This window comes from Amblyomma mixtum, chromosome 1, assembly GCF_055824585.1.
Source record: "Amblyomma mixtum isolate Tamu chromosome 1, ASM5582458v1, whole genome shotgun sequence".
Taxonomy (NCBI): Eukaryota; Metazoa; Arthropoda; class Arachnida; order Ixodida; family Ixodidae; genus Amblyomma; species Amblyomma mixtum.
The window spans coordinates 59,191,328-59,252,492 of NC_143012.1; the positions used below are offsets into that span (position 1 = coordinate 59,191,328).

The following is a 61,165-nucleotide window of genomic DNA, read 5'->3' on the forward strand; positions in this document are numbered from 1 at the left end:
TAAAATTGAAGTAGATGCCACTTCAAGCAGGCCAATATTTTATCTTTCCCTCCTTGTCTGCAACAGCCATTTCCTCTACTTTAGAATTTAAGCACAGGGGTTTTCTTAAACCGCTTCAGACTACGAAAATATGTTAAGTTTCTATAGGGCAGTAATATTGCAAAATTTAATTACTTTTCTCCTATTCAAGCTCGTCAACAGCGCGTACTTCTCACTTGCGATTTGCTGCGCGAAGCGTTACGAGCCTTTCTGTAAGAAAATCCCACTTTCCGGGAGCAGAAGGTTGTTGCCTTCCGCTTTTACCACGAGGAACCTCGTATTAGCTCCTAGCACCCCAACTACAAAATTTTACCCACCAGAGTAACATGTTGCCAAAGCATCAGATTCAGTTAACCTTGAAATGTAAGGAGCATGATAATCAATTGCAAGATCTTGTGCAGCAGTAGACATGGTGTTTTCCGCTACCTATACGAAATGTTTGACTGACGCCCCAAAAAGCGACTTATGTCAGTTTTCGTGCCCAAAACTTTGTGGCACTTCTTACCACTGTTTTGGTATTTATCGCGACCGTTTCAATCCTAGGTTTTGAAAAATACGAGTGTTAAAAATATTTGGTATTTAGATAATTTCTTATCTTCTTTTAATAAGCGTTTTGGTAGGTGAAAAAAAATGCAACACCGAAACAGGCGCATTGATTTGTTCATTCAAACATGTAACTTCGGATTTGTTGAAAACTTGCTTCTATAGAATCTGTTCTTTCGCTTTATGTTCGCAGAAGACTATGGTTAATGTGTCATTAGCTTCGATTGCGATAAATTATGTTTTATTTAAGTTTACAAGAAATAACCGCTTGCGGTTTATTGGCGGTGGTAAGAAAGGACGCTTATAGCTTTCCATTCAGGGGCAACATTCAGTATGAAGCTTCCCCGCTAAAACTTTCCCTCAGCAATAAGCCTTTCTGAGCGCCAACTGACTAGAGTAGATGCACCTCCTCTGCACAGTCCACGTGTAACTATGAACTTGCTGTGCTTGGGGCTGTCGAGCGTCAACTTTCTCGACCTGGCTTGAAGCTTCTGTGGCACATAGGCTAGACGTCAATGCACTGTCAAGGTATATATGCAATGGCGATCGTGGGAAGAACAGGCCGGAAACCAGTAGTATATCATGCTGTTTATTAGCTGATGCAGAAGAGAGCACAAGTGAGGATGTCTGAGTGATAAAACTTCTATGCCCCAGAAAACCATGGAAATGAGGTACACCTGGAGAAGCCACAACGAGAAAACACAAATGACTAACGACTACTTTGCTTTGTCTTCGCAGTTTTTTTTTTTCGTCTTGAGCTCACTATTTGGCGACAACCAGGTAGTACAGACGATAGTGGATACTCTGCAGTAAGAGGTGTTAATTAAAGGCGATTTTGAACCCGAACGATGTTACTATCCTTTAAGCTCTCCATGTGACTCAAGCCGAACGCTTTCTTCTATCTGGGGTCTCTTAAGTTCGTAGCGAACAAGTTACCGCGACTTTTCTTGCCACTGTACATCTCAGCCCATCACTGCCGTATTTTTTCTTCCTCACCCTGATCAGCTGACTAAGAGAGCCGAAACGACTGCTTTAACTAATGATGGTTACAGTGTTTCGAGTACCTTGTCCTTAGCCCATCCAATTCATTGCATCCAGACTTAGGAACTCAATTGCAGGCCCACTTCATTCATTGTTCCGTGTTATATAAAAAGTGACACACTACTTACAGAGATTTTTTAGTGTGAAATTGCTATTGCGGAGGTTCAGAGCCTAGCAAAATCGGCAGTTTCGGATGTATGTCTGCATAGAAACAAGAGGCAGAAAAAGTAATCCAATCAGTATCGCGACTGAGAGTGAAACCCGCGGCAGCGCGAGCAGAACAACTTCAAAGGCCGCTGCTCGAGTCCACTGGCCTTATCGCCGCAGCCTAACGCTAAACTGCACCACACTCTCGCGCTGTGCATTGGAGAGCGTCGTCTTCATCCACTTCCATCTGCTCCGTCCAGCGGCACTGCCTGCTCATCGTTGTCTTCTACGTAGCACAAAGCGGTGCTTTTGCACAGATTCGAAAGTAGTAATCACTCTTCGTAGTTTTTTTTTTTGTGTGTGTGCTAGCGCATGTTGCCTCTTAGATAAGTTTATTCTTCATCCCTACCAGTGTTATTTCTAAACGCAATAAAACAAAAATAGCTTGAAAGGTAGCAGACGCAGTCATAATTCAATAAAGTTCTTTTTTATATTAGCGCAGGCTTAAAGTCCACTAACTTCAAATCCTAAGGTAACATTCCATCATTGTTCTGTTCGCAACGTCATCGTGTTGCGACAGGAAAAAACGCTGCCTTTTATTTATTTTTTTTCCACAGCGGAACATCTAATTGGGCCTCATCAATGTAGTGTATTACCGGTCGAGGGAGCGGGAGGCATAGAAACATTGCTGGCATAGCCCTTTAGGTACGTTGTATTATCGGTCGAGGGAGCAAGAGACATAACAACATTGGTGGCATAGCCCTTTATCTACGTTTTATCCACAAAGAAAAGAACGCTAGGGCTTTCCGCAGAGTCAATGTCGCGTCCTACATTCATCTTGTCCTTTCTCCCTTTTCACCAGGCTCCGCCGGCCTCAAAGCCAATTTCCCTTTTCTTCTATTTTCCATTACACCCGTTTCCGCATCCGACACCAAAAGGAAAAAAAAAGAAAACAAAACGCGCCACCGGGCAAGCACAATCGATTTTCAATAAAGCTGGAAATACGAACCCGATCGAACGGCCCTCCCACGAATGTAAGGAAGGAGCTGCAGGAAACACAGCTTGAGCAGAGAGGCAAGGAGAGTCTTTCAATACCCTCTTCTGGTCCCGCCATTTCTTCGTGGACGATGGCGGAAACTATCCGAGGCACATGTCTTCAGTGAAGCGTGCTGAGCTCTGTATCCGCAGTGATGTCTCTTTCACGCTGCCCTGCTCATTCTGTTCGACAAGCTCCGGCGGACAATGAGAGAGCGCTCTTGAGATGAAGGTTACGGCTTGACGCAGCGAGCCGTTATTCTGCGCAAGACGTTCACGTGTATTGTAGAGTCAACCCTCTTGATACGTAGTGCTTCAATTCTGTTTCGCCTTGCAGCTTTATTCGTTCGAGGTTGTTCCTCTATACACTTCGCATGACCGACAGAACTGCGATCAGAGTTAGGCGCCTGACTTGGAAGATTTGAGTTAGGCAGGGTAAAGCACGCAGGAACCAGTGCCCAGGGCGGCGCGTGGAGTGCAATGCCACTGATGAAATCTTCCAAGCCTGAGGGAAAAGGTTTATCGGCCGAACTGGCCCGACCGTCTGCGGTAACACCATCTTGCGGTAATAAAGCAAGGTCAAATTTATCCCATAAGTGGTGCGCATTTATCGGAGCTGCGCGTCTGAAGCTATGCTTTTGTTTGCAAAGTGCAACAAAAGCTTTGAGAAAATTTGGCCACCGTGTGGCACACGAACTTGCCGACGCCATTTTTATAAGCAGAAAAGGAAACTGTTGCATAAGCGACTTTTCTAATCTTATTAACGAAATAGTAGCAGAGTTCCAGCACCCCGGGGTTCATAAAAGGTTGGCCCTGACTTAAAGATGTAGATTCGTTTTTGAATAAAATCAGTTGGTAGTCTGCGCATGTTCCGTAATTTTTTGTTTTCCGCCCACTTTGCCTCTTAAAGATTAGCGGTCAACTTGCCCAAAAATATATTATATTCTATTACTTCTCTATATTTTATTCAAGGTAGCCTTTATTCATCCTTGTGACGTGAAGCAAACTAACAAGCTACAGAAACGTGTGTATACCGTACCTCTCGTTTGCTGGCACATAACAAGGATGCTCGCCCTTCCCGCCACTCTTGTTTTTTTTATAGCTTTAGCTGTAACACTCGCATTACTAAAGGTCGCGTTAATATTAAACAAAAGGTCATTCAATTGCGACCAATGGGAGGTACCATTGGTACACAGATTGTGGGCCACCTAATTGGCGTACAATGTTCGGAGTGGTATTAACCGATTCAGCGCGTTACGAACCAAACGATTACTAGTCGAATCAAAGCGTAGCCAATCATAGGGATTCGCACCGACGACCTTTGGTTCCCCATACTGTGACTTCTTGAAACTTCAAACGTCCATTACGGCCAAATTAATTGATGTTGGGCATTCTAAGTGGTGTCAAACGATTCGCCTTCTTGAGCTGCATACGTTGACTTCAAAAAGTAGACATAAGTAGACATATAACGAAAAATTTGTACTGGATATAGCGAAAATTCCTAATGACGCAATATTCGTTCGATATTGCCAACGCTCGATACTCATACGCTGCCTCAGCGTTTTGCTCTTTTTTCGTTGGGGATGGAGGCGGGCGGCCTGCGGCAACGTCGTTAAGGTCCGGCGCTGCAAAAACGCCGTTTAGGCTAGAACAAGAAAACGAGAATTGAGCTGGGAAGGGCTTTCCAGTGTCAACTGCAGCACGGTCGCTCTGTTGACCAACTTGGTTCAGTTTGGGCAGACTCGATTCGGCCGCTGACCCGACGTTTACAGTTCCCCCTTTTGCACTACGAGCTACTCATTCACTAGTCCTGATCCCGCTTACATTTCGTAGCTCCGAAAGGCAACAAAAGAGGCATTTTCCTTCTTATAGGGAACGCGCTGCAAAAGAAGGCGGTGATCGTAAGCCTGACTTAATCGAAGGGGCAAGGAAATGGAAACAGGCCGACAGAATCGAAGGCGCCTGCCCAGTGTGGTGTGTACGGGGCAAGGAGGGGGCTGGTGCTGCAGGTAGCAAGATGAGTCGTTTGCATAAAAGGGACAAAAAAGTGTCCTTCTGATATCGGAGGAGTAAAGATTCGCCTTTAGTTCTGTTTCCCGCATGTCATTCATGTAACCTGTGCTCTGAGTTGACAGAGTACACAGAAAAGGCTTATAGCAGGTGATGGCTCACAAGAACGGAACGCATACACTTAACACAGTGAGATGTGGTAGACATTCCAAACCGTGGAGTCGCATGAAAAGAGAAAATGCTACCTTCTGTGAAACAGAAAAATGATTTAAATAAACCTGATACCTGAAAGTCGCTCATACAAAAATATGTCTCTAGGCGTATAATTATCTGTGTGTAAGCTGAGAAGAAAGCTTGGTTGCTACAATAGATCTCCGCATCAAGGTCTTAATGAGTTTTTCACGAAAAAAATGTATGCTCCTTTTTTAAGAACATCGATGACGTGAAGACAAATTAAGGAAAACTACAGTCTGCCACCTCCGCCTTATATTCGACCTGTTCCTGCTTTTATTTACAAAATTTGATGCGGGAGAGCTTATCAAATCCACCACTTTTTCGTCGCGGAAACTCCGTGCGTTTCGATAAAATAGAATACAAGCGATATAGTTCCAGGAAGAATATTTTTATCTCCATTAAGACCATGAATATTTAGGCTTAATTTTTCAGCGTGCTTGTATTGCTCAGAACTTAATTTTATGCATAAATAAAACCCCAGGAGAAACTGGAGATTTTGACTGAGTGACTTCGGGAACAACGTAACTTTAACGTTACTATGATGCGCGAAGAACCCCGCCTAGGAGATCAAAAGACATGTCACCAGTTCTGTTCTTTTTATTTCAATAGATCATTTAGCTGTTGCATTTGTTTGCGCCTTTTAATGCAAAAGTGCTTCACGGTTTCTTCCTATCCCCTTCTCTACAATACCAAGCAAATAACAATGAAACTGTCCAGCTACAATGCTTCCAGGTGTTACGTTTCTTCGTAATGTCGGTAACTGTTTCATACAAGGCTGCTTTCATTCAGAAAGCCAAACCGCTGTCTACCGCTCTAACCTAACATGTTACTCTCCACAGGCACCCGTGCCTAGTGTTTCGATGATGATGATCATGTCTGACCTTACGCAGCATACAGGATGTTCCGTATTTATCTGTCTACGTTTTAAAAAATTATCCTTCGCAAACTACTTGCCTATTTGGGTTCAAGCACAGACCGTAGGGTAGCTTATGATAGTGTGCGTTTTGCGGTAAATAATTTAAACTTCGGAACTTGACTGAATTGTCTGGAATCGGCGAAAATCTGCAGTCGTCTGAGCAGAGAATTTTCGTCTAGGCGAGCGGAGGAGCAGATTTGACAGGCTGCGCCATCTGGGGTGTTCGAGACGTACCCCAGCTCCGAACAGGGATATTGATTGTCTCGCTGTGCGCCAGATGGCGCGACCTCTCCATTCAGCTATCACAGTCGCCTCGATGAAAAATTCTGTGCGCAGACGACTCCAGTTTTTCACCGTTTCCGGGCAGTCTAGGCAAGTTCCGATGTTGAATTATTTATCGAAAAACGCAGACTGTCACAAGCTACTCTGTGGTCTGAGCTTGAGCAGAAATAGAACATTGGTTTGCGCAGGAGAATTTTTTACAACCCGGACAGATAAATACGGAACACCCTGTACTTGATGCATCTGGTCTCTATCGCGAAGTCCTGTTAAGCTCTTTTGTTTTTCATTTGATGCTAAGCATAGTCAGTTCTTTCAGGGATACTCGTGCGGAGTTTATGGGGAGTTATAGCAAAACAAAGAACACGAACATACTTTCTTTAGAAAGTTCTTGCGGGCTAGTTGGTTCATAGTTGCGGAAAGGTTAAAAGTGCGCAAAAGATGAGGACATAGGTAACGTGGAACCCACAAAAAACCACGGGCACAAACTGGCAACTGTTTCGGTTGGCATCCAAGCGCAGATCAGCACGGAGCACCCTTTTTTAGTCCACGCCATTTATGGCCTTTAAAAACTAAGTGGGAGAGGCACAAGGCTGAACAAGAAGCCCGAACCGCAATTATATTAAGTACAAAAAAGTATGTCGGGGATCGCTGAAGCGTTACAACCGATAAGAGTAAATATTACTCGCTTTCAGTTTTCTCATTTATTTTCGTTGAACAAGCAAGTCGAGGACCTCATTTCACGTCAGGAGGTGAACACCACTTTTGCAGAGTATATGTTTCACAAAACCTCTTTCTCGCCTTCATGCAGAGCCAGGAAAAGGGGGTCAAGAACATTCGAGGAACTAAACGACGGTGGGCATTGAAAAGCTAGGAGCAGTAGCAGGATGCAAAAATAAGGGAAATAAAGGGGAAATATGCGGTTCCTTTCACACGCGCAAAAAGAATTGCCGGCTCAGCGAACAAAGTAATAACGGTGCAGCGAGGCAGGGGAACGAAGTACAGAGCGGGAGTTAGGAGAATTAAAGTTCCGAGAGAAAAACTTTTTTTCTTTCTTGAGCCACAAGGCCGCGCGGATGGAGGCAGAACGGGGCTCTGGAAAATGGGGATGGCGGCGGTTCCGGGAATGGGGTCGGCGAAGGGTTCGGGCCGGATGGTGCCGCTTGCAAATTAGGGACATAAATCAAGCGGGCGCCTGCTATCCCTGTTTATGTAGGCGTCAAGACTCGCAGCTGCTTCCACCGCCACCCCTAGTGGCAACGGAATGCACTATCGGAGGGAAAGGGCAAACATACGCAGCAGAAAAGGGGAGGGAGGGTTGGAGGCATGGAGGGAGGGAAATGGCCACGGGAAATGTCCGACGTTCAGCGATGATACGAAACGGTGTGGTAAAAAAAGCGTACTTCTAAAGAAAATGGGTAAAGCGGATGGAGAAAGGAGGGAAGGGACAGTACGGTAAGGTGTAGGCCTTTTGCGATGCGAGGTGCCTTTGTTACTCCTCTCCCGGTAGCGTGGATGCTCTGCGTAGTTCCGTGCACCCTGCAACTCCTGTTCCTTGTATTATCATTGTGGAGGCGTGCTTCTAAACAAGACTGGACCTAAACGTGTTTATGCATTGCTGCGGTGTTTCAAAAGTGGCGCTACATTGCCCTCAGCAAGGCTCGGTTAGGCCTACTTTGCACGCGCAATTCATACACATCAATGTTGGGCGTTATGCTGAAGCAGTCAAAGTATCAAGGCTGGCATTACCAGTGGTATGACTTTTCCGGCGAGAATGCTGTCGCGGTTAGGACAACGTGAACTGGAAAGGCACAGTCTGGTGTTTTAAGGGAAGAAAAAGGTGGTTAGGGAAGACGAGAGCATGCTGATGTGGCGAGAACGTTGAGAAGAAAATGCGGAAGGCAAAGAATAAGGGAACGAGGTGCGTATATTTCGGTGGCAGTAGATTGCCGGCAGCGCGAGGCAAAGGGTGACGGCGAATGGATGTTCAACAAGTGTGCGCGGGCGATAAGAGAAAGAAAATAAAGATAGGAAAGGGCGCAGCAGTACGAATCGTTCGCGGAGGCACAAAATGGCCCCAGGAAAAGAAAGCAGTGTGGTGCGCGTGAAATATGCCCGCTTTTTTCGTATACAGTGCAAAAAATGTACCTCAAGCACGTTACAGACTAGAAGAGAAACACCGGACTCCTACGCAATGCGTCAGAAATTGGAGTCTGAAAAAAGAAGAAAAAACCTCGCCGTGCCATTGTGGTGCGTAGAGCAATAGCGCTTTTCCCTCGGGCAGTAAATGAGAGCTAAGGCTATTGCGCGTTCTCGCATATATACGAGCATGTGAGTGCGCCTTCGTGTGTGTTTGGTTGGGGGGGGGGGGAGAAGTGGGGAAGGGGGTGGAATAGATACAACAAGGAACCAAGCATGGGGGAGAGGAAGTGTGCGCTCAAACGGGTGCTGGTCTCGGTGCAAAAATAAATGTACGTTCTTGTAAAGCAGAGTGAAATAAAGGAATGTGTCTTCTGGGGAAGCTGACTGAACAGCATCGTTTCTCTCTATTTACTTACGTAAAACAGCGCTCATACCGAAAGTAACTCAACGTGCAAAACGAGGCAAAGTGTCTCGAGCGAAGTTCGAGAAGAAAGTATGCATGTTCCCGAGTAGAAACCGGCGTCTGGGTCCAAGTGAACGATATATCCCGGAGGTACCAGAGCCATACTCCTCTGACTGCACTAACGCCGAAATGGGAACGAGCGACGCAGCTATTCAGGATCATAGAGGAAAACGCATAAAAAGTTTGAGTGAATTTATTGAATAGTAGGAGTGAACATTTGTCTCACTGCATGAAGAGCGAATACCGCAGTACGACAAGCAAGGGATGTGGGTGCACCTCCGGGATTCTGCTCTAAGGATGTCGGCGCCTGTTCTAATCATCGTGCTGCTTTTTTTTCATAATGTAACGTTATGTGTTTGCGGGATTGTTGTGTGATAACTTATACGCTTCCAAGAGAAAAAGATTTGGGAAATAATGAAGTAATGGACTGCGACGCTTCTATGCTGACAAAGAAGAAAAACCTCAGGTAAACAAAGAAGACGCTGAGATGAGCGGTGTCGCCAGTACAAATTTTAATTTGAGCATGCTGTGTGGAGGCTTCAGCGTAAAAGTTAAAGTAGATATTCGTTTTTGGGAGAAGCCAGTGAGTAGTTCATTTATCGCTTCCTTTCAGAGAAACGCCGAGATTACAAAGTTCAGTAAAATATTACTGCTCCGAGATAGATGCGTGATTTCAAATGAGAAAAGAGAGCGCATAGGCGACAAAATTCCTTGAAAGTGAAAGATTTGTATCGACGTGCCAAGGGAATTCCGCCAACTTCAACCGATCACACGCTCTCTTCTCCGGCCAAAACTCCAACATTGCTTCCTCATACAACAGCTGTAGCTAACCGCTACTCACCTATGGGACCGAAGCATGGAGGTTAAAGAAAAGGGTTCAGCTTAAGTTGAGGACAACGCAGCGACCTATGGAAAGAAAAATGATAGTTAAGAGACGTTAATAGACCGGAAGTGGGCAGAGTGGGTGAGGGAACAAACGCGGGCTAATGACATCCTAGTCGAAATCAAGAGGAATAAATCGGCTTGGGCAGGACACGTAATGCGAAGGCAAAACAACCACTGATCCTTAAGGGTAACGCAGTGGATTCCAAGAGAAGGCAAGCGTAGCTGGGGGCGGCAGAAAGTTAAGTGGGAAGATGAAACTGTGAAGTTTGGGGGGATACGGTGGCCGCAACTGGCAAAGGAAAGGGTTAATTGGAGAGACATGGGAGAGGCTTCTGCTCTGCAGTGAACGTAGTCAGGCTTATGATGATGATGATTCTCATGCTGGACAAGTTCGGCAGCCAAGTGCGGCTGATATGGCGAAAGCAGCGAGGCAAGGGCTGGCATGGCAAGACCGTCGCTTAATCCCATTTTATAAGCACGGCTTGCGCTGCAGCCTCAGACTCGTAAGCCAACCTTAAGCTCTCAAAGGCGTTCACGTTTCCTGCGGCTTGTTTCCTGGCGGTGCCCGGCGCGGTTTCGTATTCGCTTAAAATATTGAAAGTTCGGACAGCGCTTTTACTTTCCGCGGCTGCAACATGTGCGGAATTGCGCTGAATAGCGCGAACACCCATAAAGAAAAAACTTCAAGGTAGTATACAATTTAGTTTGAAAGAGTGGATAGAGGAATATAAAAAGCCTGCTGCTACTCTCAACAACTCCATCTCTGAAGAGTCGCTGTTAACATATCCATTCATGCGGCGCGATTTGAATGTGTGTTAGGCAGCATAGATTTGCTGGTCGTTAGATCAGAGTCACAGTGCCGGCTCCATTTTACATGTCATTGCTTGGGGCCCGTAGAAAAAGTATTCTATTCTAATCTTTTCACGCAAGTGCAAAAAAAAATATGCGCATTGAGTTACGCGGTATTTGCTAGTGACTGGTAACAGACGCTTCCAACTGGTAAAATGCAGGTCCACATTTTATTAGCGATAAATACAAACCAAATTGAGAGGCGGATTCCGAGCTAACACATGCAGCAATGCTCATAGCAGGGGGAAAGTTTTTCTATTTCACATCACATGGGCCTGCCAAAACATAGACGTGGTCCCCTAAATACAAAACCCGAGTGCGGAGCAATGGGAGACTCTGCTGTCCAGCGACCGCTGTGAAGACCAACAAGGTCTGGTACAGCGAGCTCAACGGGCGGCAGTGGCCAGCGGAGCCCTGGACTCAGGGCAACCGACCATTGATTGGAGGCGGACGACTTCGACAGAGGAGACTCCTGGGGATAGAATCAAGACGTCTCTGAAGATGCCCCCAAACCGCAGGAATAAGCATTAGTGAAAATAAAGTTTTGCCTTCCTTGGAAAACCTAAATACGAAGAAAGCGCTGGAAAGGATTCTTGAAAATACAGCAACTGGACCTGATGAAATTCATGTTAGATTAATTACTGAACGGACGCTATAAATTAATCAGGCATTTTTGCAGCAATTCAGCAAATCATTCACAGTACACAGTTACCGCAAGATTGCCTGAAGACAGCGGTATGTTTAATATACAACGATAAAGTTAGCTAAACCAGGAATGGCCTATCCCCGGACCTGTCGCTATAGCTTAGGTTGTACGCGTAGAAGAAGCGCTGTAACGCAAGCGGTCAAATCAGAGCTGCGAGCATAGATGGAGAAAAATGGATTACTGACAGTACTCAAGAATGTTTTTCGAGAGTGCAGACGCTTGGAGAATCTTCTCTTTGTAGTAATGCAGCGTACTGAAATATAGAGAGAGTTTTTACCCGCCGCGGTGGCTCAGTGGTAAGTCACCCGTCTACCGAGCCGGAGTACCCGGGTTCGAACCCGACCGCGGCGGCCGCGTTTCGATGGAGGTGAAACGCAAGAGACGCCCGTGTGCAGTACGATGTCAGGGCACGTTAAAGATCCCCAGGTGGTCGAAATTATTCCGGAGACCTCCACTACGGCCCCTCTTTCTCTCTTTCTTCTTTCACTCCCACCTTCCTCCCTTCCCTAACGGCGCGGTTCAGGTGTCCTATATGTGAGACAGATACTGCGCCATTTCCTTTCCCGAAAAACCAATTTACCAATTTAGCTTTGACAGAAAATATGCAGCTGTTGTTGGCATTTCTCCAAAAATGGTTTGGTTTATGGTTTGGTTTATGGGGTTTATCGTCCCAAACCGACTCAGGCTATGAGAGACGTCGTAGTGAAGGGCTCTGGAAATTTCGACCACCTGAGATTCTTTAACGTGCACTGACATAGCACAGTACACGGCCCTATAGAATTTCTCCTCCAAAGAAATTCCACCGCCGCGGCCGGCATCGAACCCGCGTCTTTCAGGTCAGCAGCCGAGCACCATAACCACTGAGCCGCCGCGGCGGCATCTCCAAAAATGCGTATACGACAATGGAAGGCGGAAATTACAGTGGCACTTTCTGAAGTGGGCGGGCTTGAAGCCAACGTAAGAGGCCGCCTATGGGCAGTGTACAGAGATAATAAAGAGCAAATAAACTGTGGGGGGCTGAAAAGTACGCACAAGTTGAACATACAGGTTTACAACGGTGGTGCCCTTTGTCAAAGCTGTTTTGATACGCTAAGAATGGAACACGTATTACCGGAGAATAAACCTTGGCTTAAATTAGCGTCCAGCTTTCATAGATTAACGGTAGCTGGTTTGTGTGCGGGGATCATCTGATATTTTTTCTAGAGAGTAAACTCCAGCTAGGGCTCCTCTGAGAAATTTGCGAGAAGATAGCAGCAAAAACAAAGGTTCACATTCAGTGTTGAAAAATCTATCTTGATTTTATTTTCAGCAATAGCGTAACTGGATATGTATCAGTATAAAGACTTGAAATTCTGAATCAAAGATACTAGGAGTGTCGAGAAAGATTATATTTAAAGACACGTGAAGAACATCTCGTGAAAAAAAGAAATAGGAACGCAGCTATTAGGATACAGATATTGACATAAGTAATACCAAGGATGTAGAACGATGTAATTGTTTTGGTGCTCATGTTTCCGAACAGTTTTTGTACATGAAGCCGGAACTTCTATAAAGACTCAAGATCTTCCAAAGAACAGTGCCAGACACTTTGCCAGTCGCAAGCTCTGCGCCTCATCGAGGTGGGTAGACGGTAGATGCCCAGAATTCGACCTTTAAGCGGTAACCGCATGAGGCGATATTCCTTCGCGATGCGTCGCGCGATGACGACGCCGTCGCCCACCGATGTCGCTGGCGCAAACCGCACGAAGCGACGGGACTCAGCCATGCACTGATCTCCACTAGGGGAGCTGGATGCCGCATCGGGCGCCCGAAAGTGAAGCCACCGGAAGTAAGCGGCCTTGACCCGGAAGTCAGCCTTTGGCAGTGCATGAAATCAGACCTCAGCGCGGTTTTTCAGTTCCAGTTTTGTTTTCCCACTTAGCATTTCGTATTTTCGCTGTTCTCGTCTTTTTCCATAACAATGCCTTCCTGTTGCGCCGTCAACTGAGCGAGGAGACCAGCGAAATCTTCGGGAAAGGCGTTTCAAAAAAAAAAATGGCTGAGGCTTCGCTAAGGTTAAGCCTAGTCAGATGCGAAGCATATTGATGGCTAGGCTTGGTAAAGTTCCTCGCTTTGTTCTTCAGTTGTTGTAGAACGTTGTCGCCGAGCCGCATATTGAGCACGCCGCTTAGCCAGACGTTCATCCCGCTCTTCATCGGCCTCTGTGGCACGCTGAAGCTTTCGCTTCTCGTTCAAATCAGCCCTGCTTCTAGGAGGAGGAGGAGGAGGAAAACTTTTATTTCTATTTACAGTGAGAGGTCGATGGGGCGAGCCGGAAGGGCCCGCCCCTTACAAACACTAGGAGGGATCCCTAGTCCGGGATCCCTGTAGCTTCCGCAGCGGCCTGGGCTCTAGCTACCAACGCCTGTTGGCATGGAGTTCGGAGCAGCCGCGCAGGGCAGCTTCCCAGTCCTCTCGAGTGGGGCGGAGGTGGGGTGGGTAGGCAGGATTGGAAGGGCATGCCCACACCATGTAGTAGGTGTCCGAAAACTCCTCCTCACAGTGTGGGCACGCGCCCGAGAAAGAAGAATTGAAGTGCTTAAGTACTGCCGGGCACAGTACAGTATTGGTATAGAGGCGGAGAAGCCAGCGCTCCTCTACCCTGGTGAGGCCTTTACAGGGAGGGGGATAGAGACCATGAAAATTTTGATAAAGAGAGGTGATCTCTTTAAAGGTGATGGCCGGATTGAAATTGAATTCCGGATCAGGCTGCGGATGAGGCGACGCCCGGTGAGTAAGCGCGCGGGCGGCAGCGTCTGCTGCCTCGTTCCCCTCAAGACCCGCATGAGCCGGAGCCCACACGATGGTACGATGGGTCGGAAACCCTGTGTATTCGCATGCGTGGAGAATTTTGAAAGCACGGTCTGGAATATACCCTTGCTCAATATTGCGGCAGGCGCCCCTGGAGTCCGTAATAATGACTCGGGACTCTGGATCTGCGCGGCTAGTGCAATGGCGATCTCTTCCGCAAATGTAATGTTTGGGGCACGGAAAGTAAGGCCCTGAACTGTAGTGTTTTGGTGGATGACGGCCGCCGTGTACCAACCCCCATGGTGTGGGCCGGCCGCATCCACATAGAAGACACCTGGCTTATGGCCATATTGTTGAGAAATAGCCTCCGCCCGCGCGAGACGGCGACCATCATGGGTGTCTGCAGTCATGTTCTTCAGAAGGGGTCGCACCTGGAGTGCAAAGCGCCAGGCTTCAGGGATGCGGACCCGTTCTTCTGTATGTGTTTCGTAGGATATGTGTAAGCGGGTCAGAAGGCGGCTCCCCGCAGGTGTTTTGCTTAGGCGCAAGTATTGATTGTTAAGATGAGCTTCTCGTAACTCCCCAAAGGTGTTGGTCATCCCCAGACCGAGGAGACGCTTGTTGGACGTCGTTATGGGGAGGTCGAGCGCTCTCTTATAAATCTTGCGGAGAACTACTTCTAAGGCATTCTCATCGCATTTGCGTAGGTGGAGGTAGGGGGCCGAATATAAAATCCGGCTGGTCACGAATGCATTGGCCAGCCGCAGGGCATCTTTGCATCGTAGTCCCCCCCTTTTATTGGACACCCGGCGGAGCATCCGACCCACCTGGTCCCCCACCTTACGTAGCTTGTTTAGGGTAGTGTCTATCTTGCGCCTATGATGAATGAAAAGCCCCAGTACCCGGATCTCCTCGTGTTCAGGTATCGGTCCGCTAAGTAGGGAAAGGGCAATTTTGGTTGTGCACTTTGAGTTGGGGCGTATGTGCACAAATTCAGATTTGCTCGGGGAGCATTCAAGACCACAGCAACGAGCGTATTCGTCCACAATAGCTGCCGCTTGTTGCAGGTTGGTCTCGATGTCTCCAACCGATTGTTGTGTTGCCCAGAGGGTGATGTCGTCCGCATACAGAGCGTGCTGCACACCGGCGACCTCTGCCAGCTGGGTAGGGAGCTTCATCATGGCCAGATTAAATAGTAATGGCGAGAGGACAGCTCCCTGTGGGGTCCCTCGTGTGCCAAGTTGATATGGGCCATATTCTGTGTCTTGCAGCCGGATATAGGATTGGCGATCTGTAAAGAATTCTTTGATATAATTGAAAGTATTGCGCCCACAGTCTGTTTGCGACAAGTGGGATAGGATGATCTCGTGGGTCACATTGTCGAAAGCCCCCCGCAGGTCAAGTGCGACGACTAATTTATCATTGCTGGGGTGCTCGACGGGGTCGAGAATCTCCTTGCTTTAGACCGCTGCTGTAGCGTCACGTGGTCAGCTGCAGCGCCTCTGATGTGGAGCCTCCACCGCCGCGGCCGACCGCGCGAGCCGGCAGCCCATCTCTCCTCTGCTGTGACGTCATGTTGTCACGTGGTGTCACGTGGTCACGCTAAACGTCACGTGGTGACGTGGTCAATGGTAGCTCCACTGCCGCGCTCGACGGGCTGTAGTGTAGCTCTAGTAATATGCTTCGCATAAAATAAGGGCCCATTGCATCGCAATGGGACGACACTAGCAGACGACAGGACGTCGCTACACACAGCAAGTATGGAACCTCGTCTGCTCAGCTCTGTGTCGTCCCGTCGCCAACATTGCTATTTACTGTGATGCACGTTCCCGCGCTCAAGCCCAAGTTATGCCATCAATGGGGGATAAATTTAAGAAAGAATAGATGGAAACCTTCACCAGGCAGCTGACCTTGCAGCGACCATTTCACCGAATTATGTTCAAACAGAACCGGAGCGGGGGCTATAGGTTACTATCTGGTGAGGTGTCGATGGTGTTCGGTTGGTTCGCATTAGCGCCTCCAAAAGGTATGGTACTGCTTTTTCGACGGAGCGTGTCATGTACTGTTTCGTATTGTAGGAAGTTAAGCCTGAATGGGCTTTTATTCGTGGTTGTTGATGCAGTTGGCTTCTAACAGCGCTTCTCTTGCGCACTGCAGCATTCGTCTTTCTTGTCAGTCGTTCCTCTCGCGCTGTGCCTTTTCTTTGCTGCACGAATATTCGGTTTTAAGATGGCCTAGCCTCATCGTCATTCCACACTTCTCCTTTACGCTCGGAAGACAAGAACCAGGCAAGAACATAGCGTTTAATGCACGTACCCCTTTGCCGAGGCAGGGTGAGACCTGCATGCCTGTTTTCTTCTGTTTCTCAGAAATTACAGGGTTCTGCACGCAATGCTCACATTGCTCGCGTTCAGCTTGCTTGTTCCTTTCATACAACAGCAGACATTACACGAGAACAACGCAAAAAACTGAGAACGAAAGGCGAAAGACGCGACTTTTTGCATTGAAATACACAGCAGACACCCGACTTCCGGGACAAGCAGTCCAACTTCCGCTGGCTTCACTCGCGCTCGTCTCCGAAAGCAGGAATGCGGCATCCAGCCACCTAGTGGAGATCAGTGTACTCAGCGTGGACTCCTCTATATGCGGTCCTCTTTCCAGCTGTTCACTGCCTGTGTCTTGGCCACTCCCCCGTAGTGGGTGTGTTTCATTTTATTTGAGGCCAACGAACCAACATGTCAGCGTAGTGGCTACGAAAACTTCCACGTCTTCAGCGTCCGCAAGACGCCTAAACCTTTCCTATTGGAAGTTGAATCTCACGACTTCTGGATAGCTTCTGACTACACGTAGATCTAAGAAATGAGGCTATTTCTGCATGCACATTGAGGGAACTTGTCCATCTTGCTCAAGAAACTTGGCGGGAGTTGTTTAACGCAGGCTTCCCAAACTCGTTACTGTTCCAGTCAGCATCCATCCAGGCACCACTCTCTCTGTCCGTGTTCAGCCCAGTAACTAGCAGTGGTGGCGTTAGTGTCTGACATCCCCGCGCGACTGTCATTACCGCAAAGTTTTCCCCGAGGCCATTTCATTTCCGTGCTGTCGTTTTCCCCAACGTGTGGTAGGCAAGGGATAAAGGGAAACAGGAAAATCTCACAACAAGGAACTGTCGTTTGGATACTATACGCATTCGAGAAAGCACAGTTTGTGTCACGCTCCCGTATCTACTTATGCCAAGCCGAGGATCTTTGGTTGTCCAGAGTGTCCGAGTTCCCGGAGCTCTGCCCTTGTGTCCAGTTGTCTGATCGCTCAGCTAGTACTGCCTTTTTTATGCGCTTCACCACCGAACGCATGCATCACTGCTTTCATACTGTTGTTTGCGTAGTTTCTATATTCCTGTGTAGTTGGTCTTGCCTTGAGCCATCATAAAAGACGCAAGCAAAGGCGAGGTTAGGTGCCTCCAGTGTTTAGTTTCACCATTGTATTCATGTAACAAAGCAAATCAATGCAGTGGCACAGGCTGAAAGAGGGCCGCTTTTTCTCCTTTATTTATTTATTTATTCATTTGCAATATACTACACTGCCTTAGACGGGCCCCGCTATGAGTGCAAGAATGACGAAATGGGAATTAGTGCACAAAATACAGTAATCCAAAGAGTCAAACGTATAATAGCCGAAATCACAATAAATTGCTGTTAAAATTAACACAGAAAATACATAAGTCATAACAACAGTGCAGAAAAAGAAAAGAATTACATCATTTCAAAAACAGAAATAGAACTGAGAGCAGCAACCGCAGAGTAGGTTCATCTCAGGTCGTCAGAATTCAATGAAGCCAGTCGCGTCGATGCTACTTGTTAGGGAACGTGGCGGTCGATACACGGGAAAAATGAACATTGCGGCGGGCAGGCATCGAGGCTCCCTAATGTGACGCGTCCTTTGAGTCGGGGTCCAAAGATTGACGAAAGAGAAAATGTGAGCTGGTTTTAATTTATAAGGACTTCATTAGCGACGAAAGTTATCGAATCACATTCCGGGCAACACAATCAGTGCCCTTACTTCTATTATATTGGTCCACGTACGAGCGGCATTCCAGTGCGCGTGAAAGTTCCGTCCTTTGAAGCGTAGAAATTCGCTAGTGAGTGCGTTGATGTTGTAAGTAAATTTCGTCGGTAGAATTACAAAGGTCAGCTACAATAATTTCGGCAAGCACTTACGAGATAACTAGCTGCCAACCAGTTCATGATTTTCGTGTAGTTACGAAGCCTATCATCAGCGTATGATGTAGTGGATATTTGTGTAGCCTCTTGATGACAGCTTTTAGCAGCTTCAGGATGAATACCAGCTCGGGTAACAAAAAAAAACGTAGGACAATGACTTAAAGACCAAAAACAGAAAAAAAAAGCAATAAAGAGCACTTTTCATTATCTCTTGACCGACGGTTTCAGCAAAATTGTCTCCGTAACTTTACGGAGGCAACAACTTATTATTATTCTTGTGGCTTCAGCAAATTTATTTCGGTACTTCTCCACTCTCTCATTGGAGTCACTTGTTTCTGATTGCTTGTTTTTATTTATCTCCCTTGCTACATATCACGCCACTTGCCACTGCCTATAAATACAGCGTGAGGACCTTTAGGTTTCCCTGACTTTTACTGCATATAAGCCTTTAGTAAACTCTTATGCTGTTGTTTGTTCCCCTTCCACGTCTCTTAGTGAATTAGTGCTCTCCCGAGTTAAACTGGCGCTTTTTTCTTCGTCCGCTCAACAGCGAGGTAATCTCGGAAGGCAGCCCTTCATTCTTCGTTGCCACCCTTTCGTCATATGGCAAATCAGACCTGCACTTAATCACACACACACACAAAAAGAAAAAAAAACAGATGCCCAGAGCCGAAAGGGAACGTCCTTGTATCTGAAACCAGCAATTTGCACTTCAATCCCTTTTTTCTCTCCCTTAGTAGAGGCTGATCCTAATGCTCTTGTGATACTCTTGCCTTCCTCAATTTCCTTTATGGAGAGCTATCGTTGTTTAAAGCCTTCATCGCCTTTTCTATCTGTTCTTTCATCGTTGCATCCCAGATTACCTCCTCTTCTTCCCGAACAAGGAAAGAATGAAGAAAAAATAAGGAGGGCAATGAAGGGGACGTAGAATGGCACAAATTGCCAGTCTATATTTTTTTCTTGATATCGCTGAGTAAAACGCGAAAGGCTGATAACCTGATAATTCCGAGAAGCACTTTGCATTCCATTCGCCTCCACTTCCGAGTACCGGCGGAGCAAAGTTTCATCCCCAGAATACCGCCACGAGGTGATAACAAGGAAACGGACGTTTCAAATTGAGCAGTTATCTCGGCAGCCCTTTACCGTTTTTTTTTTTAAGCTTTTCTATAGGCGACGCAACAATTGCGTTGTTCGTTGTTTTGCTCTGCTCAATGCTTCACTTGATTTTTTTTTCGCTAGAGCTGAATAGTGCCATAATGGTACGACACGTGCAAGAATGCGGCCAAAATATGTGCTAGTTAAAAGTTTGGTCCGAATTCGTAGTAGCTGCATCACTGAAGGGTTGCTGAAAAGGAGGTAACAGCGTCCTTTTTTAGCCTAAGAACGACCGAATGGTAGGTAGGATCAATAGTGTAAGGTGCTCGATATGATTTATTAGATAGTTCCATACCTCTGCGCACGTCTTTACAGTAGACAGACGTAAAATACCGTCAAAAGAACCTTCCATGAATTGCGTTAGGTGGCTAAATCATACCGAATGCTGACATGCACTGTGGTCACTCCCTGCATCGACAGCTGTTTATGCGGGCGCCAAGTACAAATGTTTTTTTCCTGGTGGCGAACGAACACTGAATGCAATGCCTGTACGGTGTACCGTGAATTCTTGGTACAAAGACGCATTCCTGTTTCAGAATTCGCCGCCTTGCCCCACATACAGGCAGAAGAGCTTTTTAGAGCAGGCAAGCGTTAAATCTTTCAGCGGGCTAATTCTACATCACTGCACCAACTGATTGCTTCTTTTGGGGCCTAGCATCGACGACATTATCGCAACACGTGTGTGAATGGCTTTGTCTGTAGACAAAAATATTCTTTAGCAACCACACTCTATAAATTAGACCAGAGGCTGTCTTGTGCATGCCCGAAAGCGTCTGTCGGATACATTTGTGGTAACAAATTTGCATATCTTCCGACAGCACCGTAGTTCAGCTGCGGGACCATGCGCAGATGATCAGATACTACAGTCTTCAGAATCTACCCCCGTTGCCGTCTCTGCCCTGCCCCTTTCCGTCTCGCTTGACCGTTCTCAGTGTCTACGAGCTCAACCGCGATCACATCGCTAGACTGCACTTCTATAGCCCGAGCAAATACAGAAACTAGACTCGGCATACATGAGAGGGTTCGAAGCGGCGCGACGAAAAGAGCCCAGGGCTTATCTTTTCAAAGCTCCCGGATCTCTGCAAATGTCTGTAGACGTTGCCGCGCTGGGCGAAGCGCTAAGCGCTGTGACTCCTGCCGAGGGCAGATGTGTGTTTGCCCAGCTATTGACTCGATCAGCTTCGAGGCTGGCACGGACGCTCGAACTGTATGCGCGTTCGGCTTGCCTCGCATCAAACGCGTGTTCGTGCTTAAAAGGCGGCGTGTATCGGTACGTAGAGCACTGAGAGCAATGTTGTGAGGAGGGAAGACACATTTATTAAGGGAAATTCCAGTTGCGCGATGAGAGTAAGATTATTAGGTATCTTAAGCACATCAGATACGTTACTATACTGGTGATAAAGACAGTGGCACTCCAGTCCTTGCAGATCTTGCAGACAAAAGTACCAGGTGCACTAGACGTTACGTTGATATCGCGACTTGCGACCAAAAGAGTCCGCAATTCTTGTACCGCTGTATGTGCAGTATGTCATGTACAGCAAGCCGTAAATGACATCATGTGGTAAACTTGGTGGCTCTATTTCTTCACAGTACAGCTGGCTTTATTGGTCCCCGTGATGGCTTTATGGCTGTACGAATTTAGTGGCAGCACCTGCCATGAAGTTACGAACTGAAAGCGTCCTACTGCACGCACACTGACAACATACTTATCGGAGTTCCTATCATAAAAAAAAAATCAGGCTCGGGCGTGTCACCGTGAATTCCTTCTTATCCAGTTACAAAATAGAAGCTTGCAACCCTTCTTAAGTGGGCTCTAAAATGAAACATTCACTTAAATTTTAAGAACAACATAGAGAAGACGTATACTAATTCGCACCGTGTTTTATTGTACCTTTTCAACTGTGACAGAAGCCAACAGCCACAGAAACCAAGGGGCACAGGGATTTTTTTTTAAATTCATTTATTTATTTTGTGGTGTTGATCAATTTAGAATATTGCTGAATATGTTATCGCTTAAAGATAATTGATTAGAAAAGCAGAAGAAAAAACAACCCATGCCGCCGGTGGGATCCGAACCCACGACCTCCGAATTACGCGTCCGGTGCTCTACCTCTTAGCTACGGCGGCGGCTGTCAATTCTTCTGCTTTCGGGGGTATTTATGTTTACAAGTAACCTAACCTTGAGAGTGTTCATCAGCGCCACCCACGTTCATAAGCGGCGGACGTAGAACGTCCTGAGTTACCGCAGGTGTGACGTAGAACGTCATCGAACGGAGAGGGTGGAAGCTGCGTAAGAACCCTCTTATGCTTCCTATGGCGTCAAGGCTGCCAGAATCGATGCCCTCGCTAAGCAATTAAGCATAACATATTCAGTAATATTCTAAATTGATCAACACCACAAAATAAATAAATGAATTAAAAAAATCCCCTGTGCCCCTTGGTTTCTGTGGCTGTTGGCTTCTGTCGTATTTATAACGAGCCCCTCATTACCCTTCCCTTGTTTTTAATTTCTTAGCGAGGGCCTCGATTCTGGCAGCCTTGACGCCATAGGAAGCATAAGAGGGTTCTCACGCAGCTTCCACCCTCTCCGTTCGATGACGTTCTACGTCACACCTGCGGTAACTCAGGACGTTCTACGTCCGCCGCTTATGAACGTGGGTGGCGCTGATGAACACTCTCAAGGTTAGGTTACTTGTAAACATAAATACCCCCGAAAGCAGAAGAATTGACAGCCGTCGCCGTAGCTCAGAGGTAGAGCACCGGACGCGTAATTCGGAGGTCGTGGGTTCGGATCCCACCGGCGGCATGGGTTGTTTTTTTCTTCTGCTTTTCTAATCAATTATCTTTAAGCGATAACGTATTCAGTAATATTCTAAATTGATCAACAGCACAAAATAAATAAATGAATTTAAAAAAAAATCCCCTGTGCCTCTTGGTTTCTGTGGCTGTTGGCTTCTGTCGTATTTATAACGAGCCCCTCATTACCCTTCCCTTGTTTGCTTAATTGCTTAGCGAGGGCCTCGATTCTGGCAGCCTTGACGCCATAAGAAGCATAAGAAGGTTCTCACGCAGCTTCCACCCTCTCCGTTCGATGACGTTCTACGTCACACCTGCGGTAACTCAGGACGTTCTACGTCCGCCGCTTATGAACGTGGGTGGCGCTGATAAACACTCTCAAGGTTAGGTTACTTGTAAACATAAATACCCCCGAAAGCAGAAGAATTGACAGCCGTCGCCGTAGCTCAGAGGTAGAGCACCGGACGCGTAATTCGTAGGTCGTGGGTTCGGATCCCACCGGCGGCATGGGTTGTTTTCTCTTCTGCTTTTCTTATCAATTATCTTTAAGCGATAACATATTCAGTAATATTCTAAATTGATCAACACCATAAAATAAATAAATGAATTTTAAAAAAAATCCCCTGTGCCCCTTGGTTTCTGTGGCTGTTGGCTTCTGTCGTATTTATAACGAGCCCCTCATTACCCTTCCCTTGTTTGCTTTTCAACTATGGGCAGTGCTGTAGTTGAGCTGTAAAATTAAAATAACTCTCCTTGGAAGTGCTCCGGGTAAGGTTTCCTACAAACGACGCCATATTTCCAGACTTTTTAAGCAATGAAGGACCCACACTGCCGCTATAAATATGTACTGCAATGTTCTGCTTAGCATTTTACACCCACTGCTTTGCCACATCGCTCGCTAGGAAGCGCATACGATTAGCACTGTAACGCTCTTGTCCGGAACAGCGAATGCGGGTGATGTAATTAGTGATGAGTAGAGACCGGATTTTAGGCAAATGCCTATTTTTTTCAACTCTTCGTCTTCCTCCGAACATCAACCGGTTTCTTTTCCACTTATTAGAAGTAAGTTCACCGAATGTAGATATCAGGGACAATATTGGGAGCCAGAATTGCCTTTCTGCATGACCGGGAAAGCGACGTTACATACACCTAAAAAGAGAGAAAGTGAAAGAAAATGTTTATTAAAAAAGCAGAGATTTTAATGGTCATGTTCAAACAAGTGTTTTCCTTACCGGGCATTAGTAAGCTGGAGCTGTAAAATTAAAATAACTCTCCTTGGAAGTGCTCCGGGTAAGGTTTCCTACAAACGACGCCATATTTCCAGACTTTTTAAGCAATGAAGGACCCACACTGCCACTATAAATATGTACTGCAAGGTTCTGCTTAGCATTTTACACCCACTGCTTTGCCACATCGCTCGCTAGGAAGCGCATACGATTAGCACTGTAACGCTCTTGTCCGGAACAGCGAATGCGGGTGATGTAATTAGTGATGAGTAGAGACCGGATTTTAGGCAAATGCCTATTTTTTTCAACGCTTCGTAGGCACACCGTTTTTACATATGAGCACGAATTAGGTCTTGACAATATGTTTAATACTCTTTTTATAGTGCATATAGATGCCGATTTTGGGTGTCAGTGCCTATAAATGCTTATTTCCGACGTCGGTGCCTAAAATGCCCTATTTTACAGAAAAGGGGCCTGAAGTACGCTGTGGTTTTGCTTTCAGATTCTGTTTGCTTTCGAATCGATTTCGGTTCTGAGTAGAACACACACGTGACAACATTAGATGACCTCGTCAGTTGGCTGTGGTGAACACTGCACCTACGCCGGCTGTGTACACAATAGCAACCACGTCAGCCGAAAATATCGAAGCAACCTTTTTCCTATTTTCTGCCGTTTTATCGTGGCAGCAACGAATCGCTGCTCTTCCTCACGGAGAAGTTGCCGAGAAAATCCGCGCAAAGTTGCAGTCCGTCTTGGACAAAAACGAGGTGCTCTCAGTCCTCAAGCAAATTTCAGGAGTGCTTATACCGGTGAACATTTTATGATACCGAACAGTGTAAAGCCATCAAATGTTCCTAAGTACAAGCACGCTCCTGTAACATCCGTTGATGTTGAGCGTTACTTTTCAGCATACAAGCTTGTTCTTACTGATAAGAGGTATAAATTTGAGTCCATCAACCTGGAGATGGTGCTTGTCTGCTACTGCTTCCATAGTGTTAACAGTGATTTCTAGATGGATGATGTTTATTTTACCATGAATCCACCTGGGTGTACGATTCTTTTTGGCATATTCCGCATCAAGCAGCACTGTGTGTAGCATTTTCTAGCATCTCGTATTTATGGTTTCCAGACCCTTCTAATGGCAAGCACCATTTGATAGTCGCGTGGCTCCAGACACGTGAAGCCACAAACTATAAAACACTGTTTACACAAATGAAAACATATTTATTAATGTTGAAGCATCGTGTATGCTGCAATAAATATGTTCAATTCCTGTGTGAGCGAAGACTGAACTCATTTGTCAGATGCTTTGAATTGAAAATGTTTCAATCAATTTGTAAATACATGGCCTCCTGTTAAGGTGTTCATTGTTTCTACTTTTGTACACGACAAGCGAATTGATTGTTTCGATGTATACCAAAGTGTTTTAAAAGGGTTGGTAACCGTCCCTTTTGCTCTGCTGAAGCATGTGCATTGTACGAAAAGTTGCGCGACAGCCTTAAAAAAACGGCTTCTAATGTTCACACCTTGCTTAAGGTCCCAAATCATTCCTGCTGTGTTTTTGTTTTATTTTACGGCAGATATTGCGCGCTGAAGTTCGGAACTGTGTGCACTTTTGATAAAGTTTATAGTGCCTATTTTCCTACGTTAGGTGCCTAAATTGCAATTTTAGCCGCCTATTTATGGCGCCTAAAACGGGCTTTTTAGTGCCTAAAAATCCGGCCTCTAGTGATGAGAACCGTCGGACGGCGTTGTAAAGCATGTTCAGGTACCGCCGTCAGGTGACTTAAATTCACCCAAAGTTTCATATTTCAAATTCGAAGGCATAGGCATCTGCGTTATTGCTTATCAGCAAATGTATTGCTTCTCAGAGGCAACTTAATGATGACATCCTAAATCTTGTACTAAGCCTCGATGTTAAGAAATGTACCGGTCCAGATGGAATATACAATGCGTTCCTGGTTCGTTACTCCATGTGGTCATTGAAATACCTGTCCATCATATTCAATAAGTCCTTATCATCTGCTACTGTCCCTTCTTCATGGAAATTAGCCAAAGTGCTCCCTCTTTATAAATCCGGTGACAGGCAGTGCTTGTCTAACTATAGACCGATTTCTTTGACATCACAATCAAGCAAATTGTTGGAACACGTCATTCATAAACACATCATGCTTTTTCTTGAATCCAGTAATTTCCTATCTAACTTTCAGCGTGGGTTTAGGCGCGGTTTTAGTACGGCAACACAATTAACAGAATTCACTCATGATATATTACTTAACCTCGATATCGGCAACGAAGTTGATGTCATTTTTATAGATTTTTCGAAAGCGTTCGATACTGTTCTACGTTCCAAACTTCTTGCTAAACTAAATGCTGTACTAAACAATCCTCACTTGGTTGATTGGATTTCTAGCTTCCTCTCATCCCGTTCCCAGTTCGTATCTTATAATTCTTCTCATTCCGCTGCTTTTGATGTGACGTCAGGAGTGTCTCAAGGTTCCGTAATTGGACCGCTACTCTTTTTAATATATATAAATGACTTGCCACATAACATTTCTTCTAACATTCGTCTTTACGCTGATGACTGTGTTTTACACGAAGTAATTAATGCCCCTAATGATCATCGTCATCTGCAAGAGTCATTTAATAGGTTTTTGTAGTTGGTGTAGCACCTGGCAAATGAGAATTAATTTTGATAAAACCGTCCTCATGCCTTTTTGTAACAAGTCTTCCGTTTCCCTTTTTAATTACTCGTTCAATGACCGTGTGGTGGATAGGGTTTCTCAGTATAAATATCTTGGTATCATATTCACGCATAACAAGTCATGGTCTAATCACATTGATTACGTATGTAATAAAGCACTAAAAAACTAGGTTATCTACGACGCACGTTACCAAATTCACCAAAAGACACAAAGTTACTGCTGTATACAACTTTAATCCGCCCTGTTCTTGATTACGCAGCTGTAGTGTGGAACCCGTACAGGCAGTTTGAAATTAACATGTTAGAAGCAGTCCAGAAAAAAGCTGTGCGTTTTATATGTCATCGTTATGATCGCGATTTCTCACCCTCTTCTACACTTCTCTCATTGAATTTAACCACGCTCTCCGCCCGTCGCCACACTGAATCACTAAAATTCTTACATTGCATCGTCAATTCCTCGGTAAGGCTCTCAGTTAACCACTACATTAACTTTGCACCATTATCATCTACAAGAAGTCATCACGAGCTAAATTTGATACCGTATTTTGCACGTACTAATTTGTTCAAATTCAGTTTTTTTCTCCGTTCAATAGAAGCCTGGAATTCTCTACCTGGATCCATTCGTTCATCTCCAGTTCAAAGTTTTATAACTGCCATCGAAGACACATAATACCTGAGTATTCCTACCGTGCCATTAACAGTTCCTTTCTTGTTTGTTACTTTTTAGTGTTTTGAACTTTATTGTGCTCACTTTGTACATTTTGTTGTATTTTGTTACCTTTGTTATTTTGCTCTTTGTTTTTCCCACTCCTTCCATAGCGCATGTAACTGCGCTGCAGTATGTATAAATAAATAAATATTAGCTGGGTGAAAGTGCGGATGGGAATGGGGACGAACGATGGGGTCGCCGCATTACTGAAACGTTGCAAGGCGATGATATGAGACCGACGCTCCAGGAGTTCCGCAGAGTAAAGCCTGATTACACAGCCGTGAATTTGTGTACAGGCGATGCACGTTCTCTGCAAGCCGCTGAGAAATTTTAAGAGAGTAACAACTGCGCGAAACGCGCGGCAGCTGCAGCAAGACGAGTAATTCAGGAAGCTCCTCACGAGCGAGACACGGATGCGCTACGCAGGCCTTTCGCAAGTACTCCTCGTTCCTGGTCCTCAAAGGCGCCACTGGGATGCCTTCTTAAGGCGCAGCGCCGCGCAGTAGTACTTCTCGAAGATATATTTCACAGAAGCAGAGAGCGTGAAAGGTTTCAGTGCTGAGGGGGAAGACTGGAACACGTGGGCTGGAAGGTAGCAGATGGCTACAAGGACCCTGTGTTTTGTTAGCGAAAGCACTGCTCGGTGGGTGACGTCGCTCGTTCCGCATAACCCCTCACCGCATGGGCTTGGTCTACCGAATGAAGTGAAGAAAGGAACAAGGAGGAAGGGAAGGAGGCAGATGAGCTTGCATCAGGCGTGTTTCAACGCATCGCGTTGTGTCCAGTAATTCAAGCACGAATACGCGGGTCGACATAAGGATAAAGATTGAGGGGGGGAGTTCGGGAGAAAGGGAGGAAAGTGAGGAGGAGGTGCTGGTGGGGAAAGGACGTGCGAGACCGGGAAAACGCCGGAGAAGCATGCGCGCTTTTCGCCAACGCTAATGTATTCGTGAACCCGAGCGCATAATCCGGGCTCACCCCCCCCCCCCCCCCCCCCCCTCAGCCAGAGTACAGGGACAGGAGCGTTGATTTAACGCAGGGGCTGCCAGCAGCGTAGGCAGTTCAGGCCCGGACTGGAGCGAGTGGATTTGCCCAATTTGTTACCTAGATATCTCTTTACCTTCATCTCTCGAAAGGCCCCGCGGCTGCTTTCCAAGTATCCCAGAATGTCCCTCCAGGGAGTTTCTTAGTCGGGCCTTCAGAATCCTTTCCTTTTTTTTCGTACCGCTTCACGCACTGATGATAAGCAGAGGGCGACGTTTTTTGCTATCAAAAGATTATGCTCTCTCCTGGCATGTTTTGTGTAGAAATTGTTTGCTAGGAAGTAATAACAGCGAAGTGACCCATTATGCTTGAAAACGAGGTCACAGCGGCCTGTTATGACGTTGCTACCAATTTTAAATGTGGACGAGTTTTCCGTTTTTAAGCATAGTTTAAGACTTGGTTAACGAGTAAATATTGTAAACCTCCTTTCAATAGCTGCGCGTAATTCAGTGACGGCAGCGAATAGGAGGATGTGTTTCAACAACTCCATTTAAAAATTAAGCTTCTATCGTACTTAAAGCGCTGCGTTTTATCACCGGCGATTTGCTGTATTGTGCTGTGTTCTGCATACTAGGACTCTTAGGCTCTCATGGTCGACTAAAGCGAAGACCTTGATGCTTAGGTAGACCAGAACCCACAACATCAACTCCAGTTTTCACCTGTTACCTGGCAGGTAGCAGTTTTCACCTGACAGGTAGTTCATGTCACTACCTTCAGAGGTATAACTGGTATTAAAGGAGATTGCTGTTAGTACCTCGAAAGGTAGTAAATGCTTAACGATAGTTGCTCTTACTATATTAATGGTAGTTACAGATACTACCCTAAAGGTAGTAAATGTTACTAAAAGCGATTCCTTTTCCTACCTTTCAGAGGTAGTAACACGTTACAGTTACTACTACCTACAGTTACTTCCTATGCAGTAGCATATGTGACCAGTGGTTACTACCCTGAAAGTTAGTAACTACAACTACATTTTTTTTTTACTGTACCATAGCTGCGGACACAGAACCTCTTTTAATGCCGCAAGTGAGATGTTGAAATTATATAGCGGTGGGACCGGATGCAGTGCGAACAACGTCTGATACTACCTGTGTGTGCCCTCCCAGCAAACGTGTAGAGACCCAACCACATGGGCCCTTTTCGGCGCGCGTCCTACGCGCTTGGGCGCCACGCGCCGGCAAGAGGAAGTCCGCGCATGCGCGACGCTTTGGCCGCCGCCGAGCGCGTTCACAACGCTCGGATCCGACAGTGCCAGGTATCTGGCGTGCGCGCTACTCGAGGCAGGGCGCGTGCCATTTCCGGCGCGCTGGCATCGACCATTCAGTGGGCTTTCTGCTTCTGTGTCTTCCGGAGCGGGTCTCCCAAGCATTGCCTGCAGCGCTTGACCGAGCGCGTACTCGTGCCATGCGCATGGAGTTGTGAAGCGCTTTTTTTGCGCGCGTTGGGGCGCAACGCTGAGCGCGCAGGCGCGCAGGCGCGCACGGCGCGTAGGACGCAGAAGTGTGCATGGAGTCGGGCCTTAAGTCTGTGTAAATGTAAGACCTGTAGTGAGTGTTTGCTTACCGGTTGCCTGTATATCTTCTCTTTTTATCTACAGTGGCGGCAGCTATCGCCAAAGAAAAGTCACATGCGAATGAAGTCAGTATACACTGAGTCAGAGCCACTTGAAGATAAACCCGTGCGTTGATCTTTCTGTTGGAGAAATGATTTCAAGGCTATTTTTACCGAAAAACGGTAGGCGTGCTCGCGTTTAAACACCACGTCGGCTATTTGCGCTCCACGAAGCAACACCGAGCGACCAGCTCTCTCTAACAGTACAAACAGCAATGTAATTCGTACAGTCTACCAAACACTTGTCTACTGCGCTCGCGCAGCGCGCTCTGTTGTGTATTTATGACGACTGCAGCTGCCTGACGGTCCCGATGTGGCTTTCACAGAAGTCAGGTGTCAAACACAATTCACGGCAATTCGCGAGCATGACAAGGCCAAGTATCGTGGCCTCGGGCAATGACACAAGTGCACTCGCCTGGAGCGGCGTCTGCGGCCTTTAGACAGGTGTGTGGACGTTTGTACAACTGTACAACGGTATAATTCTTTCCAGGATGTGGTACTAGTGCGGAAGCACTAATCGGGATGTTCAGAGCCTAGCACGAAATTCAGGGAGCACTTTGCCTATCTAAAGTGCTGCAAGGCGAAAGCCTTTCCAGGCGCACTGTTTGGCATTGACTGCGAAAATGTTTGTGCTGTACTAGTGCTTTATTTGACTACACACTCTGTCTACACATTACAACTACACACTTTGACTGCCGACTTTGCTTTCTAGCACGACTCTCTCTCTGCTTCGGTGAGTTCGGTTGTATCCATGGCTCTGTTCGCAGTAATGAGGTACGTAATGTGGTCACCCACGGACGCCTTGCGCCCCCTGTTGAAGAGGACGACAACAATTTTTTATTAGTTGTCGTCTGCTTCAAAAGGAGGCGTCAGGCATCCGCGGGTGACCTCATTACTTCGAATCCGCGCACTCTGACGTCATAACCAATTCGACCAACCGAAAAGCGTGACATCTCTGCTGATAACCTTCTGTCGACAACGATGAGGCATTAAAGGCTGTCGCCTTAAAATTGTCTCTTGCGTCTAAGTGCCTAGAGCGAGCGCTCACTTACTGTTCGTTGCCTATAAGGTATTTACTGAAGTAATCGCAAATAGAATCCGGACAACCTTAGACTTCAATCAGCCAAATTATCAGGCAGGCTTTCGTAAAGGATACTCGACAATAGACCACATTCGCAATATTAATCAGGTGATAGAGAAATGCGCAGAATATAAACAACCCCCATATATAGCGTTCATTGTTTACGAGAAAGCATTTTACTCTGTGAAAACCTCAGCAGACATACAGGCATGGCGAAATCATGGTGCAAAGGAGTCTTATGTGAAAATACTAGAAGATATCTATAACGACTGCACAGCTACCATAGTATTTCATAAAGTCAGCGATAATATTTCAATAAGGAAGGGTGTCAGGCAGGGAGACACGATCTAGCCAGTGCTATTCATCGCCTTTTTGCAGGAGGTGTTCCGAGGCCTGGATTGGGAACAGCTGGAGATAACAGTTAACGGAGAATACCGAACTAATCTGCGATTCGCTGATGACATTGCTTTGCTAAGTCACTCAGGAGATGAGCTGCAAAGTATGGTCAATGAGTTAGGGAAAGCAGGGCGGTAGGTCCTAAAATTAACATGCAGAAAGCCAAAGTAATGTTCAACAGTCTAGCAAGGTAAGAGCAGTTCGTAAAATGTAGTCAGGGGTTCGAAGTGGTTGAGGGAATACGTCTGCTTATAGCAGGTAGTAGCCGCTGATCCGGATCATAAGACGGAAAATGCTAGAAGAATAAGAATGGGGTGGAGCGCATATGGCAGGTTCTCTCAAATTATGAATGGCAGTTTACCATTATCGCTGCGTCTCTTAAAAAGAAGACGGAAAATTGAATCAGTCGCCTCGTATGTGCATCAGTTCAGTCATTCATGCACGTAAAATCTGTACAAGCAGTCGTTGCCAAAAAAAGCACACGCTTTCGCACTGAATGGGTTGTTGTAAAAATTGAGTCATATTTTCGGACGAATATTGTATAATGAGCGCTATAAATAGAAAGTTGCTTTGAAAACGCTCGAAAAAAGGAAGAGCAAATCAAACGATAGTGTACGAGCAGTGTGAGTAATCGGTACTATCTCGACTGGGCGCACTTGAGTCATGCAGTCCGAGTTATCTCCGTCACCGCAAGAGTGATTGATAACGCTTGACGGTAAACCGAAAGAGCTCCCTACATGAAACGCTTTCTGTGGCGTACTCCAGCCCTTTGACACACACGCACTCTTACCGTTGCCTGCCGAAGTACGGTCTCCTCCTAAACACTGGATAGATGGACGTGTGTACCGACGGTCCCCAAGAGGCAGGTTCAGAAGGTGGGTTTATGTCCTTCCTCTCGAGTGAACTTCTTTCCTCTATTCGTTCCAGTGGTCGTCATGCTCACAGGTGGGGAATGTTAAGTTGGCATCATTAGCTTACTATGTGGAGGACCTCCGGGACAACCGGTTGTTCCATGGACGTCTGAAAGAACGGGTTAGAGACGGCTCCGACGGAAAATGATCACCTCTTCGATGGCGCATGAAAAAGCAGGGCTGCTCAAGAGGCGCAGCAATGTGCGATCTTGTGATGGTGGTGCTGACGGGAACTTTTTTGTCGCGAAAAAATTGAAACATTCGCCCCCCCCCCCCCCCCCCCCCCCACCAGACCCAGACAAATCGTGTATAGGTACGCTAAATGAGCTACATGATAGTTGCATGATAAATGGGTTGCGTGAGGCGGTTCAAGTGCTTTCACACGGTAGTGATGAAAACTTTTCTTCACGACCGCTATGTAATTCCTCTATCTGAGGCCTCTAGTTGTTTCGCGAGAACCATCACAACATTTCCAGGTTGTATGAGGTCCGAATTCTTTGTCTGGTCAGGATTTTTTTTTTATGTGAGAGGAGTCGATTCCTGTGATAACAAAGCGGATTGCATTTTGTGTCGGTCGACAGGGAAGCTATATATTTTGCATTCAGTTGGTTTCGACCGCATCTTACTACAAAGTACGCGTCTGCACATAAGTTGCTTCAACTGCGGCAGTTTCCAAAGAATCCAGTACTTCTCAAGGACCTACGTGAGGGTTTCACGAACGCCTCCATTGAAGACAACTGCGTAAGCTCGCTGAGCGTTGAGTGCATTGAAAGACGAATCCTTCGGAATCACGATAAGACAGCGAGCTCCATAAGCCTCGTTGATACCCTGCGCTCTTCCCATGACTCACAGCAGGTCGTCATTTCTGAAAATCAATCTGAGCCGTTTTACGGATCTTCTTGAAGGAAAAAGATTCTTTTCTACAATGTAGTTAGCCTACGCGTCCAAATTTCGTTTTGTTCGAGAGGGATCAAGCGGCTTCTAGCATTCTGAACATCTTCAGGTGAAAGCTCTCTCGCAACTCAAAACATTCTACGAACGTGTCTGTGCGCTGGAGGCCTCCTCTGGTTCTGCGGAAGCTTCGAGGAACCCTACACTGCCGCACTGAGTCACGTTATCTAATCAGGGCGGCGCTCCTTGAACTGTCCATCCTAGCGTTGTCTCCATGGCAATAATTTCTGTCCGATAGGCCAAGGAGTCCGTTCAGCCATTTTCCCAGCATTGCTCTTGTGTGTATACCTGTCACATACGGTGAGGCGGCGTGTTCTCGGGTAGAAATTGCGTGTCCCCAAACTGTCACATAAGTGCGGGACAGATTGCATTCTAATCTGCGTGAGTTTAACGCAGACTTGCCAGTCGAAATTTGCTCCAGCCTCCCATGCAAGGTGAACCGTCAACTTAACATACTGTCACGTAGTGGTACGGCAGTCCGCCGCGCAGGAAGGCAGCGAAAAGGGCTTCCCAAATAAACTCTTCATTAGGCTGACTTGCACCCAAACAAAACTCGGCGGCGGCGTAGCAACTAGTGAGCTCGGCGGTTGTCAAACTTAGTGCCCACTGCTCTCGGCTCTGGCATGTTTAAAGCTGATAGCGAAGTTTCTATATACGGCGTACGAAGTTACCGCAGCGGTCTGGAACAACGTAGAATCAGCTCCGGCTGGAAGCTATCAGTCGAGGTAAATCTGGTCGCGTCTTGCTTCACAAAGCGATAAAACCGCATGCCGGCAGCTTGAATAATGAACAAACAAACAGTATCTTTCTTTATTTATTAGGGTGTAACGTCCTGAAGCGACTCAGGCTGTGAGGGACTTCGTAGTGAAGTGCTCCGGAAATTTCGACCACCTGGGGTTCTTTAATGTGCACTGACATCGCACAGTGCACGGGCATCTAGAATTTCTCCTCCATCGAAATTCAACCGCCGCGGTCGGGATCGAACCCGCGTCTTTCGGGCCAGCAGCCGAGCGCCATTACCACTGAGCCATAGCGGTGGGGTCAAACAAACAGTAGAAATATTCCCTGGGAGAGGTCTTTGCCCTGCAATGGGCGTAGTCAGGCTGTTAATGATGATCACAAAGATTCGCGGCAATATGTAAGTGTGTCTATGGGAGCGGTACGCAGTATGGGTGCCTATAGCACGAGCGTCAATGGGGAGGGGCTATGCTATCGTCTTGTCACACGTAACTAGCGGTTAAGTGTGCCGATTCCCGGTAATTTTTCAGTTAGGGATTTATCTCGGTCAAACTAGCAGTTAAATGCCCCCATTCACGGAAACTTTTTGTTTAGAAATTTACCTCCGTCTTTAACAATTTTGCAGTTATAGTAAGAACCAGTAAGGATGGTTACCTGGTCATCTTAGGTACCTGTAGTTGAAACAATGAAGATGATAGTAATTTTATTGTGGCGCACGGGCATCTGCGGCCAAAGAGCGCCATATCACAAGGTATTTTCGTTCGCTCAAGGTGGGTCAAACACCCATTTCCCAAGCATTTCACTCTAAATAAGCCGAGCACCAGACCAGGGGAAAGCTTGTACCCACTGTATCACCGGTGGGTCCCCGGCGGCACTGGGGATCGAACCCCGATCCCTGCGGTTCTAGTTGAACTGACCGTTGGGCCTAGACGCATTCGATCCAGCGCTCTCAGAATTTCAGTGTTGGGTACTGCAATGTAGTACACTCTCGATATCGCTCTGAATTCTAGCACTCCGATAATAATAGGCTCCTGGTTATTTAGTTTCTATTTATTTCACATTACAGCCGTCTAGACCGCCCAAGCTGGAGGGACATGAAACGAAACTAAACGCACTCAACACGCTCAATAAAGTTAAACTAGACAGAGGACGTTTCAGTGGAAAATACCAATATATAGTGAACCTCGGATTATAGAAAAATCATTGCCTTTTTTGTGTAGCAAAAAAGGCCGCCGCCGTCTGGAAGACGTTGAACGAGTGTTATCTGTTTAGTTTACTAGGATTGATGTGAATGAGATTAGAGAGAGGTACACCAATGGCAATACGAATTTGTACGTTTATTTAGCCATACGATACCTCTTTCCACCTTATTGGACCGTGACGTCGTCATTGGCACGCGGCAGGTGGTTGTTTCTACAGTGCTATTGAAGATGGCGCTACAAGTCTCAATGCGCAATGTGCTGTTTTCTAGTTGGTGTCACAGATGGCGCTGTGATCTCAGGGTGGTAGCAGATCCCACGAAATCTCGAAACGTGATGAGTAAGAGATAACGCTCTTAAAATTTTGAAGCGAAAAGCTTCACTAGGCTAGTCAACACCGGGTCTGGCGTATGCTCCGTGATCATAATTAGCCACAGCTGCGCAAGCGCAGAACCGAGTGACGTCACAGAAGAGGCGCAGGTGGTCGGAGCGGCCGCCGCCGCAACCGCCGCCGTGACTCCGCCGCCTGACCTTTCGGCGCAGCCGCGTGCTACTGCGCATGTGCGCCGCCTCCTCACCACCGCTACTACTGCGTGCTCACCTCCTCGCCACCGTTTGCCCTTTCGTTCCAGCCGCGTGTTTACCACAGTTACTGCGCATGCGGAACGAGGGCTACATAACGCGCTTGCATACACAATGCCTACACCGTTATCGCGGTGCTCCCAGTGCATTGTGCGCGAACTGCGACAGCCATGACGTCAAACAAAGCATAACTGAAGCTTTTCGCTTGTATATTCAGGCTTAACCACAGCTAAGACACTGCCATTTTTTTTTGTAGCGCCTGTTCTACAGCATGTTTACTGTATTCGAATCAGCGCGAAACCACGAATTCGCGCGACGTAAAGGACGACGATTAGCGGGCAGTGCCGCGGGACGGGTCGTTCGCGCCGCAAATGGAAGTTGCTGAAGACGACGCTCTGCAATACACAGCGCGAGAGGGTGCTGTAGTTTAATACGAGGCGTGTTCAGCGGCGGAAAAAAGAAGTGCCACATTAGCCTAGTGTAATTTCAGTTTCCTTCTTAAGAGTTCGTTGTAGTATGTCCCAAAAGAACATGGCATCACGGCACAGGATGAAGCAATGATCAATTGTCTCAGGCACGTTACACAGACGGCAATTCACATTCCAGGGTACAAACATCCCCTTCTCATTAAGAAATTACACCATACACTATTAGATTTCTGCCTGTTGACAAAAACTCTGTTGTGCCTTATGATCTGTTTGTGTTGATGGGACTATTCAGTCTTTGGAAAAGCCGTATGATGGACAGACATGCCGAGCCACCAAGATCGTCCAAATCTGTGTTTCGTGAACAGTGTGCTTTGGTGAGGAGTGTATATGCTGCACGCGAAGAACCTCCAAGCTGGTTGCCGTGCCTAGATGCATGTGTGTGCCTCCCTGAATTCTGATGTTTTGAAGGGGATGCAGTGTTGAGTTAGGGCTATGGCGGGCTCCTATTAAGCAGCCCGGTAACTTGAGACGCGAACCAGTCTGATTGAAGTTTTCCTCCTTTCTACGGAAGTTCTTACATGCAATAAAGAAAAAAAAGCCACATTAGCTTAGTGCTCTCGCACAGCGGACTTTGAAGCTAATCTGTTCGTGCCGCCTCGGGTTCGACTCCCAGTCTTGGAGAGTGATGTGATTTTCTTTTCTGTATTTCTTCTCTCTGATTATTCTGCTGCACAAACGTCGGCAAGAGAAGATTTTTCTATGCTCTGAACGTCCAGATTAGTGCTTTCGGTCTGAGATAAGTTCAGGAAGCGAGCGAGATCTAATCGGATATCGTGTGAGGGAAGATATCCTGCTAAATGCGTTTGTTCCAGGAAAAGGAGGTTATAGAGACTCTATAGAGCACGCTGTCTAATCCTGATCCGTATGGGCCTAATGGCGTGAGGCTTGAGGAGACGCTGCTTTTTTGTTTGCGTCGGTGGTGCTTGAAATCCCTCTCGAGCTTATCCCAATGCAAAGTGTTGTTAGAAAAAAAAAACGTTAGAAAAAATATTTCATAATGATTCGGAGGTGTCAAGGCTCATTGTCGGCTGTCACATTGCGCATAATTTTCGGCATAAAGTTCACCTACACAACTTCAAGTTATGAAACCTATTGGGAGATTGCGCTCAGAAAGAAATAGGGACCAATTTTTTATTTATATTTGCGGTTTCTTATCAATTAGAATCCAAATGCTGCTGCGGGATTGCGCATGCATCGCCAGTGTTGCTCATCATGGGGAGTCGTTTCTCTTTCATACCAGTTACGGGGCTCGGATTCAGTAAAAACCGTCAATTCCATCAACGAAGAGGGCAACAAACTCCCGAATTATACGAAAATGTTCGTCCTCTACTAACTACTCCAGTTTCCTTTCATGCCGGAGCAGAAGGCATTTAGTTCAAGGCCTTGATATCTTACTTTGCCTCGCTGGTCTCGAAGCAGATAATATAGAGCCGATGAAACTCGCGGTGTTAATGAAAAAAACGAATATCGCTTCTAGGTATAATATCTCAAACGGTACTGACGGTCATTGCTGGGGGACACACGACTGCTACGTCACGCCTGACATCATCATCATCATCATCGTCATCATCAGCCTGACTACACCCACTGCAGGGCAAAGGCCTCTCCCATGTCTTTCAAATTAACCCTGTCATTTGCCAGTTGCGGCCACTGCATCCCCGCAAACTTCTTAATCTCATCCGCCCACCTAACTTTCTGCCGTCCCCTGCTATGTTTGCCTTCTCTTGGAATCCACTCCGTTACCCTTAAGGACCAACGGTTATCTTGCCTCCGCATTACATGCCCTGCCCAAGCCCACTTCTTCCTCTTGATTTCAACTAGGATGTCATTAAGCTGCGTTTGTACTCTCACCCATTCCACCCGCTTCCGATCTCTTCACGTTACACCCATAATTTTCATTTCCATAGCTCGCTGCGTTGTTCTTAACTTAAGCGGAACCCTCTTTGTTAGCCTCCATGTTTCTGCCTGACATGCTTTATCACAAGTGCAGTTTCGAATGTTGAGCCCAGCGCAGATCTTAATTAAACGGTTAGCTGGTGACACTCTCGACGTTACCCGCTGTGACCTCCTAGCTCCTAAACAACCTAAAAAGAACCGTAAAAAGCTCGTTTTCTTTGAGCATCAAGAAACACGTCCCACAAAGCACACTTTCTCCTTCGAATCAATATGGCGCATATCGGGTAGTTATTCATTTCATGTGTATCTAATTTGGTCTTGGTAGTGGTCCCTTGAAACCATTCGAAGGTAGGAAAGCAAATGACCAATTAAAGGCGCTGTAGGTCAGTAGGCTGCGCAGAGCCGCCATTATAAAAACTGTCTATTAACTGTGTATGTACTTCGTAAAGGATTTAATGTCTTCCTAGAGATATTTCCTTTCGTCTATTTATAGCCTATAGACTGTGTATAGAAAAGAGGCTACTAAAAGTGTATGGCCATAAATCTATAGAAGACTGTCGATGGGATTTGTATTGTCTATAGCCTAAACTATACACTATGACAGTCTGGAGTCTATAAACTGTGCAAAGAAATTTTTCTAATGGTGAGCCCCGCTACAGCCACTGCGCTCATTTTGCCCGAAACAAAATGGCGAATCCTCCCCCACTCACCCTTCCCGTTGCTCCCAAAATTTACCGCTCAGTTTCTTCACCAAGATTGGAACACCATCATTTGTTGTTGTGACAGGCGCGGAGCGCGGTTATGAACGGAAGTCGTAGCAGCGCCGTTTTTTACATTGAAATCCGGCCTGAAATTGCCGTTTACTGTGACTCTGTTCATCGAATTCTCTCTTGCGCTCCACGAAGCACAGCGTCAACTGTTATAATAATAATAATAACAAAGATGTCTTTATTTGCGTCGTCAGGTACAGGGTCGACACTGGAGGCCGGCAGTAAAAGCTGTCACAAACGACAGCTTGACACAGCCGCAGGTCCCCTTGCGCTATGCAACCGTACAGCGGCAATGCTTATACGCAAAAAAGGACACAATACACAGTAGAGCTCACAGTACACCCTATAAATAAATTCCGTTTTCCTAGACAGGATACAACATAAAATTTTGTGATATACGGCATAAATTAATAGATAGAACATAGAATAGAACATACAACCTAATGGAGAGAGAGAAAAACTTTATCTAAAGAGGAATTCGGGGCACGTCCCAGGGTCCCCGCACGACCCCACTGCACTCAAGTGTTTATGTTCCTAAGGTCCATAACACTGGCAGCCCGGCCGGTGGCGATGGTCTGCACGACCGGGTCCTCCGAGCGCAGCAGGGTCTCCCAGTCCTCCCAGGTCTTGAGGTCCTGTAGGTCCCGCGGGGGAGGGTCCGCCGGGCAGAGGTAAAGGATGTGGAGGGAAGAAGCGAAGGGTTCTGGGCATAGCGCGCATGCCGGAGTGTTGAAGGAGGGATGATAGTGGGCTAGGGTAAGGGGTGCGGGGAGAGAGTGTGTCTGTAGTCTGCGCCAGAGTGTTGCTTGTTTATTGTCTAGGGAGGAGTGGGGCGGGGGGTAGAGCTGGCGTGAGGCTCTGTAGGCTTGCGTCAGCTCGCTGAATGAGTGCATGCGCTCCTTCGTGAATCCCCGATCCGAGGCCACCTGAGCCCGGTTTAAAGAACCTCGGGATAAAAGGTTGGCGGCCTCGTTTCCGGGATTCCCGGAGTGCGCGGGCACCCATATCAGCTACACTTGGCGTGGTGGGGGTGCATTGGGCGAGTCCAGTACGCCAAAAGCAGAGACATGGGCTCGGCCTCGAGCAAAATTTAGAATCACAGTTTTATAGTCACTTAAAATGTACCGGGCTTCCGTGCGGGTGATAGCAAGTGCAATGGCGGCTTCCTCTGCAGCCTCTGGGGAGGTGTCTGGAGGAGAGGTAGTGTGAGGAGGGCGGATAAAGAGGAGTCCACCACAGCTGCTGTCGCTTCATCAGCCGAGCAGGCAGCGTCCACCCATACGGCGTCCGGCTCGGGGCCGTACGCTCGATGGAGTGGCTTCGCACGGGCTCTGCGGCGCTGCTCATGGTGGGACGGGTGCATATTCCTCGGGAGCGGCTTGATGAGGAGATCCCGGTGAAGGGGTCGTGGGATGGCGAGGAGGGTGGGTCGTTGGCCGGTATTTTGATTCCGAGGGAGTCCAGGATATACCGACCTGTGGAGGTTTGTGTGAGCCTGATGTATTGGGCCAGTCGGTGGGCCTCCACCAGTTCCTCGATCGTGTTGTGGAGGCCCAGGCCTAGTAATCTGTCTGTGGGCGTGTTGAGGGGAAGATGAAGTGCTACCTTGAATGCCTTGCGAATCAAAGCATCCAAAGCGTTTATGTCATATTTGGATAGTTGTAAGTATGGGGTAGTGTACAGCACACGGCTGAGGACAAAGGCATGAATGAGGCGACAGGGGTCGCGCTCCTTCATGCCTCTATGACGTCCCTAAATCCTGAGGATGAGGTGCGATATCGCGCCTACAACCTGCTTTAGTTTCTTGAGGGTGGTGGTGTTTTTGCCATCGTTCTGGATGTGCAGGCCCAATACACGGAGGGTGCCAACCTCAGGTAACGGGTCACCATTCAGTTCAATGGCAATGGGGGAGCGGGGGCAGCGGTGGTTCTTAGGCCGGATGAGGAAGAGTTCGGACATCTCTGGGAAGCAAGACAGTCCGATGGTCCGTGCGTAATTTTGTGTGAGTGTGGCTGCTTCCTGTAAGGTGTTCTCTATGCCGCCGTCACTGCCGTGGGTGGTCCAGAGGGTGATATCGTCGGCATAAAGAGTGGGCTTCAGATGGGGAATAGTTGCCATTTGTCGGGCGAGGGGGATGAGGGTAATATTAAACAAAAAGGGGGGAAATGACGGACCCTTGAGGGGTGCCTATGCTCTGAAGCGTGTAGTAGGGTGAAGACAAAGGGCCCAAGTGTATCTCAGCCGTGCGGTCAGTGAGGAATGCTTGAATGTAGGCGTACGTGCGCACACCCACATTCAATGGGGATAGAGCAGTCATGATCGCCTGATGTTCAATGCGATCAAAAGCTTTGGAAAGATCCAAACCTAAGACTGCCTTGGTGTGACCTGGAAGAAGCGGGTCGAAAATGTCGTGTGTGAGTTGTAGCATGGCGTCCTGTGCCGATAGATGAGGGCGAAATCCCAGCATGCTATGCGGGTAAAGATTGTTGTCCGCCATATGGAAAGAACATAAAATTACCGTACCTCCAGCCAGACAGCCAGCCCCTGAAAAGATTATTTATATAGTCAAATATTGTTGCCTTTATTCGGTAGGCACTTTTTTAAGCGTATCTTATTCACAACAGTATTTTACCAACCCTCTGTTTGTTGTTATACCTAAATTCACCAAACTTACCCTCTTTGACACTCCGAAGAGGTCTATATCGGTGTCCGCTTAGCGGACACATCCACAGTCCCTCTTTTTTTTTATCTCTATTGGTGACACTTGTTGCCGAAGATAAGGCACGTACGTGCAGCTCAAGGACGAAGATAACAAGTCGGAGCGACTTAAAGATAAGCGCACGGCGCTGAGTTCCTCTTTGGGTTGAAGCAACATTTTCCCCTCTAATTTCTAATCCTAAACTACAGGTGTGCGCTCTGTGATGCAGTATTCTGACTCCTTGCACTGCACCCTGCTACTAGGTGCGACCCGTTCCTCGTGACAACAGAAATAAAGCTTTTTCGGTTACAACTGCCGTGCGATTAGATACCTCTCGCTTCTAAAGCTCGAATCAAGACTGTGTCATCATCATAATCAGCCTGACTACGGCCACCGCCGGGCAAAGGCCTCTCCTATGTCTCATCAATTAACCCTGTCCTTCGCCAGCTGCGGCCACCATACTCCCTCAAACTTCTTAATCTCATCCGCACACCTAACTTTCTGCCGCCCCCTGCTTTGTTTACCTTCTCGTGAAATCCACTTCGTTAACCTTAATCTTGCCTTTGGCATTTCGCGCCCTGCCCAAGCCCATTTCTTCCTCTTGATTTCTACAATAGGATGTCATTAACCAACGTTTCTTCCCTCGCCCACTCTGCCCACTTCCGATCGCTTACCATTACACCAATCATTTTTCTTTCCATAGCTAGCTGCGTTGTCCTTAACATAAGCCGAACCTTTTTCGTTAGCCTCCACGTTTCTTCCCCATAGGTGAGTACCGGTAGGATACAGCTGTTGTATACTTTTCTCTTGAAGGATACCGGTAAACTACCATTCACGATCTAAGAGAACCTGCCGTTTTCCAACCAGTTCAGAGAACAGACAGAAGACACAAACAATGAATAATGAGCGTGATGTTGCCACCGCTACCTCGACAATGTTTGCACAAGTGAGATAATGCGGTTCGCATCGCTTACCTTCGCGAGCAATTGTCTCGATAACGCATTACGGGGAAAGGAAGTTACAATACCCGCTCAAACGCACAGCTTGGCGTTGCGTGTCGTCCGTGTCAGACGCACCTACCTTTGCCCGAGGCTGAGAGCTCTACCGCTACACACGCCCGATAAACGATGGACATCTGTGCCGACGGTTCCCAGGAGGAAGGTAGGAAAAGATGGTTCATATGCATTCAATAGAGGATATTTTCGCCTCTTTTCGTCTCGATACTCGTCAGTCTCAAACCACGCCCAAATGATGCGCTTTTCGCACGTGAAAACGCACCTCTCGTGATACCCACGCTTCCTCATCGCCGAACTAATGCCATTTGTTTTCTCGTAGTTGAATGATAAAAAGCTTGTTTTGTTTTTTTTGAGAGCATGTGAGTCCATACCCTTGTGCATAAGTTTGGACAGTCATTGCCACTTCTTGGAGGGCATCTCTCATTGTGCCCATGTTGGCCGTCATGCTCCATTTTGTAATGTTATCTGCGTACAACGCATGACAGATACTAGCAATATGTTTTTTTTTTTAGGGGGTTTAACGTACCAAAGTGACTCAGGCTACGAGGGACGCCGTAGTGAAGGGCTCCGGAAATTTCGACCACCTGGGGTTCTTTAACGCCCATGCTGCCCGCTTGATAGATACCTGCAATCTGTGTTTTTTTTATTTTTTGTGAGGGTGTAACGTCCCAAAGCGACTGAAGCTGTGAGGGACGCCGTAGTGAAGAGCTCCGGAAATTTCGACCACCTGGGGTTCTTTAACGTGCACTGGCATCGCACAGTACAGGGCCTGTAGAATTTCGCCTCCATCGAAATTCGACCACCGCGGCCGGGATCGAACCCGCGTCTTTCGGGTCAGCAGCCGAGCGCTACAACCACTGAGCCACTTCTGCGGCCGGAATCTGTTTTTGTTTGGAGGGGAGATCGATCATAGCCATGTTGATGAGAAAGAGAGAGAGCGCCGCTCCGTGCGGGGTCTCTCCTGTTCCCACCTTCGCTTGATGAGTGCATTGCGTTCCTATCTCCATTCGTACATCCCACTCAAGAAGAAGGTGCGGACGTAATCATATGCTTGTGAGCCGCAGTGTAAATCGTCTACTTACCTGCTAATATTGCTTATATGTATGTTTTGTACCCGTGTGCTGCTAATATTGTATAAGTTTATTCTTTTGGTTTTATTATTTTGGTATCCGTGCGCTGCTAACATTGTATAGGTTTATTCTTTTGGTTTTATTCTTTTGGTTTCCGTGTGCTGCTAATATTGAATAATTTTATGCGAAGCATATTACTAGAGCTACACTTCAGCCCGTCGAGCGCGGCGGTGGAGCTACCATTGACCTTTAGCGTGACCACGTGACACCACGTGACAACATGACGTCACAACAGAGGAGAGATGGGCTGCCGGCTCGCGCGGTCTGCCGCGGCGGTGGAGGCTCCACATCAGAGGCGCGGCGGCTGACCACGTGACAACATGACGTCACAGCAGAGGAGAGATGGGCTGCCGGCTCGCGCGGTCGGCCGCGGCGGTGGAGGCTCCACATCAGAGGCGCTGCAGCTGACCACGTGACGCTACAGCAGATTAAAATACTTGTATTTAATATATAACAATATAATAGACATCAACAATCATAATTTCATTACCCCTCACACACTACGCACAAGCTCGCGTTTTGATAACGGGAAAATGATTCGTGAATATAGCCCCCTAAACGATACCTTTAAGTATTCATTTTTTCCGAGAACCATACGCGCTTGGAATAAATTACCTAAGAATATTGTCGACAGTCCCAGTGCGCAAGAGTTCATTAAAAACCTAAAAATGCTGGGGTGAAGTTGTACTTGTATTCTTGTATTGTTTCTTGTATTCGTGTATTCTTGTATTAGTGTATTCTTGTATTCTTGATTCTTGTAACTTTTTTTTGTGTCCACTCCTGCTTGGAGTCAACCGACTCTGCAGTATTTCCAAATAAATAAATAAAATAAATAAAGCTGAGCTTGCCTCGCTCTCCAGGCACATACGAGGCGGCCAGGTGTTGGGATGCCGCCTAGAAGCAGGGATGATTTGAACGAGAAGCGAAAGCTTCAGTGTGCCACAGAGACCGATTAAGAGCGGGATGAACGTCAACCAAGGAAAGCCATGTATTACCAAGCTTAGCCATCAATATGCTTCGCATCTGACTAGGCTTAACCTTAGCTAAGCCTCAGCCATTTTTATTCTTTTGGTTATGTAACATTGTATGTTCACTCCTGCTTGGGCCAAGCAGTGGCCTGCAGTATTATGAAATAAATAAATAAATAAATAAATCTTGCAGTGCGAAATGTCTTGTGCTATGGCGCTCTTTTTACAAGATGCCGAAACCTCACTGTCATCATCATCATATTTAAATTTTATGCCATATGTTTTGTTGATGTTGATGATTATGAACATCATCTTCAACATGAACACATACTGTAACAACGTGAACGTAATACTGTATTCATTCATTCATTATTACAGCGCAAAGACGGCACAGAACAAGAAGGGACACAACAGCGCTGACTGTCAACTAAGATTTATTCGAGACCAGCAGGGTTTTTATACCACCTGGCGATCAGAACAGGAAAACAAACATACAAGAATAGCTGTAGGTACGCGCAAGGGTACAGTAACGGCGGTTATCCGGCACGTGTCAGATTTCACAATCAAGATACTTCATCTCTTTCTGGGACAATGCCACTGATGGTGCGCTTATGCACTCGTCCTGCAGTCTTATAATCATAGCAGCTTCTATTATTTCTCTTGTTAATGTGTCTCGGTGTTTCCCTATGACACTGCATTGTCTATACATCGGTTTACATTTATCTTTGCTGTCATCTTCTGCGCTGCAGTCCCTGCAATGTTTGGCTACGTGGCCTGTGGTAGCCACACGTGAGACATTGTCACTGTGCTCTTTTAGCCTTTTGTTGAGACAGCGGCCAGTCTGCCCGATGTATTTTTTCCCACAGGACATGGGCAGTGAATACACCACACCTTCTTTACATGGTACAAATTGATCCCCGTGTTTAACTTTACACCTGCGCGTTTCGTTAGTCGTGCAGTTAACTTTTTTGCACAAGCTGGAAAGCTTTTCCGGCGCTAAAAATACTACGTCAACGCCTGCCCTACTTCCGATTTTTCGGAGGTTGTGCGACACCTGATGGAGATAAGGCAAAACAACAACTTTTCTTTTTTCCCTTTGCCTAACCGGTTCGCTAGTGTGGCGAGGTCTCAGGTTTTTTAGCTGCTTTTCTGCCACTGACACTAGTACATCGGACGGATAACCAGCCACCGTAAGGCGATCAACTTGTTTCGCAAAGCTTAGTTCCATACTATGCTGGCAACACTTCTTTAAAACATTATTAAAAACAGAATGAATAATGGCCCTTTTTACAAGTTTCGAATGAGCTGATGCATATGGCAGGATGGGTTTTTTTGCTCTAGGCTCGTACGACCAACACACATGGGACGGAGTGAAATGAAGGGCGAGATCTAAGAACCTGATAGAATCAGTAACTGGGGTTTCATGTGTTAAAACCAGTGGTTTAAGACACTCTGTGAACACTGAATGAATCTTTAAGAACTGCTGCTCAAAACTGAGGTTGTCATTCTGTACTAACACAAAGTAATCGTCAACAAATCTAAAAATGTGGCACACACCGAACCCTTCCAAACGATCTTTCAGTGTTTTGTCACGCAAGGCCAAAAACATATCGCTAAGAACCGGGGCTAGGCACGAACCAATACATATCCCGTCTTTCTGAATGTACATATCCCCATTCCATTCTACAAAAGTCGAACTAAGATAAAACGATAACAATTCTAGGAAGGCATCGGCGGAAATTCCGCACTCGTTTTGGAAGGCTATAACACCATGCTTTTCTATGTGCTTATTCACAGCTGACAAGATTTCCGCCTGGGGAATTGTGTAATATAAGTCTTTTACGTCGACTGAAAATCCCTGCAGCTTTTTATCGTGATCCCATCCTTTTAGGAAGGTGATTACTTCGTCAGAATTTCTTATTCTAAAAGGGTCATCGATCGTTAAAACGTTGAGTTTCTGTTGCAAGTATCTTGCGACATGCTTCTGCCATATGCATCAGCTCATTCGAAACTTGTAAAAAGGGCCATTATTCATTCTGTTTTTAATAATGTTTTAAAGAAGTGTTGCCAGCATAGTATGGAACTAAGCTTTGCGAAACAAGTTGATCGCCTTACGGTGGCTGGTTATCCGTCCGATGTACTAGTGTCAGTGGCAGAAAAGCAGCTAAAAAACCTGAGACCTCGCCACACTAGCGAACCGGTTAGGCAAAGGGAAAAAAGAAAAGTTGTTGTTTTGCCTTATCTCCATCAGGTGTCGCACAACCTCCGAAAAATCGGAAGTAGGGCAGGCGTTGACGTAGTATTTTCAGCGCCTGAAAAGCTTTCCAGCTTGTGCAAAAAAGTTAACTGCACGACTAACGAAACGCGCAGGTGTAAAGTTAAACACGGGGATCAATTTGTACCATGTAAAGAAGGTGTGGTGTATTCACTGCCCATGTCCTGTGAGAAAAAATACATCGGGCAGACTGGCCGCTGTCTCAACAAAAGGCTAAAAGAGCACAGTGACAATGTCTCACGTGTGGCTACCACAGGCCACGTAGCCAAACATTGCAGGGACTGCAGCGCAGAAGATGACAGCAAAGATAAATGTAAACCGATGTATAGACAATGCAGTGTCATAGGGAAACACCGAGACACATTAACAAGAGAAATAATAGAAGCTGCTATGATTATAAGACTGCAGGACGAGTGCATAAGCGCACCATCAGTGGCATTGTCCCAGAAAGAGATGAAGTATCTTGATTGTGAAATCTGACACGTGCCGGATAACCGCCGTTACTGTACCCTTGCGCGTACCTACAGCTATTCTTGTATGTTTGTTTTCCTGTTCTGATCGCCAGGTGGTATAAAAACCCTGCTGGTCTCGAATAAATCTTAGTTGGCAGTCAGCGCTGTTGTGTCCCCTTCTTGTTCTGTGCCGTCTTTGCGCTGTAATAATGAATGTATGTAACCAACTCGCCCAAAATGTTGTATTATGGTAATACTGTAACTAATCATTTTACCTGCCGCCTTACAAATGGATGTTTTTTTGCATACCACTCTTCCTGCCCCCGCCACTTTCGTAGCTCATGCCTGGTTACTGCCGCCGGTTATCGCAATTCAAAGCAAAAAAAAAATGCTAGAGCTAATGCGAGTCAAGTTGCATGAGATCAATAGACATCCTACACTCATTCTCAGAATTACCTAACATTCCTTCTCCGCATCACCCCACCTTCCTACCTCATTGCTCTCGCCTGATTCTCTAGCACCTGTCATACCGGAAGCTTGCATTATATGGACGCATCAGCGACAATGCCTCAAACCTCGACCATGCACCCCTAAACAGGCACCACCACCCTCAAAGTCTTTGAGTGGTTATTGCAAATGCCTAGCCGGTAGTATAGCGACAGTCTAGCAGTTGTGTAGCGCTAAAATGCAACAGTCGTCCTACGTCCCTACTGAAAATTTCCATATGACGAGTTCCATAATTTCACACGTTTTCATATGAATTTTATGGAATCATTATGGAGCACGTAGATCCGGTATAGACAATGGGGTAACATGTGTGAAAACTTACGGACTCCATATTATGTCGCGTATATTGTGTGGAAAATGTAAGGAAGTAACATGGAATTCTTATGAATTCCGTACAGACAAGAAATGGTTTTTCATATTGTTTTCATATCTTGTCAACATCATATTCCCATAATTCCATACGAGCGGCTCATACGGAACGTTCCAGTAGAGGTCTTTACCAAGAGTTACTAAGCACTGCAAATGGCACCAGTGTTTGTAGCTACCACGGAAGTTCTAATTACGGCAATAGTAAACGTCGGGGGATTTTTTAATGCAAGGGCATTATATGGCTATTCGTCAACGAAACCCAATGTCGGCGTTGACCAGTAGCAGTGGTCCCGAAAATATTGGTGACGTCACCGTGGTACCAAAGAAAAATAAAATTGTTCCGAAGGTGCGGGGAAGTGCACCCAGGGCATTCATACTGAGAGACAAGCGCGCAACCAATAGGCCGAAAAACCGTGTTGGTTATTGGCGAATAAATGTGAACCTGGTATACGCGTTGCCTTACGACTGTATGCTAAAGAGTAAATGTGTTATTAGGAAGAAGGAAGATAAAAAAGTTAAAAACAAAGATAAAAATAAATAAAATAAAAACAACGCTTACGCATTCAAAAGACGTAATTAGTCTGAAGTGCTCTCTGTAATTTCTTCTTTGAATTATGTTTTTGTTTTGTGTATGTATGTTTTTGCAGGAAGCGGCAACGTTGAAAGCGATGCCAAACCACATTATGTTGGGTAAGTGGTATCTCTCTCGTCCAGCGTCGCGCAAACCCAGCATTATATCCATCATTTCGTAGTTGCCCCCCCCCCCCTCCCCTACTGAGGGTTTTGCGATTCACTACTAGCATCATCATGCGGATTGCGTCCCTAAAGGGCAAAGACTGATTCTATCACTTTATTTTCTCCTGTTGCTTTAGAGTAGTACAAGCCACAATAAGCTTCAGTGCAGGTGTAAATAAAGCAAAAAAAAAGAGGCCGGACGCAAACGTTTGCCTGCGGTTTTTGTTTTTGCAATTCTGATTGGCACTTAGGTCAACGAGGGAAATTCGCGTACAGCAGGAAAATAGTTTTTTTTATACAGTTTCTTCTGTCTTTGGTCGAATCCGGGTTCAGCGGCGAAAGCCTGACAGCCACGTCGAAGAATGTTTGGCGCAGCCACGCAGTTTCGTAAAATATAAAATAAGGGCGATGTAATCGCCAGTATACGGCGCTTTAATTCACTCAAACTGTTACTTCATCCTTCCTCGAGAACCGGTTAGACAGAAAAAAAAATAGGCAACTATAACACTGTTTTTTCGTATGCCCGATGTAACTTTAACATTCTCGGAACCACAGTGGAAGTAAAGACGGCGATCAGATGAAGGCCAGCGGTTCAGCCAGTTAATGTGAGCTGACGTACCGTGCGAATCCAAGAGGTTCGTTCCGCCCGTTCTGCTCAGGCCTCTACGGACGCAGCAGGCACAGGCGCTTGACTCCTATACATATTGAGGTGAAAGCCTTTAATGCGTCATCGTTGTCGACAGAAGGTTGTCAGCAGAGGTGTCACGCTTTTCGGTTGGTCCAAATGGTTATGACGTCAGAGTGCGCGGATTCACAGTAATGAGGTCACCCACGGTTGCCTGACGCCCCCTTTTGGAGCAGACGACCACTAATGAAATAGTTGTCGTCCGCTCCGACAGGGGCCGTAAGGCGTCCGTGGGTGAACACATTACAAACCTCATTACTGCGAACGAGCCATGGATACAACCGAACTCATCGAAGCAGAGAGAGTGGGAATCCTAAATGCTGGAGACACTTGAGGGCGTTTGGGAGGCATCCGTATGAATCGACGCAATTCTGCAAACACTCTGCAGCCTCCTGAACAAGGAGAACTACATATGCGTTGGCAGGAAGTAGCGTTCAATAAAGAAAAAAAAGTTGGCAGGAAGTAGCGTAGCCATTAGCATGCGCGGCTGCGGAACGGAAGGATGGTGGTTCAAATCCCATCGTGCGCAAAGATTTTTTTTCTGCTCTGTCTAGAAAAGCGTGACACCTCTGCTGTCAACCTTCTGCTGACAACCTTCTGTCGACAACGATGAGACATTAAAGGCTTTCGCCTTAATACAAGCGGTTGTGTCCTATATTGTCCGAAGCAACATCAGAGCACCTAAGTACGCGCAGCTCGAAGTATGCTAAGGGTACCGCTTCATCTGCAGTGTGAGGTGTTAAAATACATATACGTAAAGGTTGTGGGGATGTTTCATAAGCTTTTCGAAATACGGCCCCTAGACAACATTCGAAACCTTCACCCAGGTCTCTGCAGATTGAAAAAGACTGCGGTGGCTGTAATGCCACCTGTACGCAGCGGACCTTTCGTATACACCTACCGTTATGGCCACGGCGAATAACAGTTTTGTAGCGATAGCTACACTACGCCAGCCGCTTCGCGAGGTCAGCGTGGCTGCGCGCTGAGCCGTGGCACCACCGCTCCGGCAGCTGTGCGTATGCGTGAAGTGATGTCACAGCACGCAGCTGGTGTGCGCGCCGCGCGCCTACATTACGCTAGCATTTCGAGCCTTCAGCGTGCGGCGCCGTGGCCACCGTGGCTGGTCACGTGGTTCGTCACGTGGTTCGTAGCAGCTGCCGGCGGCGTGGCGCGCCGGCGAGACATAGTGGGGGAGGAGTGGACAGGGGGAGAGAGTGAATCCGCGTTCAGGGACGAAGATGAAGAACGAACGCCCAGCGAAACGGAGCGGCGAAAGACTGACTTCGGAATTCGACTGAGCGAGTTCCACTCGACCAGCTGTAGCTTTCGCGTCGCTCCAGGTTTAACGAGAGCTAAACCACAGCCAATTTTTTCCCCAAGCTAGATGTATTCCGTTCATTAGCGCCCATCGACAGACACAAACCGGTTAGAAATGTGCCTTATAATGGCGCATACAGAGTAGCGCACAGTTTTGTTTTCTTTACGTGCTCCCACAGCAAGCCAAACAATATGCGGGGCTGTCCTCCTTACTTTGGCTTCCTCTGTGTTCAGACGTGTGCCGACAACGCAGAGAGGCACGGACCCTGCGCTGCAGACGCCTCTCGTTCTTCAGGCGTACAATAAGGCTCGCATCCGAAGAGGCAGACTTGTCATTTTTAACAACAAGGTGAGAATTGAGAATTGCATTAAATAGATTATTGTTGAAATCTTGAAGTATACATCATAGCGCTAAACAACGAAGACGACAGGGAAGAAAAGACAGGCGATAGCTTTGAACTGAAGGTTTGTTTATTCACGCGAAAAGGAAATATATACATATAGGAATAAAGCTAAAATAAACCCAGACATGCTCACACGAGACTAATATTAAAATATCGCTCTCTTGTACTGTGATAGAGGGAGTGTGATAAAGACTTCATACCATATATTCTGCAAACGCACTGAATCTCTGAAAGCCTGTTTCAGCCTGTTTCCTGTTTCACAGAGACAGTCGTGTAAGGATTTTGATTGGGGTGAGGGGCAGTGTCGCGATAAAATTAAAAGCTGGCTATCTCTATCGGGAGTTGGTGTAATAATAACATGCATTGCAGGAAAGGCGCATATTATTTTCAGGTAGTGGTAACACCAGTCCGGCATTCAAAAAGACAGCGCAAAGGGATGCTAAAAGACGCTGTTTATTGGATGGGCGTGCGCTCACAAAGAACCGAATGACTCGGCGGTCGTCGAACAGAATGTCCGCTCTCAGCCACGCTCAAAGTGAAGCTGACAACGAACTTTCGACGTTCGGCGTGAAAAGTAACTACAACAGTATGGGACAACGTAGACTCGGTTCCGCCTTGGAGCGATCGTTCGAGGTAAATCTGGTCTCGTCCTGTGTCACAAACAAAGAGATAAAGCCACGTTCCGGCGGCTTTGAGGAATGAACAAAGAACCATTACAAAAATTTCAGTCGTTACCCCCCCCCCCCCCCCCCCCGCCCTTTCAAGAAGCATCGACTCGGTGTTTCGCAACGACAAAATATGTGGACAAAAATAAACACTGACAATGCAAAAACAATCACTGAAAATGCAAACACAGTGTCCATTAGCGCCCGTAACAGGGTTTTAGATGCATAGCATGTACAGCTTCTGAGCTTGCGAGGCGCCGCACTGTTACTGAGCTCCGTCAGGGGCCACTTTACGGTCAAGCTCTCCAAATCGGCGAATGGTCTTGTACGGGCCAAAGTATCGGCGCCGAAGGTTTTCACTCAGTCCGCGACGGCAAATGGGCGTCCACACCTATACACGATCACTCGGCTTGTATTCCACGTGGCGTAGGCGTCGTTTGTAGCGTCAGGTGTCGGTGCGCTGTTGGTCTCTAATGAGATTCCATGCCAGGCTACTTGCTTCTTCGTGCTGTAGGTATACGTGGCAACATCGAGGCAGTCTTCAATAGCGTTGGGCAGCATGGCGCCTAGCATGGTCGTTGCTTCCCTCTCATGGAGGAGCCTAGAGAGCGTCATCTCTGTGGTCTCGTGTACTGCGGTGCTTTAGGCGAGGACGACGTAAGGAAGAATGGCATTCCATATGCTATGATCTTAATCCACATATTCAGCAACCATGACTTCTATGGCCTTTTTCAGGCCCTCTGTGTGTTCGTTGGTGTCGTATATGGCACGTAGTCGGGCTCCGGTGACCTGTTTGTTGCGCAGGCTGGCGTGCGTCAGCTCCGCCGTGAACGCTATTCTTCTGTCCGTGATGAGCACTTAGGGGGCGCCGTGTCGCGTAAGACCGCATTCCACGAAGAATATGGCGACTTCTACTCCTGCTTTGTTCAGCAGGGTTTTTCTCTCGGCGTAGAGGGTCACGTAGTCGGGCGTTACGATGATCTATTTGTTTCCAGATGTTGACTTCGGGAAAGGGCCAACCAGGTCCACGCCGATCTGCTGGATGGGCCTTGACAAGGGATCAGTGTGGGGTTCAGGAACTCTCATATAGTCGGGTGGGAGGCGTCTTTCGTCGCTGCTAGTCTCGGCAGGTTTTCACATAACGTGTGACATTGGCGGGTAATCCGGGTCAGTAATATTTCGCTTGAATGCGGGGGGGGGGGGGGGGGGGGGGGGGGGGGGGGGGGGGGGTGCCGGAAAACCCGAGCTGCCCAGCTGTCGGATCGTCGTGGGAAGCATGTAGAAATCCTTCGCGAAGACTTGCAGGTACAAGACGAAGGTAGGCGGTTTTGATCGGCGCGATGTTCTTCACGAGGGCATCATTCTGTAAACGCGAAACAAAGACAACACTCGCCTGAACGCGGCTGGACGTTCCTATCCTAGTCTTCCGAGGGCTTGATGAGGTGTTGGAGGTCAGGGTCCGAATGTTGCTGCTGTGCACAAGTGCTTGAGCTGGTAGGTATAAAGAGGGCGTCGTCATCGTCGTCCTCCCACGGTTGTGACAACTTCGCGAAATACTTGCGCAGGCCTCGCCCTTGAGAACCAGGCGTTGGTGCATCAAGTCGAGCATATCTCCATCTATTTCTCCGACCACAAAGCTTCCTTCGTGACAATCAAGATCTGTTACGGGGGTGTTTCTCTTGAAGAAGGAATATGTGTGAAAAATAACCAGTTGTCTCTAATAGGGGATATTCAAAATTCCGCAAGTGCGCTTTCTTGCATAACAATGTTGCCCAAAACAATATGGCTGACCATGCATTTCCAGATGAAACAAAGCAAAAAGACCAGTTTTTTGTTTGATTCTTCCAAAATACGTTTCTTACATTCTATCCACACCTTTAGCGCCTGTCCTGTAGTCAACGTAGTTTCTTTATAGCGAAGTCAGCCATCTTGTTTTTGGCAGCATGTTATGTGGGAAAGCGCACTTGCGGAATTTTGAATAGCCCCTATTACAAAGTAAACGGAGCACGCAACTGTCTTCGAATATTTTTCACGCGTCACCTAATTGAGATTTCCAGCAGTGAAAACAATGCAAGAACGGGGGCTAGTTGGTGCTTCATACTCATCAATTCGCACTAAAAGGCACAGAGACACGGAAACACAAACGGACAAAGCGCGTTCCAGCAGTGGTGCGCGCATGCTGGTAGAGGAGGTTGGTGGGCTGTCTTGTAGACAAACAGCGCTTCTTCATAACCAATGGAGAAAGCATGATTGCACTTCGAACGATATAGGGTGCTCCGTTTACTTATGGCCGCGCCTGTACATTGTACATTGTACATACATGTCTTGCTCGAATTCTTTGCCTCAATCTATCGAAAAGCTGAAACAGCTGATGAGCTTCCCCTGAAATTTCGCATTGGGAAGTAACGTAATCGTCGGCAATTTTTTCTTTAATCCTGAAAAAAAAATAAACAAGTGTGAATTCCACTAGAAGGAGCTTGCTGGTGTCCGTCGTAGCTCATAATCTGGCAGGAGATGATGCAGCAAGTTATATTTAATATTGCATTAATTAGCGCAGAAGTCTACCCTGATACTACGTGTTCAAGAAAGCGAACTTTCGTGCACCAAATGATTGGGTGAACTGACACAGGTTTTCGAAGAGCATACCAAATTGGTGGAGCGGTCTGGCACTGACGTGGACGAGACAAGTCTTCTACAATGCTTCAGACTGCTCGGATTTGCTACGGACGAACCCCGGAGGGACCTCCCCGCCAAGAAAATTAAGGAAGAGCTTAACAAGCGTGAGTGGTCACTGGAACCTTATCTTTTGTTTTTGTTTTTTTAAGCCGAGCAGCGTGCTGAGCTCTCAATTGCCTTATAAAAATGGTCTATAGACAGTCTATAGACTTCTTATAGAATCTATTGTCCTCCTGTAGCTATTTCTTTTTGTCTATTCATAGTCCATAGACTATCTGTAGACAACAGTGTATTAAAAGTGTATAGTCATAGACTGTCTATAGACTGTCTATAGAATTTGTATTTCCTATAGACTGTTCTCTAGGATTTGTCTAACGGCTGTCTATAGACTTTATAGACAGAAGTCTATGCACAGTCTATAGACTGTCTAAAAAATGTTTGTAAGGTGCAATGGCTAGATGAGCCCTTGTCAGACATCAGCTCGTCATCATTGGTGGTACTTATTTTCGCAGTGAGCAAAGAGGATTACGGAAGCTACGACTGTTTCGTGTGCTGCTTCTTGACGCACGGCACCAATAACGACACTCTCTACGCCTCCGATGGAAATAGGGTTTCTGTGGACGAAGTTATGGCACACTTCCATGGCGACAAGTGCAAAAGCCTTGTCGGCAAGCCAAAGCTGTTCTTCATTCAGGTGAGTGACCGGCTAGCTTTCGAAGGGGCTCTGATTTAAGATTTTTCCGGCGCTTTCGGCAGACGATTGCACACAAGCACATTCGATAATTGTATGCCTCGGCTTTCATGTCGTAACGCTGCGTCAATGGATGGGTCGCAATTACGTGCATAAGCTGAAGTGCATGAAGAGAGTGTGTACACGCTTCAACTCTTAGCTCGCGCCCTTATAGAAATGGTCTATAGACAGTCCATAGACTTCTTATTGACTCTATTGACTTCCTATAGATATTGCTTTTCGTGAATTCATAGCCTATAGACCGTCTTTAGACAAAAGTCTACTAAAAGTGTATGGCCATAAATCTATAGATTGTCTATAGACGGTCTATGGTATTTGTATTGCCAATAGATCTTTGTCTATAGACAGTCTATAGACTTTATAGACAGAAGTCTAAAGACACTCTGTAGACTGCCTAAAACTTTTTTTTTTTGTAAGGGCGGGCTCTATTACAAAGGCTTATATTTGATTCTACTACGAGCAAATGGAGCTGCCGAAGATGTCCCAAATGAAAAACGAGGGGTTTGGAGTCGAAGTGTCAGCGCCAGGTCAAAAGAAGAAAAATATTTATGCCCTTTACGAGGAAACTGAATATAATGTTTTATTGGATACTAGTGCTATAAAACAAATAAGTTCGGCTACTGTTGCCGAGTAGGCCTCCTTTGTTTTGGATGCGTTGGACTTCATTTGTTCCCGTGTCCACATGTCGGACAATGTACAGCACGATGGTCGCTGATGCCATCCTTTACAATACTGCAGTGTTCTAGCGCTCTTTCGTTAAAACAACACGCTGTTTTGCCAATGTGCACTTTTTTACAAGTAAGGGGAATACTATAAACGACTTTGGAACACATTTTGTGAACTTTGTGACACGCTTAATATAAAACTTCGGTTGGGCCTAGTTGGTACTACATGTTGTTGTGAAGGTGTAGGTTGCGCAAACACGGCACGAACCACAAAGCTTGTGTGAGTCTCTGTGTTTTCTTTGTGGTTAGTCCCGTGTTTGCGCAACCTACACCTTCTTCCTCTGTCTTGTTATCACTAAGCAAATTTGTACAAGGGATTCTGAAGCAAAATCTCAAAACTGAACGAAAACGCTGGAAATAGATTTTTGTAATGTGATTACACCGAAATCTGGTCATCACGTCGCATATTTTTCAGCGGATGGTTTTATTTTCGATTTTTTATGACCGCGCGCCAAGCCCTCCCGGGCGGCGCGAGGTGAAGAGTGTGACGTCATAACACCCTCGTCCGACAGGCAACCGGCTGCGTCAGTCTGGGTAGATTAAGCGATAAGGCTCCCAACCTCAGACGCTGCCGACGCAAAACTTGCAAAACCCGCGAGTAGCGATGGAAATATTGCTCCTGCGGGAACAGAGGGCGCGCGGGTGTTATGACGTCTAGCCGCAGCTTCCACAGGCTGCCGCCAGGTGCAACGATACGGCAATAAATCGAGAAAAAAAAATGTGCTATCCGCCTTTTTTCGCTAAAATGCTTGTCGCATTTATCAATTTTAGCAGTCAGGCTCTTGTTTACACGTAAAAGAGCAGGTCCAAAAGTTTGATTCAGTATCCCTTTAAAGCTTGCATGGTGCAGAAAAAACAATGTTAACGTTGTATCGGCCGGCTCTTCAGGTTCTTTGATATGTTATGCAGATACATAATTACCTGGATGTTTTGCTGTTTCTTTTTTTCTCCTCTGCTTTTTTACTTATCTTGCTTTTCTGCATTACGCCATCAAAAACAGCTGAAATACAATCAGCAGGGAAACCAGACATGCGTAGCCGCTCGACTTCCTGATTGACACTATCGGTCAGTTGATGTGGGCAAGTTTTTCCCAAGGCGGCGTTGATGCAGTTCATAGTAATCCCACGTTTTATGATTTTAGAATTGACGCTGTTAAAAGGTATAAGGGTATTTTGTGACCTAGAATTATACATCCAAAAGATGTGGTTGGCTGTGAAAGCAAAGATCTTGCTGTCCAGTTGCAGTCCAGCTGTTGTGCATACTGTGGCGGTAAATGTCACCATGCAGCATCACCTGACGAATGGAGCTGTATTTACTTGTAATAAAAGTTTCAGAAAATGTGACCGGATGAAAAACATTTTTAAATAAAGTTTGCTTTCGCACCTGAAGAGACAGCGTCAATGACGTTCAAAAGGATTGTTTCCAGAGGACGGCAATAAGTAAACCTAAATGTGCTCCCCATTGACTTTCCCGTCTTGCAGGCCTGTCGTGGCGGGAAGCTTCAGAGGGGCATCTCTCTCGACAGCGCGGATGCAAAGGGCACGGGCCTTCGCATTCCTACGCATGCTGACTTTCTTGTTGCCTACTCTACTGTGCCGGGTGAGTTACACAGCGGTGAGCTATCCACGTCTGAAAGAGTGCGCATCGTGCGGGTTTTGCTCAAACCTTTGCTTAAGACTAGCGAGAAAAGAACTTATTGCAAACACATTTCTTCAGGCCAGAGATTCCGATTGGGAAAGCTGTGAGGATCTTTTTTTGGATGCTCCGATATTGTCACTCTGTAGAAAAAGAACCACAAAGTAAATCATCTAGGCGAGCTACTGTGAATGATCACTATGCCACTAAAAAGGGACCAGTCCTATAGCCCGTTTTTGATGTAGGGGAAATGTTTCTCCATTTACTGCTGCAGCCACAAAACATATTCCGCAATTAGTTTTCAACGGCTCTGAATGAATTAGCTGCGGTAAAAGATCTTGAATATCGGCCCATATTGGTAAATCCAGCCTATGAAAAAGAAAGAACGCTTTACACGGAATATGGATAAATACCGGCGCATTGAAATGGCTGTTTACCGCCGTCAAGGACCAGCATTCCAGGAACTTCGCATTGAATTTCATTGAATAAGACCGCTTACACTATAGCTGCATAGCGAGACAAAAGAGGAAAAAAGTATCGAGGAGCGGCCAGCTATTTCATTTGAACGGATTTTCAGTACTTCCCATCTGCCGTCTTTGTTAAAAACCGTTAAACATCATGATGAAACTTTTATGTTTCCCCCTTGAGAAATTGGTACGACAGTCCGATCATTCCGAGACAGACGATCAGATAGAGGACACTCGCACGCGACAAATTATTCAGAACACCAGATGTTGCACTGCCATGCACATATACTCGAGTAGCTCACTGGAGGGCAAGATATCCCTCTTCAAGACAGCAGACCTAAAGTGCACGTCAGCTGGAATAGCTCCTGGATGAGATCACGCGCGATATGCCGTCACTGCAGTCTTGCAGAGGAGGTTTCTTTTAAAAAATCCTCTTCCTAATCCTAACCTACAAACCTTAAAACTCGAATTCTCTCTCAACGCTCTACAGAAAAGGTCCCTGAATTGACCAGTCAACTCCAAAAACTAACAATTTCAGGTCAGGGATGCTTTTAACAATCTATTCTTATTAAATCGATCACAGAGACAGAGGCAAGCACTTCACACCCATCTCGTATTGGGAGAGGTTAGAGATGATTATTTGGCCTCAACCCTGTTAACATAATTCAGTCCTGCCCCTCCTGTCCTAGGCAGCATCATACTTCTGAACACGACCAAAATATGACGTAACATATCCATGAAAGTGAAAGACAAGAGCAAGAAAGAAATCAGCGCCGCGATAAAACATCCCTAATTATAGCGGCCGACGCTGCAAACTTCAGCACAAATTTGAGACCTGATTCCTCCATGTACTTTTTCCTCTCCCTGATAACTCGACATGGAGGATATGATGTCCCTTCCAAGAATGAGGGGCTGGGGCAACCCTTACCCCATCGCGGACATGCCGAACGGATCTGTCAGGACTATGCATGATTTGGCACATGCCGAATGTGAAAGTACAGCTGTACAATGACAAAGTAAAACGGTGATTACTGCGCTGATAGTCTGTAACTGCAGGCAGCGAAAAGTCGTTCCCTATAGCAACTGCCGCAAGTGACAGTTGCATGACACGTTCAACAGTAACACTGCCCTTACGGCTCCGTAGTACAGCGATAGCTTATGTATTACATGTTTAACTTTGCCCTGGTTCGGGGTCCTAGCCCTTCCGAAGCAAAAGGAAGTCGGGAATTGTTGCCGAAGGCTTATATACCCTTAGGAGTGTGAAAGGGCGCCAAAAATGCCTTGTGTGGCGATATATGCAATGATACGATAGACACTTTCGGGGAGCTTTTAGGTATCTGATATCAGCTGCGTTCAGGATTGCCGAGAAATGTTTCACAGCATGACCTAAGGAGCTCACGGAAGGTTCACCGCTCCAGCTTACACGCGACAGCGAACATATGGGAGCGAAAACAAGACATAAAGCACGTGGACGGACACCGAAAGACAGCGAACTCTTGCAGACGATTTTAATACGAAAGCTTTTGTTGTCTCATGAGCGGCGTGTAAAGGAAATGTCGGCAGAGCGTGTACGCACGAAAATGACCTTGTGAAAAAAAGAAATTCGCCGGCATTGTGGTTCGCCCAGACGGGCACACATCGCATGCGCCACGAAGGGAATTTCAACGCAGCATTTACTACTCTATCGAGGTTAAGCATGTACAGAAAGCGTTTATGTTTTATGGGGGTTTAACGTCCCAAAGCGACTCAGGCCATGAGGGACGCCGTTGTGAAGAGCTCCGTAAATTTCGACCACCTGGGGTTCCTTAACCCCAGGTGGACAAAATATCCGGAGCCCTTCACTACAGAAAGGGGATATAGCCCCTTTACCCCACAGAGGGTCATTCTTTCAAGCGTGTTAGAGGGGCATGAAGTGAACACGGTGTGATGTGTGCGACAAAGTTTGCTGGGGATCCGTACTGATGTTAGAGAAAGACGACTTCCAACAAAAGCCGCTGACGTCATCCAAGGGTCACGTGATAAGTGTGTCGTGAAAACAGTGACTTGCAAAAAGTTGCCGACGTCATCCAAGGGTCACGTGATGAGTTTTCACGTGACAACTAAGACCTGCAAAAAAAGTTGGTGACGTTCAAACGCAAATTTCCAATGCCGCAGACTGCAGTGCTCTGCCATTTTTTCATTCCCCTCATCAACACAGGCTTTGTTGCATGGCGAGACTACCAGAGGGGCTCCTGGTTTGTGGAGAGACTGTGCTCCGTCCTACTAGAGCTGGCGCCCTCTACCGACCTCCTTCATATGCTGACGGTGGTGTGCAAAAGGATTGCTTTCCCCGAGCAGCACGAGGTGGCGGTGAAAGTGGATGGTGAGGCATTTATCGCGAAGCAGATGCCATGCTTCACATCGACGCTCACCCACCTCGTCTATTTCTCAAGGAACTATTGAACGTATGGTTAGTGGGGCGGTACCGTGGCCCTCCAGCGCGCGATTGTTTATTTACCATTTGGATACAACTTGGTGCTTATAAAGAAATCCCAGGGAAAATTAATTTTTGCTTGCGGGAATATGTAACTTGCTTTCTGTGCGTACATTATGAAAATATTTTACGCTTTGGGACATTGCGCCAGAGGAATACTGCCCCGGACAATGTTCGTGCCTACACGGCAAAAAAAAAAGTTTTATGTAATCATACATTACATTATCCTGAATAAAAGAAAATATTATGTTTAGTTTCCTGCGCATTCTTCATTTTTTTTTCAGATTTTTTCATTTTTTTTCAGACGCTTCGTAAATACCTTTACAAACTTCGGGTATAAAACGCGGGGGTAATGAACACTTCGTTAACAAGAAGCTACTGTTTCTACCCCACCTATAGTTAAAGGGACACTGAGGAGAAATTGAAGTTGGCTTGTATCGACAGAATACAAGCTCCTCATTAGAAACACGCCACTCATACTGACAACAAAGCTCTTGTAACGTAGAAAAGAGCAAGAACCAAAATACAGGTATCGCCGCCACAGGCCAAACTCACAAGTGCAAGCGTGTTGACGTCATAGGACAAAACAGTGTTGCTAGAACCAATGGTTCTAGCGGAATGGTTCTAGCGGAATACCGGGAGCCCGCCTACCGCCGGTGACCAG

The 61,165-nt window shown here is 46.6% G+C and overlaps 1 protein-coding gene across 2 annotated transcripts; it reads left to right on the forward strand.

Moving 5' to 3' along the window:
* Positions 1-31,779: 31,779 nt before the first annotated feature.
* On the forward strand, positions 31,780-60,723 carry LOC149366378 (caspase-7-like). Of its 2 annotated transcripts, none has more exons than XM_089558593.1 (7): positions 31,780-31,893; positions 48,616-48,658; positions 50,940-51,054; positions 54,404-54,554; positions 54,963-55,144; positions 57,408-57,525; positions 60,226-60,723. In XM_089558593.1, the coding sequence occupies exons 1-7, from the start codon at positions 31,851-31,853 to the stop codon at positions 60,468-60,470; spliced, it is 897 nt and encodes a 298-aa protein (XP_089414719.1). In that variant the 5' UTR covers positions 31,780-31,850; the 3' UTR covers positions 60,471-60,723. The 2 variants fall into 2 exon arrangements, with proteins under 2 accessions (XP_089414719.1, XP_089414801.1); XM_089558675.1 differs by lacking the exon at positions 31,780-31,893 and adding an exon at positions 42,298-42,412 and having other exon boundaries at positions 60,226-60,722.
* Positions 60,724-61,165: the final 442 nt, after the last annotated feature.

Bases quoted from the DNA above. Each gene is read 5' to 3' on its own strand.
- LOC149366378 (XM_089558593.1), top strand. From the start codon at position 31,851: ATGGACGTGTGTACCGACGGTCCCCAAGAGGCAGGTTCAGAAG. The intron at 48,659-50,939 runs GTAAGTGGTATC...CTCTGTGTTCAG, and splicing joins GCCAAACCACATTATGTTGG to ACGTGTGCCGACAACGCAGA. The intron at 55,145-57,407 runs GTGAGTGACCGG...CCCGTCTTGCAG, and splicing joins CAAAGCTGTTCTTCATTCAG to GCCTGTCGTGGCGGGAAGCT.